Genomic DNA, 60,374 nt, shown 5'->3' on the forward strand with positions numbered 1-60,374 from the left:
TTCATGCTTTAGATTGAGTTAGTCATTTTCTTGTCAAATCTATCCCATTCTCTTTCGTTTAGTTGATTCTACACTATGAATTATCTTAGTGTGTGTGTGTCCATTAACTATGATACTCCACATATCATAATCAAGTGCCTGAATAAAAATTTTATCCGAGCTTTCAATAGGTATAGTTTACCCATTGAAAAGTGGAGGTCAGTTTGTGACTGCCCCTTGGCTAGTGAAGCAACCAACTTGAGTTGCCAAGATCTTTAGCTCTTTGATGGTAAATCAAAGTAGGACTAAAGCACCAAGCTCTGATATCACTTGTTGCTCAGCTATGCAATCCAAGAGGGAGGTGAATTAGGTTTTTAAAAATTTTAAAGTTAATTTAGAATACGAGGATTAAATAACAATGAGTAGGATATATGTAGAGAGTGTTAAGCAAGGTGTAGAAATTAGATGCAAGAATACAAGAAGATAAAAAATTTAGAAAGAGAGCAAGTATGCTCAACCAAAATAAGATTTATAGGTTCGGTGCCAACCTTGCACCTACATCCACTCTCCAAGCTCCTACTTGAAATTCAAATTCACTAAATCATATTCAACAAGAATACACATCGGTACCTCCAACTCTAGCTATCCCAAGCTAGAATACTTATTTCTCGATACAAACCAACCTAATACAATCGATCCAAGATTTGGATCAACCTATCTAAGTTTGGAACCCTTCCAAAACTAACAATCAAGACAAAAATAGAATAATGAGTTAATCACATAAAAATACAATTAGCTCCTTTAATGAGCAAATAAAATTTAAATACACTTTACACAATACGAAAAAGCTTTTCTATTTTTCTCAAGGTGGTTGAAGACTTGAATGACTCTAGAGAGGTTGGTGAACTTGAATTGAAAGCTTCTTTTTCTTGAAGAGATCTTTTTACTTAGGACTGAAATGAATGCTTGAGTCTCTTATATCTTTTTTTCTTTTTTTTTTTCTTTAAGTACCTTTATAGCTTCAATAGATGGTAGAAAAAATTGAGCTGAAATAGAGCCATTGGAGATCATTAAAGAGCATTAAATCTGCAAAAGAGCTGAAAACTAGCTGTTACGGAAGTTTCCATCAAGGAGGTCGACTCATGAGGTCAACCTCTGTGGTCCAGAATAGAAAACTACTATTCTATATCTTGGCCTGCACAGCAACAGAGGTCGACTCAGGTCGACCCCTTTGGGTGCGTCAGTCAAAAATAGCATCCCGTCAACCCTTTTGACAGGAGTCGACTAATAGGGTCGACCCAATTCTTTAAACTCGAATTTCTCTCAATATATCCATCCAAAAAGTATAAAATTACCTCCAATAGATCATAATCTTCTGTTCTTGCTCTTGAGGCTTTCGAATCAGAACTTGATAAAATTATGATTTATCCCTAAAATAAATAAATCTTTTTCCAAGCCAAAAATATTAGTAACCCTCAAATGTGTTGTAATCATCAAAATCAATTCATGGAGTAACATAAAGATGGGAGCCTAAGGAGTCCTAAATCTAGAGATGATAGAAAGAGTATTTAATTAGGGTTAATGTTTGTAGGTTAGTAATCAAGTTATGTAATCAATCCTAGCTAAAGGTAACCCTAGATCTAGATAGCTCTAACTACCATGGTTGCCTCTGAGCACTCCATGTAAAAGACTAGCCACTCAACTGTCAGATAAGTGTAAGGTTGGTGGGGTCCCCCATTCTTTCTTTAGACACCAACTGAGTTGGCCAGATAAGTGAACAAACCAATTAAATAACCACCTTCTTTGGACGTAGTCTCTGAACTATTTTTTTAGACATCAGTCAATTAACTAACCCTAACCTAGTCCAACTTATAGGATCCCTTGTCCTATTGAGCTCGAGAGTCTTTAGAGGTCAACATCTAATTAATTTTAAGTTAAGATTTAGTCAATGAAATATGCAGGATGGTGATTTGTGGGCCAAGAAAGGGTGATAAAACTTTAACTTATCTTGTTTAGGGTTTATGCCCTTAAGATGTTTTATGAACTTATGCAATGCAAGAAGAAAAGGTGATCAAATTTGGTAGTTAGTCAAAAGTAAATTGATTTGTTTTACTTTTTATTTTTATGATTAAGTATCTAATTTCTAAATAGATTATGAGGTGTCAATATAGACAATTTAATTTTTTTTGGAAGAAATTAAGATTGACTAAGGAAACAAGGCAAAAAAATAAGAATAAGAAAAAAAAAGTTTTTTTAATAAAAAAATGATTGTGCCTAGATCCCCGACAATGGTGTTAAAATTTGATCCGGTCGTAGGCGTCAAGAATAAAAACCAACTCAAACTATATAATAGGGTGAGTCGGAATCATTTCTACAGTGATTTAGAGTGATTATCTTTTTTTTATATGAAGAAGAAATAAAAGAGAATTGATTTAGAAAGATTAAAAAAATAGAATAATAAAATTAAATTAAAAATATAAATTAATTTATGAAAAAAATAAGTCAGAAAATAATCCAAAAATTTTGAATCTATCATGCAAATTAGATTTATTATTATTATTTTTTTAATATTACAATATTAATTCTTGTGATTAAGGTATTAGTATAGCTCATCTCTAAGGGTACGAATTGTATCAATAGATCATGACTCGTCCTATAGAGTATAAACTATCTAAATTTAATTATAAAATATCAGTTTAATCTAACATACCACGATCTATCTCTCCTAAGCACATACCGTATCCAAGGATCATAGCACGTCAGTAGAGGGTATAGGCCGTGTAGGCTAGATCAATACCTCAGAAAAATAAAAAGATATGAAATAAAAGAATAATTTTATTGTATAAAATTAATATAAAAAAAAATAAAAAATATTTATAGGTTCATCGTATTCTTGGATTGAAGGATTTAGCCACGCATCAAGATCTCTAACTCCATATTCTCTCAATTTTTATCCCTAAAGCTCTTTGATTTTTTTTATTTTTTTTTATTTTTTCTCTAATTTTTTTGCTCTCCACACTTATTCTTGGATCCTCTATTTATAGGTAAATTTTTTACTTTTTTCTGATCACAAAGAGTCTTAAAATCTTAGAAATCATATTATACCTATATGAATAATTTCTGACCATTAGATCTTGATTGGACCACCCAAATCTGCCTAAAAACCATCGTTTAAATCTGTATCAGGGTTGAAATCAATGCTGGCCATTGGATCTCACATCGGATTGATTTCTGCCATCTGATCATGCATTTTATCTCCTATTCAAAGTCGGAACGATGTCAGCATTGGATCAACCTCCAGATGAATTTTGGTCGTCGGATGGCGCAAAATCTCTTTTTTCTATTGATATCAAACAGCAACCGTCCGATCTGGTTCAGGATGAATTTGGACCATTGGATCGCAAAAATTTCTTTGCCTCGCTCATGAGCCATGCCAAAATACCAAGAAACTATTCATGGACCGCGCCATTGAATCCGTAGATCGAGCGGTCGTCCACCGTGCATTGATGGCTATAAATTTTATTTTTTAAATATTTTTACTTAATTTTTGCCCCAATTTTTATCTAAAAAATAAAAAATATGCATTAAATTTTTATTAATTTTTCAATATTTTGGTGCTTAAATTCTCAATTAAATCAATATCTATTTCCATAAATATGCTTTAATTTTATTTTTTAAAATTGTTTATTTTATAAGAAAATCTAATTTATTCATAAAATTAGATTTTTAAAAAGATGTTAGCATCATAAATATCAAAAATATCTAAAATAAATATAAAAATATATCACTTATCGTGACCTAATTTGATCTAACCATGACCAATCCTTCATGCACAAATTTGAATTTTAGAACTTAAAATTAAATTTTAGATCTTAAAATTAAATTTTAGATCTAAATTCTTTACAAGAAAATGAAGTTTTTGATTCAAAACTAATTTTTAGAACTTAACATACAATCATATATCATATATATGAATTCAAATTCAGGTCTAGTCTAAATTTTAGATTTTGATGTGCCATTATATATCTCATACATAAATTAAATTTAGATCTAATTTAAATTTTAGATCTTGATATGCCATCATATATTTCATACATGAAATAAAATTTAGATCTATACAAAATTTTAGATCCATCATACATAAACTAAAAATCATGTCTAAAATAAATTTTAGATCCAAACATGCAATCATATATCTCATATACAATTTATAAATGAGATCTTAAATAAATTTTAGATCTAATTCAAACATCCATACATCTCATGCACCAATAAAAATCAGATTTTGAAAATTCTTTTTAAGACTTGCATGTTATTTTTATACATATAAATCCATGGCTCTAATACCACTATTGAAAATCAGTAGGATGCTTGTGTATACAGATTTCAAAAATATTTTAGAAACAATACAGTGAAAATATAGATTAAAATCTCTTTTAATCCAGAACATGCATGCATATGATTAAAGCATGTAATGATTTAGTTCATATTCTGAAAATAATACATGCTGATTTTTAATCTGAAAATAAAATATGTGATTAAATCACATACATGTTTCGCTTTTTCTTTCCTTGAATCTGAAAGATGAACAGGTTCTCTCTTAGCCACACAGGTGCTCAGTCTCTACGGATATCCATGCAAGAATAACTTGGATTGCTCCTCTTCTTTTCTTCACGTACAATTGATCAACTCTTGATCAGTCTTTGGATCATTTAGATCAACCCTTTGATCAGCCTTTTCTTCTTCCTTGGATCTTCCTTGATGGAGATCAGCCACCAACTAAAGAGACGAAGAAAGAGGGGATGCCCAAACACCTTTGGGTGTGTGGAAGCTTGGATGCCCAAGCCTTTGGGCATTAGAGAAAGAGAGGGAGAGAGGGGAGGCATTGAGACTCTCTCTTGGGCAATTGCTTGGAGGCTTGGTTGCTTCTGAAGATCATAGGGTGGTCCTCTTATATAGACTTTTAATTGGAGTCCTAATCAAACTTCAAATCTTTATTTAAAGAGGATTCCTAATCTTATTAGGACTCCTTCTTTTAAATCCTTAAACCTTATCATTAGTCCTTATCAAATAAAAAAAGAGGACATGAAGTCCTTATGCCACAAGGAATGGGGCGTGGGCCCCATCCAAGCCATCCATGGCCCATGCCCAAATCTAATTTGATGGAGCCATGATCCCTTTAATTCATCCATATTTAGTGCACCAATTTAATCAAATTAAATGTCACAACAAAAGGCTTGATCCAAAGCATGTTGGCACCCAATAATTGAGCTGCATGAACCTAATTCCAAATCCAAGTTGGATTAGGTTCAATGCATGTAACTAATGTGATCTAATTTTATCAAATAAGGAATCCAAGTTCAAAGAGGAATTGGGTTTAGTCATGTGCTAGCAAGGCTTTCCTAAACTCAATAGGATTTCACTAAATCCTAATCCAATTAGGACTTTACAAGTCTAATTGGCCAATCTAAATTAGTTCTCTTGTTTATGTGACCCCATAAGTCTAATTCTGTCTGATAGTGAGATATACCATGATCTCTATCATAGTATCATTGAAATTCTTTTCAATGGATCGAAACAATTCTACTCTAACTCAATAGGGATCATCGATCTAGAACAATCCTAGTGAGCTTTCACAATCCACCAATGATGCCTAGTAATATATAGTGGTAACCCAACAAAACTAAATAAATAATCTCTAGATGTAGTTTTCATATGATTTAGTCCTTCCATCGTGAGTCCTGACTAGATGGTAGGTTATATATAAATCATCAAACCTCGACATTAATCATATGAGAGATTTAATCAGCTCAAGTCCAAAAATGATTCGTATGGAAACTCTTTTTCATTAATCACACTATTGTGGCCACAGACTTAAGGACTCAGCCTCTCAAATCTCATAGGACTACTCATCTCTCTCAAGATCGATAGATTCTATCTAGATGCTCACCCTGCTTCTATAGTAGACCAACTATCTAGATGCGCACCCTGCTTCTACAGTGGACCAATTATCACCAACATACATTACAAAGGCTTAAGTGACTAAGAGGTGATGTTTATGTATAGTCAAACTCCAGTAGCCTCACTGTGAGCAATCATGCCACCACAGGTCAAAAGATCATTCACACAACTATAGCATCGAGATGATCACTGATGATTGAGTAGAAATTCATGTGATCTCTTATATGGTCATGCTCAGTACTAGTTATTCTCTAACAACTATCCGTACTTACCGCTCAGTATCTCTATACTATAGATTAGAGACTCATCTATCTTCAAAAAAATGATCTATGCATCAGTCTACCTAGATCGATCACTATCCTCATGATTGTATTATGATCAGGAGCAATTTAGAAATTAATTATGCATGCCTCCAATTCTCAACACCTTGAGAATATGTATCTTAAGCATTAATTTCTTGAATGATTCAAAGATACACTACGCTTGAATGAAGATAAAACTTACCTTTTTTATTAATCAAATCAATATTTTAAGTATAAATTTATACCCTTCTTGCTCCTATAATCGGACGGCCTGACGATCAATCCAATCCAAATACTTGCTAATCAGATTATTTAATTTAATTACATATCATATATGAATGAATTTAGATCTAATCTAAATTATATCAGATCTGATCACAACTATATATCACATCTAAATTAGATCATAAACATCACATGCAACACATGAAATTAGATTTTATCAAAGATCAGCACAAACTAGGACAACCTATTCGCTGTAAGGGGTAAACCCTACAGTAGAACAACTTTATATCAGTTTGTGCAATCAATCATTAATCAAATTTAGATCTAAGATATTACATATCAGATCTAAATAAAATTTAAATTCAAATTTAATATGCACATATAACATGTCATAACGAACCTAGTGATATGATACCACTGTTGAAAAACGTAGGTGATTTCATGCATATAGTTTAAAACTTTTTTGAAATAAAATACAGCAAAAGACAACTAGATTAATCATATTAATCTAACATGCATATGATCTAATCATCAAATCAACCTACTCTAAGATCTATGATCTGATATGTTGCATATAAAATCTGAAATAATCACATGATAAAATCTACATGCAGGGATGTGAGTAGTAGATTAAATCTACACCTATTTGAGTTCAAAACTCGATACCTGAGTGCAGATCGATGATTGCCACTACTAAGAGATATAGTGAAGATGACCCTTGCTAGTTGCTCACTGCCACACATGCATCCAACCTCTATGAGAAGTCCACTTGAAGCCCCGATCTGATCGATCTTCTCGAGAATGCTAGTTCATGCGAAGACCTTATTCTTGACTAATCTGGATCTTTTCTTCAAATCTCTGAAATTTTTTCAAAGGTTGAAGTGGACTTCTAGAGGAGATGAAGAGGTGGAAGAAAGATGGAGAAGAAAATAATTTTTTTTCTTATTTTTTTCTTTCTTCCCAAGCCCTTAAGAATAAAATCTTAGAAACCTAGGTTTTGCACACACCCAAAGAGGAAGGACTCTCCTCTTCTTTTTTATGCCAAGAACTCATGCCCAAGGACCCCCAACCTGAAGAGCCTTTCTCTTCTATCTTACATGTATAAAACCAAATTAAAACCCCTTTTATTTAGGCATGTAATGAGTTAGGTGAAGAGTCCTAGAGATGTTGGACTCTTGCATTTTGTCACCTCCGCTCACCAATTCACACCCAAAAAAATATGGGATGCCTCATCCCATAATTTTTCATAGTAAATCAGTTCTCCAACTGATTTCTTATAGTAAAAAATTGCTCTTTTTGATTGCACAAAATATAAGAACAAAATAAGTGGGTGCAAGGTCTTAAAGATAATGTCAAACATTATCCATATGGTTACCAATTCAAATTAGATTTGAACCTTCCATATAAATCAAATAATATCCATCTTTGGATGGGAGAAAGAGAGGGTGAAGACTCTTTGGTGTGAAAAAATATTATACAAAAACTTTTTGTGTGTGAGGAAATATGGCATCCATAATTTGGTGCGCAAGGGAGAAGAGTCCAATGCAATATGGACTCTTAATTTTCTTATTTGAATCCAAATCAAATCATATCTGGTTTAGCCCAAATAAATAGATGAAACCCAATCTAATTAAGTTTATAAATTTTTAATCAAATTTTAATTAAATTAAAAATTGATTGAACCAAAGTCCTGATCAAATCAGAGACAATTCTCCCTTAGCAATTAGATCATCTCATAACCTAATCGGATCAAACCTAATTGAATCTAATTTAATTAGATTTTATTTAATCTTTTTTACTCAATTAAATTAAGCTAATAAATAATTTAATTACTAATTAATTCTCTATTAATTCACTAACACTTGATGAAAAAATTTATTACAACTTTTGCATAAGGTTAATCATCAATCAAATTGATGATTAAGCCCTTGAACAATTATCAATCATTGATCAGCCACATGATCAGTCAAAAATTTTTTTTGAGTGTGACCCCATAGATTCGAACCTAAGCTGATAACACAAAAATAAAATTTTAAACCAATCGATGTAACCATCTAGCAACGAGACCCAATATTCTGATAAGTCAAATGATGGTGAAGCAACATTCAAGAACCTATTGGCATATGGTTACTGTATAATTTATACATTTGACTTTAATATTTAAAGATGATCTAGGATTTAACTATCAACCCTAGATAAGTCATCCACATTATATTTCAATCTTTCAAATCCATCATTTGATTATTCGAGTTCAGATTTTGCTAAATTGAAATACATTGATATATTAACTCTTCTAATTTAGAGGGATCAATTCCATCTTAACTCACACATAGACTTGATAAGTACTTGACTGCACCTAAAAATCTTTCAACATTGAATTATAAATTCAAATAGTTTGACATCAAAGTACAGTGAGTTGTTTACAGATTACTGTGGTGATCTCAGATCGAAGGGATACTTATATCCATACCCTTTGCGAGCTACTCTTGACAGCAGAGTGCTCTACAGTAGATCACGTTTCATGATGATGTACTTCTACATCTCATCTGCATGCCATACCAATATCTCTATACTATTTGGTTATGAAGATAACCAACATATATGGCATACAACTACCTACACTTGATATCGCTATTGTCCTAGTAATAGCGTATCGTTTGGTCGCAAACGAATTTAAAGATTACGCTAATAAATCCTCCTTTATCGATCAAAGTAATTTTAAGGACTTCATCACAACATAAAAGCTTATTAGAAGATATTATCTTGTGATAAAAAGGCTAAATAACTTTTATTATTGATCAATTCATATACATTTATAATTAGCACAATCGTCAAACGATTAGCTTTAGGATACAATTTTTAACAGTAGGTTCTTAATCAATTATTTTACCAAATAATTTTTACTAGTTAATTTTACCTCAGAATCCTAACAGTAGGCTTTGACCTCCATTGAAAGGTCTGATTAGGTCCAACCATTAACATGATCATACTCAAAATCTAATGATCAGGCCCGACTTTAGTCGGTCATCCTGATCACTCATAAGAGAGACTCGACTGAGTCATCGTATTATGAACGATAATTCTAATAGCAGATGAGCACCAGACCTTTGGGCATCTAATGATCATCCAACTATTAGATCCATTATCACCCAACTTAATGGGAGGCTATGATCTAGTTATCTCCATAACTATTTTATTTTTAAAGATCTAATAATTTTAAAAGATTTAATTAAATTTTTTAGAAGATATCAATCGACCTGTAAGTTATAAATCCTCGCACTGACTTCATCAAGTCATAAAAAGGATAAATAACTAGCTGGTCTCATCAGTACATCGTAAATCCTTCCACTGACTTCACTAAGTCATAAGAAGGATTAGAAACAAGTCATTTCAGGGCACCTAAATCAATCATACTAATTAACCTTAATGATATGGGTGAACTCAAGTCACCTAATGATCTAATCAGTCTAATGACTTAGGCTCGAGCTTTGAACTACAATCAAGGTTCATATGGTTTAATCAAAGATATGGACTTGACCTTCTATAACTATTGTGTTTGATCTAGAGTATCCTTGATCTAATCTAAATCAACTATTGATTAGATCAGATCAACTATCTTTTTAGTCCATTAAGTCTTTGATTTTTAACCTTAGGACTAATCTGATTAAAAGGACCTGATTTGAGCTAACCCATGCCCCATGTTTTATGCAATATCATTAGATCTTTAATCATAATTCTAGATCTAAAATATATTTCTTAATTCTTTATTAAGTATAGCATTAACATAAGTTAATATTATTAATTAAAATCATTTCAATTTTATAAAATAATTTTAGATTATTCTTATACAAAAATTTTTATTCTGAAAACTAGTCGGCGCACCCCTAAATTGAGTCAGCTTACTTCAGTAGGTCGACTAAGTTTGATACTTGATCGACTAACTGATCATGAATAATAACTATTACTGTTCGGCTTGAGACAACTGGATTGGGTCAGTTAGTACTGAACCGACTAAACCAGAAGATTGGATCGACTTAGTTCAAAATTGAGTCGGATCAATAGGCGTGCCAACGCATATCATATAGTTTCAGATCTAAAAATTCTCACATAAACTAGAATAAAATCAATCATAAATGAACCTTTAGATCATATCTAAATATTTTATGATTTTAAATTTTATTTTTTATGATTAAAATAATTTTAATCATATAGATTAGATGTTTTACTTTTCATACAACTTAAGCTTTGTGTCACATACAACAAATCCTAAGATTTCAATACCTAGGATTTTGTAGAAAGATAAGTTCTTCCTTTCATTTTCTTCTTCATAGGATTAAATCACATGGCACCTCTGCATGCCATAAGAGCATCCTATCAAATAGGAAGAGAGGGCCTGTAAATCCTTTTTGCTCCTATGATCAAATGGCCTGGTGATCAATCTAATCCAAGTATTTACTAATTGGAACATCTAATCTACTCATATGTCATATATATAAAAATTTAGATCTAATCTAAATTATATCATATCTGATTTTCATATTAGATCATATCTAAGATTAGATCATAATACATCCTATGCATTACTAAATCTAAATTTCAACTCTACATGCATATATGTTCATGTCATAATGAACTTTCACTATGATACCGGTTAAAGGAAGCATGGTGGTTTCATGCATGTATTTTTTAAAATTTTAGAGTAAAATATATATAGATTAAATAATTCAATCTAAAATATATGCATAGATCAAATCTAAAACTACTATATATGATCTATGATATGAATTAATATACATATATGTAAATCTGAAATCTAAAATTCAGCAAATATAGATCTTATCCATATTATATTTAGATCATATCTAAATATGAATTGAGTTCAAAACTCGATACCTGAATATGGATAGCAGATCATCGTATCTAAAATCTATGGTAGTTGATCCTTTATGATGCTCAGCAGCTGTACATGCATCCGACCTCTACAGGTATCCATATGAAGCCCTTATACTGATCGGTCTCCCCGAGAGTGCTATCTCATAAAGACACCTTTTGTTGACTGATCTAAGAGGAATATGAAGAAGATGAAGAATAAGGAGATCTTTTTTTTTTGCTTCCTGGATCTATGTATTTGATCTCTACAATAGAGATCAAGAGAAGAACCCTTTCTTCTCAATTCTTCCATGTGTAAGAGAGAACCTTTCTTTTTTCTTTCACATCTTTAAGCAAAATTTTTTTCTCTAATTTTATATGATAAAAATTAGATCTAATCTAATTTCTTATACAAAAAATAACATGAATTCTTATGCCCTAAAAAAATCAAAAAGAAAGACCTAAAAGAAGAACCTTTCTTCTCTTTTCTTCTCCCTTTTTCTCCTTGATCTAGAGTCCTAGGAAATCCCAAACACCTAACTAGATTTTTTTAGTATTTTTTCTTTAAATTTTTATATTAAAAATTAGATTTAATCTAATTTATATATTAAAAAAATTTAAAAAAAATCCAAGAGAAGAACTTCTTCTCTAAGGCTATGCACTAGAAGAAGACTTTTCTTCTTCCTTTTTTTTCTCATAGGGATGAAACTTTCTTCCCTATTTTTCTACTGTGAAACTAGAAAGAGGGCCTCTCTTTGATTCCTTAGAATTAGTAGTAAACTCTCACAAAAATCTCTTCAAAAGGGGTTGGAGAAGAGGCTTGATGTGAAAGAGTATGGGGCGTACAACCCTTGGATGCCCCATCCTAAAATGTAAGCGACAAGGGAGAAAAGGGGGCACCATTTTTCTTCATGAAAGAGAGGGGGGGCATGTCTCTTCTTTGGGTGTTGATATCTCATGGTGAAAGGAGTGGGGCATGGAGAATAAATAGGCACATGGAGTTGGGAAGTTAGTTAGACAAGTTTGGTTGAGTCCTAGTCCAAATAGGACTCTTGATTCTTGATCAAACTCTAACTAATTCTTGGACTCAATCCTAACCAACTTAGGATTTAGTTATAACAAACTAACTAATTAGGTCTTAGTCTAATTAAAAAATCAATTAGGCTCTAATCCAATGAGAAAATTAGTTAGATTAAACCCCATCAATCCAAGAATTTATTCTTCTCATCTTATTGGATATCAGGAAAGCTTTTGATCAATATGGCTTGATCCAATCAAGCCTATTATCTAATAGAATTTGATCCAATCAAACTTCAAATTAAATTGAATTTTTTTCAAATAAATCTGATTTGCATCCCTAAGATCAATTAAAGCAAATCCTATTATCCATTAGGGCTTGATCCAATCAATTGAAACTAAATCTAATTGAATCCAATTCAATTAGATTTGATCCAATCCTCATTGCTCAATCAAATTGAGCCAATTAACAATCAAATTATTAATTAATTATTTTTTTAATTTATTAACCATTAGTAAATAATTTATTACAACCTTTGCACAGGATTAATTATTAATCACATTGATAATTAAATCCTTCAATGATTCATAATCATTGATTAGCCATTTGATCAGATGGGTACTCATGTATATATGACCCCATAGGTTCAAACCTAAATAGGTAGCATAAGAATAATTTTTATACTAATCGGTATAACCATCTAGCAATAAGACCCAATGTTTGGATAGGCTGAATGTATGCTTAGCAACACTCAAGAACCTATATGGATATAATTACCATATAATTCATCCCTTTAACTCTCGATGCTCAAGGATAACTTAGGGTTAAACTATCAACCCTAGATGAGTGGTCTACATTATGTCTCAATCTCAAAAAAGTCTATGACTTTTCACTAGAACTACTCTGATCAGAGTTTTGCTAAATTGAAACACAGTGATACATCATCTCTAATTTTACTTAGAGCGATCAATCCTATTTTGACTCATACTCAGACTTCACAACTACTTGACTATATCCAAAAATCTTTCATCATCAAATTAAAAATTCGGATAGTCTGACATGAAAATACAGTGAGTTATTTACAAGTTACCAAGGTAGCCTCAGGTCAGAGAGATATTTATATCCATATCCCATCAGAGCAACCCTTGACAGTAGAGTATTTCGAAGTTGGTCATACTCAGTGAAATGTGCTCTTACATTTCACCCGTATGCCATACTCGTTTCTCCACATATCTTAGTTAAGAGGACAATCAACTAATATGACACACAATGGCCTATACTTGATACAACTATCATCTTTGTAATAATTATATTGTTTGATCACGAGTAGAATTTAAAAACTATATGATAAGTCTTTCTTTATCATTTTGTAAGTAGCTCTAAAGACTTCATCATAACACTTGAGTTCTATTTTGGAAGATGTATTCCTTATGATAAATTTGTCAGATAATTTTTATCAATTTATAATTCATATACATACATAGAGCATAATCATTTACAAACTAGATGATTAGCTTTAGGATATATTTTTCAACAATCTTATATATGACAGACGATGGAGTTTGATAAGTTTTTCATAGCCTCCATCTTGTCAGAACTCACGATAAAAAAATTGAATCATATGATAACTATACCTAGAGGTTCATCCTTCTATTTTACTAGATTGCCACTATATATTGCTAGGTGTCACTGGTGGATTGAAGAATCAATGAGAATTATTTTAATGATTAATAATTCTCTATTGGAGAGTTAAAATTATTTTAATCTATTAAAAAATATTTCAATGATATTTTAATAGAGATCAAAAGATTTTTTACTATCAGACAGAATAAAATCTATGGGGTCATACATAAAAAAGGTCTTGACTGATCGGACTATTGAATCATAATTTCGAGTCATAAATCACAAGTGGTCTTAATTATCAATTTGATTGATGATTGGACTTAAATGTAAAAATTATATTGAGAACTTACTAAGAGTTAGTAAGTTATAGGAGAACTAAAATATAATTATTGTATATTATTTAATTTGATCAACTGTTAGGATTGGATCCTAATTAAATTAAATCATATTTAATTTGATTAATTTTGATTTGAGTTTGACTCAAATTAGGTTTCATTAATCTAATGGGATTGGATCTAATGAACACTTAACCCAAACCTATCTAGATTAGGTTTGACCTAATCATTACCCATGTTTGATTTGGATTAGGTCTTAGTTAATTTAAATCAGATTTAATTTGATTAGATCTGATTTTAATTTGATTTGGATTGGATTTCATTAATCTAATGGGATTGGACCTAACCCAATCTAAATAGGAATCCAATCTTGATTTGGATTTAGACCTAGACCTTGACCTATCAAATAAGGAACTTAGCCACATGTCCCCACGCCTCTTAAGCCCTCACACTCCTATTGTCTAGGCGTTGAAGTGTTTCACAGTGAGAAAGGGAGGCATGAAAAAAATATTTCTCCATTGCTGAAAGTGTTTTGGAGAAGGTTGAAAGTGTGATTCTTGATAAAAAATCCCTAGCACAAGTCCATCATTATGTGCTACTTCATAATGACATAGTACCTCAGTATATATTGATTTATTTCATTGTCATCATATAATATTCCTAATTAATAAATTAATTTTTTTTTGTAGCAATTTTTTGGTTGCTCAAAGATGAGCAAACCACAGCATTGGACCTAACCAAAGGATTAAGCAATGATGATTGATCAAGTTATTTTCTGAATGACTTTTTAAATAGACTAGTCATCTATATGAGGGAAAGGATTAATTTTGGAGCATATTTATAAGCATCAAATAATACATTAATAATTTTATCATGATTTTTAGATACCAATGATGATGGAGAGTAACTATTCAGAGGAATTAATTACCATTGCTCAAGGTCCTAACAATATTGTGAATAGATATAATGGTTTCATCATTAATAGATTTAAATTTCATACAAAAAAATATGAAAAATTTAGAAAAATTCAGAATAGTGGCATCATGGTGGAAGTAGGTTGGAAGACTTATTATAGTATACTTACGAATATTTTTAAGTTAGATTATTATGAAAAATTTAAAGTTATATTATTTTGATGTAATTAGATGGATATAAACTCACCAAGGGGCTTAAAACAAGATATGAATAGATTTACACTTATAAATTTTTCAAGACTGATACATACTGATGTGCTATTAAAGAATAATCCATTTATTTTTTCATCTCAAGCTCATCAAGTTTTTTTTATATAAGACTCAAAAGATAAGGAATGAGCTGTTGTGGTAAGGACACCTAAGACTTATATGATATGGGAAAAAGATTAGAAGTAGAGGATGATGAGACTTATATGCAGTCTATGCCTTACGATTTTACATCGACTGATGATTTAAATATAACAAGCTTGGTTAATTAGGATGGATATTGAAAGAGAAAATATTGACTGATTTTTAATTAATAAGAGATTTAAGATATATACATTTACTATATTATCATGTTCATTTTGTAGATCTTGTTTCTTATTAGCAATTTAATCAGTATTATATTTATCATTTCATAATTTATGTTAATTGATTTTTGTTTCTATTTGTGAATGTTGGTGACATCATGTCTTGACATAGACGATTCGATGATATAGAGTTACATACTTCCTAGGGTGGATTATCTTTTGATTAGTCCAAATAGTCGAGGCAACTACAGTAGTTTGAGGCTAGTCCTTCATCATTTGCATAGCATTCTGATGTCGGTCGTTCTTTATCCATGCAACAGCCCGAGTCATAGCAGGATCCTCCTACTGTGGACGATCTTATTATGGATGAGATACATATCCTGGATATTTTAATAGAAGTATAATATATTCATGACTATTAAGATTTAAATACTAATTTTTGTTGATTGATTCTTAATATTAATTTTATTTTGTTTTTATTGTAGATGCATTCATGAGAGCATAGATTAGACATGCATCCACATGGGCTAGAGATATTTGGCATTTAGTTGAGGGTGAGAGGTTCATCATTTGATGCAATCAGATGGGGTAGCTCATCAACAAGGTGACTAGATTATTAATGAGCTTCTTTGGTACTATTGCATGAAAGGGTCAATTTTGTCCTTTGAATTATCCTAGATGGAATAATATGCCTTATGCATATAAGCTTCAAATTGTACAATTAGTAAAGATAAAAAGATAACTTAATAATTTATGTTAATTTGTTTATACTTAATTAATTATCTTGTTTAATATTTGAATATCCTTCATTGCTTTGTTGTAGAGTAAATTTATACTCCTTCCAAATAGCAATGAATGGGTGCTGAAGTCCCTTAATAAAAAATGGAAAGAATTTAAGGTAATGCTAAAGAGAACTACAAGAGAGAGGGTTTGGCAAAGGATGATGTTGCTCGTATCTATCCTCTTAATGTTGATCCTCATCAATGGAGGAAGCTTGTCCATTATTGGTTCTCTGAGAAGGGACAAGTAATTGTATGCATTCATCATATATCTTATGTTATATTAATTACTAGTGTATATAATTTAGATACATATAAGATATATTGCACTGTTTATTTTATTTTGTAGGCATATTTTGATATTGATAAAATTGCACAAGCAGCTCAATCTATTCCAAATACATCAGGATTTAAGATCTATGCATGATGCAGGCAAGAATATGTATATTTTTTTTCAAAATTTTTGGCATATTACAAACCTTTTTAGACTAATTTGATGTATATGAGATCCTCATGCTTCATATTAAAACTACGTATCATGTATCATATATCATGATATGTATAAGTTTTATTGAAACTCTTATAGCTTGTCAATTCAAATTTATGGATTATATATTTTATAAAATTTATGTTTTTTGTAAATGGATGACTATGGGAGGGAGCCTGGTTAGGTAGAGTCTTACATAATGACTCATGTTCATCGAGATGATCGTTTTGTTACTTACGAGTCGAGAGATATATTTGTATGTATTTATAATCATTCAATGCTATGATTTATATTTTTATTTTTAATTATAAAATTAATATATTTTTTTCTTAAATATAGGAAAGAGTTTCATCTCTTGTTGTAGAGCATATTAGTGAGTCCTTGACATCTATGGAGGCCAGTCGTGTTGAGGCTCAAGTGATGATAGAGCTGTTGGGATCGAACTGCTATGGTCGAGTGAAGGGTTATGGAGTTGGAGTTACCCCCATTTAGTTATCTGACATACGTCGATACACTTAGGATGCTAGAGAGAAGCTCTAGCATATAGATATTTTTATGCTCCAGGCTTGGATGGAGGCATGGATTGAGTAGCAAGTGGAGGCATGGGTGGAAGCACGGATTGAGGAGCAGTTGGAGGGCTAGATAGAGGTGTGGGTGTGGGTGCAAGCATAGGTGCAAGTGTAGGTGCAGGCACAAGTGGAGGCGCAGGTGGAAGCGATAAGGCAGAACTATGACACTATAATATCTATCATGAAGACTTAGATTGATCATTTGACATCCATGTTACAGATATTTGTGGACTCTTCTAGGATACATGTCTTACTATGTTTATTTTTATTCATATACTTAATTATTTAATTTGCATTATGATTTTTGTATTCTCAACACAGAAGTTTTTATATATTTTTTGTAGTTTCCTGATAGTTCTAGTAGTCATGGAATTACTGACGGTCATGATTCTACGAATGACTAATACCCTGATGCCTCTATATTTCTTTTAAGTTTTATAGATTTTTTTTGATGTCTTCTCTTTAGTTGTGGATTGTAATTTATGAACATGATGGACAGTGTAATCATGACTTTATTGTGTGATATGGAATGTTATTATGACTTTATATTAGTGTTTGAATTTTGTTATAATTGGACAGATGTATGTATTGATTGTGATGTTATATAGTTTTTATTATGTTTATGTTGGTGTTTGAATTCTTGTATAAATGTGTATGCATGTATATTTGTTTGCATACCCATATTCTTTACGACATGTTGATTCTTTATCTTGTTTATTTTTGTGTTTGTTTGCATGGACTTGGTTTCGAAGTTACTATTATCTTTCTCTTTGTAAGGTCTTGATAAGTTATATAGAGAATGCAGTAACCACTCAAACACGACCAGGGGAGGTAGTTGTGCCGGGTTGCACCCCTCCAACTCCCATTTATTTACCAAAAAAACCATTCAAACACGACAAAAAGATCTCAAGCAATATTTTTTCACTTGCAGAAGTTCTTGCTGCGCCAAAGTTTTTGGTTAATCTATTTATTTTAGTGGCCTTTTCCCTTTGTTTTTGAAATTCACTTTCTACTTATTTTGAATTTTCAAGATCTGATTTTGCTATCAAACTGTCAAGAATTCATATGAGGAACTTCGGGAAAATGCTATCCTGGAAGGTTATAGATGTAAGGACAAGAAATGCAATGGCTTCTTGCTTCTTGAGTCAGGTTAGTCCAACAATGACCCATCTAAACTGTGTTAACTAATGAAATGTCTTCTTTATTCAAAATTTCATTTTAATGCTTTATGTCAAATGTTTCACTGAATACTTTATGCAGAAAAAATGGTTTTCGATGCCAGCAATGTGTACGGAACAAAAACAACATGTCCATTTTTGCATCTGATAATCTACATTTTTATATTTGTATACTTCACATTTGCAATAGACAATCTCTTTTCCTCTCTGTTGGAAATTTATTGTTGTTTGTCTATTGATTTAAATCTATTCATAAGTAATTTTTGATACTTGTGCAGATCTTGATGGAGCTAAAAGACTAAAGAAGTGCCTTAACATATTGTATATCTTTAGGCTATTCCTCATTATTGTGTCTCCATAAGATTTGTGCGGTGTGGGTACAACTATTTATCGCAATTGTATATGTGATACATCTCCCTTCTGTTATATGTTGCGTCGAATATCCTCCATCCTTCCCAAATTCTATTATATGTTGCCAACTAGTTCTTTATCGTCTGCCTAGTTAAAAGGAAGACTAGAAGGTGGACAGCCGTATACTCCAGCATGTTTCACGTATCACTGCTATGGTTCATAATGCTGCAAGGGGTATCATAGTTCCATTGAGCTTACCAGCTGTTTGGAATTCCTTGCAGCAACTGCTGCAAGATGTGGATGGTGCTAATGGAGTGTCTGTTGAAGGTGCATTTTTTAAGTCCTTAATCAATGGGGTGTTGAAGGAGGGGGAGATTCTTGGGTCACTTCGTGGTGGAGTGCAATGCAGAGTACCAGCTGTAAGCCTTTTCTTATCTTCTGTCAATACATTGCATTTACTTCTTATCCACAAAAAAATTTATTGAATTTTAGGTTTTCGTCCATGCTCAAAGGGAAGGTGTGGATTCTTTCTTTTCACATGTTTGAGACATCTGCAGCCCTTGTCTTTTTATTTATTTGTCTGCCTATCTTTTTGTGTAGAATGTGGGTGCTTCATCATTTTTTTAGGGTGAGGTGCTGAAGATTTTTTTTTATTTATTAAAATGCATCTAATTTTAGTAAAAACATTCTGGCTATGAAATTGACAAATGAAATTGGCAGCATGTCTTTATGTTAGCACTACCTGGAAAATCCACATTATTTTCGATTCATATATTTAGATGTTTACTTTGTGTGAGTACACCATTGTTAAATCAGATTTTTACTACTTTGGGTGTATGAGATATATTTTTACAAAGTTTATTGCTTTAGATTTTTGAGTGCACATTGTATGTTCATAATATAAGAACTTTGGCTTCTTTGATTTTTGATTAGCCTAATTTTATAACAAGACAACTAGAGCATGAAAGACCTGACAAAAATGGGTTTTTGGTGCATGAAAGATAGATAGCAGCATAGCTTGTTGTTAACCTTAGTTTTCCCTTTCTCTTCCCTTTGGTAGTTTTCTCCCTCCACCAAACGACAAACGATGGTTGGCCGAGCCCCCCTCTCTCTCTTTCTCACTCCTCTTCACCAGTCTCTTTGGGCGGTGGATGGCAGATGGTTGGGTCAGGCCAAGTTGGCTTTCTTTCCCTTCTCTTGTCCTTTATATGGATTATTGCCGGGCTTCATAAGTCGCTGGCAAGGTTTGGTCAACGATGCTCTTCTCTTTGCTGTGATGGTTGACGATGTTTTTCCTTTAGTGCTCCTTTTCTCTCAAGATGTGGTGGTCGTCAATGTTTTTCTTCCGCGATCGATGTTGATCCATTCTAGCAGCGACTTATTAGAGTTTCTCTTTTTTGGAATTTGAAATTTGATTTTTGGTGTTGTTGGGTGGGTGGGGATTCCCTTTCACTCTTGTTTTTATGTACTCTCTTTCTTTAATAAATTTTGGTGACTATGTACTATGTGCAGTATTCTCCTTTTGTATTAAAAAAAAACCTTTGTTTTCCATGAATGATTAATTTCTGCTTGCAATTGCTAAAATGTGGGATTTAGATGTTTGATATCTCTTCCTGCTGCCTTGCTCGCAAGATTTCATGGTGAGCCTTTCTCTTTCATGAAGCTGTCTTAGGTTGGAAACTGATACAAATATAAAGGTTTATGCCAGGTTGAGAGCAGGTTTTGAGACATTTCTGTAATTTGAATATATCTTGATTCATGTAGTGTAAACCCATATGGATGGAACATGGCCTGTATTCATATAGTGTAAACCCACACCACACAAAGTACCACAGGTTTCCTATTTTTGACCGTGCTAGTAAATTGGTATGCAACTTGAACCTCATTATATTCAGTTTGCACATTTTCATGTACTTTGTTCTGATACATTTTCTGTATTAAAGATTGCTATAAGATGGAATGAGCTTCAAGCATTCACCATCAGGTGGTCATGCAACTGGTCTACTCATCCTATTGCATTTCTGATATGTTAGGAGATCCAATGCAAGCCTGCAATAAAGAGAGATCATAATTAGCCCCACATCTTAATTTATACCTTAACATTATTTTCTGAAATATATATGATTGATTATATATGTGTTTCTTTTTTTTGGAAGACACTGAAGTTCCGACTCGAGGTACTCAACTATTCTTTCGGATTGGCTATCGGATGATGAATACATTGTTTTCAAAGCCATGAATGAGAAGCAATTTTCAGTTGTGCTGTTTTTTATGCAAAATCTTTCATGTCATTTCTTATCATCTAATTTTTCTTCTGTCATTAGCTATATCTCATCTTGATAGATTCTCTTGGATTTAGCAACTTTTAGGGTACTTTATGTGGGGCTATTCTCTCAAAGACACTTATCTTGCAGTTAAGTTGTTGCTGTCTATAAACGATCAATTTGAGCTTAAGTGGAATGACTTGCAGGCAAAGCAAATAAATGATAACTGAGATATCTTCATATTTTATCCCATTTGTCCTTCATGAGGCATTGCAGTGTCTATTGAAGAACACTGAGAGCTAAAGCTGCTAGTCTTTGTGGGATTCAATTTTAGGTCTTCATGCCCCAGATTGGGCTATCTAATGTTATATAGTCTTTATTATGAAACTAGATAATGATTAAGTCATCCTTAATCATACTGGACCTGTGGTACTTTGTTCTCTGGATATATATTGATTATGATATTACATAGTCTTTATTATATTTATGTTGGTGTTTAATTTTTTTTTATAAATTTTGGATAGATATATGTATTATTATATAGATTATTTTCAGATTGTGTGTCTTTTATTTTTTTTCAAATTTAGTAAATACCAATGATTTAAAGCATTGGTAATGGTTACAAATTGCCAACGCTTATAAGCATCAGCAATTATTGTGAATTGATGATGTTTATAACCATCGACATTAATAAATATACCAATGCTTTTGCTAGCATTGGAAAGTATTCTAAACTTATCGATGCTTTCACAAAGTGTAGGCAATATTAGTTTCGACACTTCATGTAATGATTCTTTTTCAACGTTTTGAAAAAGGATGGATTATTTTTTGTGATGCTTATAAGCATCAGGAATTGAGTATTTTTGCATTGGAATGTTCCATTATACTATAGTGAAAATAGCTGAACACCCCCACTCACTAAATCAACTATCCAAATTAACTAATTCTAAAATAAGTTGATTTTTCCTCCTCTGTTGTGGCTCTGAGGGAGACATTTGTTCCTAAATAGAGTGGAGTTTGTCCACAAGTAGCTTGCTTCATTTCATATGCAGCATATTAAAACTTTTTCTTTTTCTTTTTTCTGACCAAAAGCAAATTAATTAATGAGCAAATTAGTGGTTGTTTTCCTAGAATATATGTGCTACTTACTAATAGATCTACTTATATACTATAAAACTAAATAACTTCTTCATGATATGTTGCTGATGATCATAAATCATTATTTTTCAGGCTTAGGGTTCATTATTCATCTTATGAGTGGTGCTTTTAGCACTGCGAACTTCAAGTTTGATATGTGAGAATTTACAGTCCATGGAGTTGAATATGAATCCCAATGGTGCCTTGTTTTGCCGGTTTGAATTTTGCTATAATCCATATTATAGCTCAAAGTGAAATTGAAAATGTGGATCCAACATTTTTTTAGTTGTTCTCAGTTTCGATTCAAATCTAAAGCAGTTGAGTTATGGTTCTCAGTCCATCCATCTACCACTTAAGTATTTTTTCCTATTTTCATTAAGATGATATGTGCCTTTTTTTTGGGGGGGGGGGGTGGGGGGGTGTTGGGGTGCCGTGGGGTGGGTGGCGGTAGAGGGTTGTAGACTCAAAGGATATGCATATTTGAACCAAGTGGAGGATCTCATCTTTCTAAACTTTTTTCTGAAAAGATGGAAGCTTTATACGTAAGCACCTATAGTTGTCTCAAACGAATCAAATTTACACATATATATATTAGTTTTGTTTCTTTCTTTTTAGGTATAATACCAGTTACATGGTTGATGCTTTTAGCATTTACATGACCCCAAAAATGTTGAAATAATATGAAGTGCCTTTGCTCTCAAACTTTTAATATGCATAGTTTTTCTCAAAAAAATAATGGACATAAAGTTTGAACTCTTAGCAATTTTAGATATCCTTTTCATATATTTCTTATATCTCAAGACATATGAACCATGTGAGTAACTCAAGAATAGTGTTTGATTTCTAACATCATGGATTTATGACATATTTGGGGTCACATTGATGTATACACTCTAAAGATGGTCATTTACTAAAGAATGACCAGAACTATGGAAATAGATGAGTCTCATAGCTAAATACATTTAGGTAAATAATGGTAAACAAGTTGCATGACTAATATTATTTGATAAATGAAATAATGCATAGTTAAGTGCTTCCTGAGAAAACAACATTTTAGATGTTAAATCAATTCCTGAGAATATAAATCTAGAGCATTCATGAGATTAAATTAAAAGACATGAGAAATGGTTGATAAAAATAATAGAAAACCATTTGGAGCCCTAGTGCAGGATAATGTCTATGCAATAGTCTCCTGTCTACCCATAGTTTCTTTGAATCCACATGAGGAGCATTTTCCACAAGAGTATATATCCAGTCTTGGCTTTTATAATAATGCAGTAATGTAGATGACTTTTGCAAGTCTACCATGAACTATTAAATAGAAATTGATATTGTCTCAAACATGCAACAAACCAAGAATAAGCTCAAGAACAAAGAAAGTAGTCCTACCAACTATACTCTTTGAGAAATAAAAAAGCAAGTCCTATCAACCTTCAATCTAAGCATTTCTTTCTATCATAAGTTCCTAAGTTAGTTGCCAGATTAGTTGGTGAGCTGGCCCATCCATGGTGGTGGTAGCATTCCTATTTGCTCTTGAACTATCTCGAATAGAGGTGGTAGCATGCGGTACACTCCGGCCACCTCCTGCTCTAGCCCCTATCAGTGGTCTCACCACCATTTGTCCAAATACTAATCTTTGGCTAGATTCCCCTTCGCAGTCTTAGCATTGATCCTTGGATATTAACGTATGTCCCATTACTGATTAGGAGATAGTCTTTCAGAGCAGCATAATTTCCTTCGAGGGATTCAAGGAGCTTGCGAACGTAAAATCGTTGGGCCTCTACAAGGGCAAGCATCCCCTCAGTCTCCTTTTTCTTTGCATACAACTCTCCATTAGCTTATTGCTGGCATGCAAAAAATTCTGCTTCAGCTATGGTCTGACATCTCTCTACTTCCTTCTCTTTCCCATAGAGTGCAGCTTTAGCAATCTTCTGCTTCTTAATTATATAGCTCCCAATTGGCTACTTGAACCTATAATTAAAAATATTTGGTAATTCAAAAAATATGTTTTAATAGTCTATATCTTCGAAAACTTATCCCCTCTTTTGCTCAAACAACAAGGGTAATGAAGAGAGCCTGAAGGCTAATAAGCCATAACATTCAACAAAATTCCTTGATGTGTGGGACTTGAATTGAACACAGACCCCACATCAAGAAGGGAAGAGCTAGGTGTGGCGTGGAAGTAAATCTAAATCAACATTCTCGCTGATTCATGTAATAAAAGAAAGATTAATCAATCAATATACAAATTGCATTGCATTTTTTGAAAATGTCCTATCTGATCTGAAACTAATTTCTAGAGTAGAAGCTATCACTTATGTTTAATGGTTAATTAACTACTTAAATAACAAGACAACATGACTACAACCTTCTTCTGCTCTTCCAAATGAAAGCTAGTTAGGATCAGTTAATTAAATAACAAGATACCATGACCAAAACTTCTTCTTCTCTTCCAAATGAAAAGCTAGTTAGTTAATATTAGTGAGTCGATATGCAAATTGTATGGCATTGTTTAAAAGTATACTGACAGGTGTGAAACTTATATAGCAAAAGCTATCACTTATTTTTAATGGTTAATTCAAATAGCATGACCACATGACAAAAAATTGTCTTGCTCTTCTAGGTGACAGATTTCCTGTGAAAGCTAGTTACAATAACCAGTCATAAAAATATTAAATCTTATCTTGAAAGACATATCGTAGGAGACCTTTGAAAACATGTTTAACTCATGGAAAAAAGTCTAATTTAGAAAAGAAATATAATCAGGGATTAACAATTCTTTTGAAATTCTATGATAACAATATATTCTTTTATATGTTCCCGGCAAAAGGTCTTAGCCGCTTAAGTAAAACACGTTATGGAGGGATTAAGCTAGGAAACTTGAGATTACTTTGTTACAAAAGCATATCTATTTACTAAATAAACCAATTATCCGACATAACCAAGGGAGGATAACTTTGTATATTAATAAAGTCTGTTGAGAGTAGCTACGGAAAGTCATCTTTATATATTGAGAATCTGTATATTTTTTTTGCTTTTGTGAGTCAATTTGCTCAAAGAAGCAAAATGATGCTTGTAATTACTTGAAATAGTAAAGCAAGTATAAACAAACAAATTTCCTTCCTATACATGCGCCGCCTAAGTTTCCTAGATAATTATGTACTATCCCCTAAAAAAACTCAATCCATTCCCCTGATGTCACATGCCCACTTTTTCTATGAATTGATGGGATAGAAAACAAAGTTAAAAATTTGTAAATCACAAATCCTAATCATTTAGTGCCTGCTTAAACAAAATTAGCTCCAGTGGTGAAGGCCCATGAAAATTAGTCTTTGGTTTGTTGCATTAATAGCTGAACTTAGATTAGAATCCAATCTAAAATTTAAAGAACCATGATTGATTTAAAATAGACTTAAGACTAACTAGGATATATGGACAGAAGCCAGAGTTTCAGTTTTTGGGGGGATAGTAATTGAGAATTAGGAAAAGATATAAGAAAATTAGGGAGACAAAAAGATTTAGGATCTTCTATGTAAAAATATATTGAAGCAAAGAAAAGGTTATTAATATGATTTTTTTAGGTATTTAAAAAAGTTTATAGCAGACTAAAGAATTAACGATAAGACCTTTACAATAACATCTATCATTGACTTGAATAGAAAATGAATTTATAAGGCTGCTTCTTAAAAGATATCATGACAAACTTTACTACCTTCATGAACAATAAGACCTCTAAATAATAAAGTATAATTCTTGTAACTTGAGAACAATTCAAAGAATCATTCATCTAAGGACCATAGACTGATGGAGAGAATATGCAGCAAAGGTTTACTACCTTCATCTCATAATCAATGGTTTTAAGAGCCTTAAGACCGAGATGAGCTCATAACATTGTGCATCTCTTGAGCGGAAATATTCAAACTCCACCATCGCCGGAGTTTCTGATCCCAAATATTAAAGAAGGTACATCTGGGAAGAACTGTTTTGCTGATTCAGTTGATAAAGTTGATAAATCAGGCATTTCAAATTTTGCTGGTTATTGCGTGTCAATTTTAAATTGAATAACTCCAAACACTCAATATTTTCTCTATGATGAGACCTGAAGATTGTATCTTGGAAACCAAACTTGAAAATATATGAATTAAGATTTTCGAGGGTTGAATTAAAATTTACTGTTGAGGGTCTAAAGAAGAAGAAAAAAATTAAAATTATTTTTTATACAATATAGAGTGTTTGGAATTGTTCAGTTTAAAGCTGATACACAATAACATGCAAAATTTAAAATATCTGATCTTACCAACTGAATCAGCAAAACGATTCTCCCCAGATGTACCTTCTTTGATATTTTGGGATCAGAAATGCCTGCGATGGTGGAGTTTTAAATATTTCCGCTCATGGGCAATGTTATGAACTCGGATCACGGGGTTGTCTTCATAAGGCTCTTAAGACCGGCGATGCTTTGGTCTCCACTTCTGGCCCAGATAGCTGAAGAACTCATGCCGGCTCATGTCGACGAGCTGCTCCACGTTAGCGTTAAGAGGCCGAACTGATTCAGCTCCATCCGGACCTTCTCAAACTCTTCTTGTTTGAAGGACTTGTCCCCCTGGAGATCTCCTCCATGGTCATGGATGCAGCGAGGACGCGGGTCTCGCCTTCCTGGACAAGGTCGTTGACGTGGTTGGAGAGCTGGTGGAGATGAGCCAGGCGTATCTTATGAGGCTTTCGTGGTCGTCGACATGAGGGCCGATGGTGAACACAACGGGGACGATGGAGGGGAGCTTCTCGGCGCTCACCGCCTGCACCTCGAACCTGTAGTTCATTGGCGAGACGTCAACGACGGTGCACGACCGGCCCAGGAGGATCCATGCCTTCTTCTCTAGCTTTATGTCGGTGATCCCAGCGCCGGTGATGGCCAGCTACCGCGACGCGCTCGCAACCTTGTACCACAAAACAATCTTTTTTTTTTTTCCTCCTTCCTTTCGCACAAAGGTTTGCGTGAGGAGAAAAAGAAGGCTATGGGAAGATGGATGGGTTGGAGGGATTCATATAGAGAAGCTGAGAGTAATCCGGTCTCTAACTCCGAGTCCTAGACAAGGAAGAAGACACTCGTTCATCAAATTCCCAGCCCAACCCGGAAAAGGAAGGGCTATTTTTTATGGGAAGATAATTAATAGCCTTGTTATCTCATTGGAGTGATTAACTCCAAAAAAATAAGTGGTTAAAGATACTAAACTTTTATTTCATTTTATTTTTTTGGTAAAATTTAAAAGATATTGATTTGGTGGCCTATAGAATATTTTCTATACTTTGAAATCGATGTTGATTAGACTAGAGTTGTGCTATGGCCAAAAGCCGTTGGATTCTTATTCAAAGGAGCCTAATGGAACAAAAAATCATTTGGTCCAATATCAGAGAAAAATTTATTGGAACAAATTTGGCACATTTCTCTTAATATTAATTTTAAAAAATTAATAAAATTAATAATTTTTTTATCATCAAAGTTGCTAGTTTTGTAATATATATATATATATATATATATATATATATATATATATATATATATATATATATATTATTCTCTTTTTTTTTTATTTTCAGCATGCACTATTTATATACAGAAAGATGAGAATAATTTGGTATCTAACCCCAAGCCCTAAAAAAAGAAGAGGTTCATTAACAAAATTTCTATTAGAACCCCAAACAAGAAGGGCTATTTTTTATGGAAAGAATAATTAATAGCATTATTATATTATGAGAGGAATTAGTTAGCTCTAGAAAATAAGTGGTTAAAAAAATACTATTTTGAGATTGGTGAAGATTAGACTCCAATCCTTTTAGGGCCATTGGATTCCCGTGCAAAGGAGTCTAATAGAGGATTAAAGGTGCACTTCGAAATTATCTTAATTCACAGTAATGGTTCTCACATAAGTGGAGAAATTATTAAGTATTTGTGATGAATTTTTTTTTTCATTGCAAATACTCAATTATTTATGATAAAAATTCTTCATCGCCATTATTTAAAAAAAAATTTAAAATTTTAAAAATTTAAAAATTATGGTTTATTTATGATAAAAATATTACATCATAAATAATAGAGTATTTATGATAAATAGCATTTTTCATCACAAATACCAATTATTTATGATAAACATTTTTGTCACTAATATTTGAAAAAAAATTATAAATTTAAAAATTATAAATTATTTACAACAAAAATATTATGTCATAAATAATTGATCATTTGCAATAAAAATTATTTTTCATTGTAAATGCTAAATTATTTACGATAAAAAATTTTCATCACCAATATTTTAAAAAAAATAAAAATTATAAAAATTATAAAAATTATAGATTATTTGGGATGAAAATATTACATCATAAATAATACAATTTTTATGATAAAAAATTATTTTTATCATAAATAATCAATTATTTATGATAAAAATATTTTCATCATCAATATTTTTAAAAAAATAAAAAATATAAAAATTATAGATTATTTATGATGAAAATATTTCATCATAAATAATTTAGTATTTATGAAACAAACTATTTTACATCATAAATAGACTATTATTTATGATAAAAATATTTTTATCATCAATATTTCTAAAAAAATGATAAATTTAAAAAATATAAAAAATATAAATTATTTGTGATAAAAATATTGCATCAAAAATAACTTAGTATTTTCAATAAAAACTTATTTTTTATCATAAATAGTGAATTATTTATGATAAAAATATTTTTATCGCTAATATTTTGAAAGAAAATTAGAAATATAAAAAATATAAAAATTATAGATAATTTATAACAAAAATATTACATCATAAATAATATAGTATTTATGATAAAAAATTATTTTTCAACATAAATAGTCAATTATTTATGATAAAAATAGTTTTATTACCAATATTTTAAAAAATAAAAAATTTAAAAAATATAAAAATTATAGATTATTTATGAAGAAAATATTGCATCATAAATAATATAGTGTTTATGATGAAAAGTTATTTTGCACAATAAACCATCTATTATTCATGATGAAAATATTTTCATCATTAATATTTTTAAAAAATAATAAATTTAAAAAATATAAAAATTATAAATTTTTTATGATAAAAATATTGTGTCATAAATAACTTAGTGTTTGCAATGAAAAATTATTTTTTATCATAAATAGTCAATTATTTACGATAAAAATATTTTCATCTTCAATAATTCTAAAACAATGAAAAATTTAAAATATAAAAATTATAGATTATTTGTGATGAAAATATTTCATTATAAATAATTCAATATTTATGATAAAAAATTATTTTAATCATAAATAGTAATTATTTATGATGAAAATATTTTCATCGCTAATATTTTGAAAGAAAATGAGAAATTTAAAAAATATAAAAATTATAGATAATTTATGATGAAAATATTACATCATAAATAATATAGTATTTATGATAAAAAATTATTTTTCATCATAAATAGTCCATTATTTGTGACAAAAATAGTTTCATCACATATATTTTAAAAAAATAAGAAATTTAAAAAATATAAAAATTATAGATTATTTATGATAAAAATATTACATCATAAATAATATAGTGTTTACAACAAAAAATTATTTTGCATCGTAAATAGTCCATTATTTATGATAAAAATATTTTTGTCACTAATATTTTCAAAAAAATGACAAATTTAAAAATATAAAAATTATAGATTATTTGTGATGAAAATATTTCATCATAAATAACTTAGTATTTGTAATGAAAACTCATTTTCTATCATAAATAGTCAATTATTTATGATGAAAATATTTTTATTGCCAATATTATGAAAAAATAAAAAATTTAAAAATTACAGATTATTTATAATGAATAGCAAAAATATCATAAATAATTGACTATTTATGATAGAAAATGAGTTTCTATCGTAAATGCTTCTTTATTTACGATGAAATAATTTCATCGCTAATAATTAAAAAATTTAAAAATTTAAAAAAATAACTTTTGATACTGAAAAAGAATCATTATCCCAATACCTAGACTTTATCGGATGATGTAACAAAATTCTTCACCCATAAGCGAATCAACCATCTATAAGATCTAAGAGCAAACCACCTCAGAAAATTAAATCAAGGAATTTGATTCAGAGGAAATGTCAACTTTCAACTATATAAAGAATAAAACTTTATCAACTGTTCGATGGACTAAATTATGTTATTTACTTCTAAACCATCCCAAAAAAATTTGGTCAACAATCCCTTATGATCATAAAATCCTATAATATCTTTAACAAAAAAATATAACTTCTTGAATACTATCCTTAATCTACGGCAGATGATGCACCACAGCAATTCGATCCCTGAAACTATCAATTGATGTCGATTCTCCATCAAAAAAATTAGACTTTATATGAAAACAAAGGCCAGCAGATCCCCTAAAAGTTGATCCACACAAGGTATCTGTCAAAACATAAGAACACGATCAAAATATTTAACTCACATGTAACTAAGATTGTTAGTTAACATCTACAATGTATTAGTAGAAAAATAGTTATCATCCAACAGTACATGATAATGTATTGGTCTGCTGATCCCCTGAATGGAAACAAAATATAAATAAATTGATAAAAAATATTTTGAAAACTAGATAAAATTATATTATGCAAATAAGCCCCACCTAACCTAGAAAAACAAAATAATGAGAAAAGAATATCAAAAAAATATTATCTTTATACTAGTATGGCTGCAAAGATAGAAATTAAATTCTATCAGATTACAAATCCTTGTGCCAACCATAGTTCTTAATCATATTAAAAATATCACTAAAGTTTTAAGCCACTTAATTGATCAACCCTAACAAAACCATATGAACATCAACTCAGCTCTTTAACATATTTTAGATCCACAAAAGCATGCATTACAAAAAATAGCCAAGCTGCTTTTTTATGTATGTAATTATTTTGAAAAAAAAATCACAAATTAACTATTTATATAAATTTTTTTTATTAATAAAAAATTAATTTTTTGATGAAATTATTTTTAAAAATATTTTTTTGGGCCAAAAATTTTTTAGATTAAAGAAAATTAATTTTATTTTTCATCACAAATATTTTTTTAATGTCACTTTTTGTTGTTAAATTTTTTGGATAGAAAATTTACTTGGTGAAAAAAATCTAAAATTATTTTTTTATGAAATTGTTATTGGAGAAATTTTTTTTGCAAATTTTTTTTTGATGAAAATTGTATTTACATTGCTAATAAGATTATTAATGATGAAAATTTAGTTTTCATCACCAATAATTTTTTTTGCAAAATTTTTTAAGAGGAAAAAATTTTTTAGTGGGGAATTTTTATTTTTTTGGAGAATTAATGGCAACAAAAATCTAATTTTTGTTGCCAATAATTTTATTGATGATGAATTTTTTTTCATCACCAAAAATTTTTTTAGAGGAAAGATTTTTTTAGCGAAGAATTTTTTTTTGTGAGAATTATTCACGATGAAAATTTAATTTCCATTGCTAATAAGCTAATTAACGATGAAATTTTTAGTTTTCATCATAAATATTTTTTTAAGAGAGGAATTTTTGTCATGGGAAAAATTTTGGCAGAAATTATTAGTGATAATTTTATTTTCATTGCAAATAATTTTTTTTAGCGAGAAAAGTTTTTTAGTGGGGAAAAATTTTTTTGGTTGGAAATTATTAGTGATGAAAATTAAATTTTCATTGCTCATAATATAATTAACGATGAAAACTTTTTTCATCACAAATAATTATTTTAGAGAAAAAATCTTTTTAGTGATAAATTTTTTTTGTTGTTTAACAGAATTATTAGCAATAAAAATTAAATTTTCATCGCTAATAATGATTCTTTCAATGCACATCAAGTCAACGTCGTTTCGCATGTAACCCTCTTTCCCCCCTTCTCCCCTCTCTCCTCTCTCCTCTCCTCTCTCCCTCTCCTTAAGCTCTCCTCTCTCCCTCTCCCTCTCCCTCTCCTTGAGCTCTCCTCTCTCCGTGCTCTGCCCCCCCTCTCTTCCTGCTGGCAAGCCCCTCTCCACCATCATCGCTGTCGTCTGCACCACCTGCCGTTCGCCATCTACCAGAGGTAAGGTTCCAACCCTTTTTTTTGTATTGATCAGGCCACCGAGGGCGGAGCCATCCGGGGGAGGGGCGTGGGTGGCCAATGGTGCCATGGGGCCAGAGAGGGGGTCGGCTGACAGGGAGGTGGTCGACCGACGAGGAGGGGTTTGGGGGCAAAATGGGGGCAAGATGGGGTCGGGGGGTGGGATGGGGTCGGGGGTGGGATGGGGCCAGGGAGGGGGCGGCCGGTGGGGACGCATATGGGGTCAGGGAGGGGGTCAGCCGATGGGAAGTTGGTCGACCGACAGGGAGGGGGTCGGGGATGAAATGTGGGCGGGATGGGGTCGGGGGGCAGGATGGGGCCGGGAGGGATGGGGTCAGGGGGGATGGGCAGCCGATGGTGACGGAGACAGGGCCAGGGAGGGGGTCGGTCGGGGGAGATGGGGCCAGGGAGGGGGCGACTGATGGTCAGGGGAGACGGGGAGGGGGCGGCAGCGGGGAGGGGTGGGTGACGGTGGGGAGGGAGGAAGGGAAGAGAGAAAGAAGGGGGAAAAAGAAAATAAAAAAGGAAAAAAAAGAAAAAAAAAAGAAAAAAAAAGTAAAAAAGTAATGTTGGTGCAAAAATCCGCCTGCGTCGGAGAAGCTGGAGTCGAGGGAGCCACAGTCGCCGTCGAGACCTGCAAAAGAAGTCTAAACCGGAGGTGGGGTTGCTCCGGCAAGACCCTCCGACGCTCAAGTTAGTTCTCTGCCTCAACAAGAATGGAGTGCTCGAACGGAAATTTTAGCAGAGTTTTTGGGTAAGAAATGAGAGCTTAGAGAATAACGTATCTGGGGTCCCCCTTTTATAGGTGGAGGGGGCAACGGATTGATGGCGACGTTCGTAACCGCCTGATCATGGGCTGCACGGGGCCAGGAGAGATTTATTATGAAAAATAGTGGGATAGAGTCATGGCTGTTACCAAGGCTCGCCACGTGGAGTCTGTTGTGGATAGTGGAGCGGCGTCCGTTGTCGTGACTCGTCAGGGAGTAGTGGAGCCACGCAGAATCCATCGCAGGAGGTGGAGCAGAATCATGGCTATTACTGCGGCCTGCCAGGGAGTGATGGGGCCGTGCGGAATCCATCACAGGAAGTGGAGCAGAGTCGTGGCCGTTACTGCGGCCTGCCAGGGGGTCCAGGCCTGTCGGCCGAAGTTCGATCGGAGTTTGATCCTCCGTAGAAGCCCGGTTGGGGATCATTTGTCGAGAAGTTTCAGCCAAGGCCTGTCTGCCCTAGAAATCTGGAAGGAATCCATGGAATTCGCCTTCGATGGTAGCTCGGCCAAAGGCTTGCAGTGGGAATCCGGTGCGGACCGCTCGAAGTAGATCGTTTGTGGTAGAAACTCGGAGCGAGTCACGTGCAATAGGGGCTCGAAGTCCGGTCCTTGTAGGGGTTCCGAGTGAGGTCCACCTGCAATAGGAGTCGGGGATGAGGTCCGGCTCCCGTAGGAGTCCGGGCGAAGTCTTCCTGTAAGTGAAGTTGGGGGTGAAGTCCAGCTCCCGTAAGAGTCTGGATGAGGTCTACCTGTGATTGAAGTCGTGGGTGGAGTCCGGCTCCCGTAGGAGTTCGGACGAGGTCCGCCCGCAATTGAAGTCATGGGCGGAGTTCGGTTCCCGTAGGAGTCCGGATGAGGTCCGCCCGTAATTGAAGTCGTGGGCGGAGTCCGGCTCCCGTAGGAGTCCGGACGAGGTCCGCCTCCAAGTGACGTCGGGGGAGAAGTCCAGCTCCCGTAGGAGTCCGTTCGCCGCGAAGAATCCGGCCGACGCTGGTGGGGGCTTATCCGTCAGCAAAACTTGGGAGTGTTGCAGAGGCTCGGCCACCTGGGAGGTTTGAAGAGACGTCGTCGGAGGTCGGAAGTCAGTTAATCCTGTTACAAACTTCGACTAGGGGGTATTTTATACCCAACATCAGTCCCCCTACTTCCGAGTTTGAATTTCGAATGAAAGAAGTACAAAAGGAATTTCACAGTCGAAGTTGTCCCCTTAAGTCCCATGCACGATCGTCCTCAGATATTTTGGCATTTAATGCATGCGTGTCGGAGCCCTTTTCCAACCAGGGTGATCCGAAGGGTCCTTTCAAAATTTCCACCGAAGCGTAGTCCCAAGCGCCACACCATAATGGTCTCGCCAACGGTCAGCCCTACGCCACGGTGAGTGGGACACATGGCGGGCACTGGTTGATCTGGGGATATCTGCCACCATAACTGTGCCAGGTCCCGTCGCCTATTTAAACCCCCTCCTTCCCTCTAGGGGCTTCACTTCGCCTGAGAGTTTAGCCACCCCCATCGGCGCCCTTATTGACTCCAAGCACTCTTCGCACCAGCCTTTGCCATCCCCACCGACTCTCCGCCGCCTTCAATCTTTCGAGCCCCTTCGAGGGGTCCTCCTGTCAGGGCTTCTGCCCCAGGGGCCAACCTCGAGAGGATGTCACGAACCAAGAGGAGCGTGAGGGGGAAAACAGCGGCCTGTGAGTTCTCCGACTGTCAAGCTGTCACTGAGGGTTCCCGTTGCCTCAAAGGGGGCTCGAGGGAGAATTCCTTCAACAACAGGGATTTAATAATGGGGACAACCGGTGAGTGCATTCCGCCTGAGAATTTTGGAGTAGCCGAACTGGGCGACACCGGCCAAGGGGGCAGAGTTGACGTCACAAGCCGTGGCAGAATTCTTGAGATCGTCGGGGCCGAGGGACCAGAAGCGATCGGCGTCGACAGTGGGGTAGTAGAACTTGTTGCAGGGACGGTGGAAGTAGCACATGCCGACCAAGTAGCGCATGCTGACCTTGCCGAAGTACCTAGGACGGTGGTGGTGCACACCTCCGGTGCCATCGCGGCCTCCAGGGTACCTCTGGTTCTTCTTGCTGCAGGTCATCGTCGCCGCTGCCGTTGCCGTCGCTGCCCCTTGAATTCTATCCCACCCTTTTTCCCCTAAGGCTGGGGTTTCGACGATGGAGCGGAACAAGGCGGGGGGCAAGAGCTGAGGGGTTTATCACACGCACTGAAAAATGCTACCGAAATGGACGGAACCGAAAGGAGAAGTTGGGAGCTTGAAGTGGTCTTCAACGTGTTCCTTTTGAGTCTTGTAGTAATGCATTTTTTGTCTCTCTCGACCTTCGAGGCCTCGTAACGTACACCTTTGTTAATCAAGAATGAGGAGGCTTTGTTACTTCATCTGTATTTTACGTCGAATTGCTGCCTGCCGAACTCCTTTCATTTACCATTGTTATTGCTGTATTCCCTTCCCTTCTCTCCCCCTCTTTTTCTTTTTTTTTTTTTTTTGAACGTCGTCCGGAGGTCGCTGGTTGTTGCCGCGTTGGCTTGCCTTTCCAGTCATCCCTCTTCTTCAGCCTTAATGGCTCTGTAATACATATTTAATAAATAACATGAGAAAGAAATTTTCTGCTACCTCTTTTACTTATGTGTCGAATTATCGCTTGCCGAGCTCCTTTCAGCTTTTGCCTTGCTTGAAATCGATGCCGTTCGGAGGTACCCGATTGCCACTGCATTGACCCATCCTTTTGTCCATGGCCACAGATCTGTCCGGGGTCGCTCAGGTTTGATGCCCCCTTTCAGAGTTCGAGCTCGGAGGTTTTAGCTTCTCGTCACCCTGAGGAAGTCGTCTGGTCCCGGGGTTGCGTTGAGGGCTTTCTTGAAGGCCGGGGTTTTTGGTAAGGGCCCCAACCCTTGCTGGGATGAGGTTCCCTACATTTTTGATGCTGTTTGTTGCTGACACAGTCCGTCGCTTTCCTTTTTAACTTCCCTCCCCTTTCTCTTTTTTCTCTTTTGAGTGAGGGTTTTCCCTCTGCTCTTGGTGGGGTTGCGGGAGTGCGAAGGGGCCGCTGGGAAGGTCCCCTTCTTCCTATCTGGTCTTAAATGATCAGATCTCGACTGGCGTTAGGATGGGGTTCTTCCCCCATTTCTGACGTAATCGATTTTAGCTCTGGTTAGGATGAGGTCCTCCTCTTATCGCTAACAAGGCTATGGGGGTGCATATGGGCGCTGTGGGACCTCTCCCCCCATCTGGTCTGAGTGTAATCGGGCCTTTGACTTTGCTCATGTTAGGGCGAGGTTCTCCTCCTGTCCCTAATATGGCTGTGGGGGCACATATGGGCATTGCAGGGCCTCTCCCCCCATCCGGTCTAAGAGGAACTGGGCCTTCAACTTTGCTCATGTTAGGGTGAGATTCTCCTCCTATCCCTAACATGGCTATGGAGGCGCATGTGGGCGCTGTTTGGCCTCTCCCCCCATCTGATCTATAAAGAACCGGACCTTCGACTTTGCTCATGTTAGGGCGAGGTTCTCCTCTTGTCCCTAACATGGCTGTGGGGGCGCATGTGGACGCTGTTTGGCCTCTCCCCCCATCCAATCTATGAAGAATCGGGCCTTCGACTTTGCTCATGTTAGGGCGAGGTTCTCCTCCTGTCCCTAACATGGCTGTGGGGGCGATGTGGGCACTGTTTGGCCTCTCTCCCCATCCAGTCTATGAAGAATCGGACCTTCGACTTTGTCAAGACGAAGTTCCCCTCCTGCTCCCGACATGATTTGTTTTGACTGTCCTATCGATGTAAGCTTGTGCCAAGAGAAGAGACATGTAGATACAAACTTTTATTTAAAATAAAGTTATCGGTAATACATTTGTAAGTTTTTCGAGCTCCATGGTCGTGGGAGGTCTGCTCCTCCAAGCTCCTTGAGGTAATAAGTTCCGGGCCGAACTACTTCCTTGACTTCGTACGGGCCTTCCCAATTTGGGGCGAGCTTTCCTCGATCCTAAGGTTGCAAGACAGCGGCTCGTCGAAGCACTAGATCTCTGGTTCTAAAGACTTTATTCCTGACCCTGAAATTGTAATAGCGAGCGACTTTCTGTCTGTAGGCTGCCATCTGAACTTGAGCTACCTCTCACTTTTCTTCCAGTAAGTTGAGGTTGGCTTTAAGACATTGTGAATTGTGATATTCGTTGAATGCCACGACTCGTGCTGACGGGAGTTTAAGCTCAATTGGGATAACAGCCTCCGTTCCGAAGGTCAGAGCGAAAGGGGTCTCTCCCATGGGCAGCCTTTGGGTAGTTCGGTATGCCCACAGCACATGGTAAAGTTCATCTGCCCAAGTTTCCTTCACCTTTTCGAGCCTTGTCTTGATCCCCTGCAGCAGGGTTCTGTTGGTCACTTCAGCTTCACCGTTCGCCTGAGGATGGGCTACTGATGTGAAGTTGTGGGAGATGTTTAGATCTTCACAGAACTCGACGAATCTCACTCCCGTGAATTGTCATCCATTATCAGTGATTAGGGTTCTTGGCAGGCCGAACCTGCAAACGATCGACTTCCAGACGAAGTCTTGCACTTTAGCTTCTGTGATTTTCGCCAGTGGTTCGGCTTCGACCCACTTGGTGAAGTAGTCAATCGCTACCAGGAGGAACTTCCTCTGCCCCGATGCCACGGGAAAGGGTCCAAGGATATCCATCCCCCATTGCGCAAACGGCCATGGGGCACTCAAGGGGGTAAGCTCGATGGCGGGCTATCTCTGGATGTTGGCATATCTCTGACATCGGTCGCACTTTCTGACGTACTCAATTGAGTCACGATGCATAGTCGACCAGTAATATCCTTGGTGGAGCAACTTGTGGGATAAGGATCTAGCCCCCAGATGGCTTCCGCAGATTCCTTCATGCACCTCCCATAAGGCGTAGTCGGCTTCCGAAGGTCGGAGATATTTTAAGAGGGGCAAAGAGTATGATCTCTTGTACAGCCTGCCCTCATAGAGGATGTACCAGGAGGCTTGATTTCTGAGCTTCCGAACTTCTTTCGCATCATGAGGGAGAATTCCGTCCCTGAGATATGCCACCAGTGGGTCGATCCAACTGGGCTCATGATCAATTTCCATCACAGGCCGCGATTCCTCCGTACTTGGATACTTCAGAACTTCAAAAAGAACACCCTTGGGCAATTCAGCCGGAGCCAGCGTGGCTAGCTTGGAGAGAAGATCGGCTCGGGTATTTTCCATTCTTGAAATTTGCCTGACGTGGAAGCTACTAAAGGTGGGGACGAGCTCCTTTACCTTTTCAAGATACTTAGCCATGCTGTCTTCCCGCGCTTCGTAGTTTTCATTGACTTGTCCCACTACCAATTGGGAATCACTGTGGACTTGGAGCCGATCAACTCCTAATTCTTTGGCGATCCTTAACCCTGTGATCAGAGCTTCATATTCAGCTCCATTGTTTGTTGCGGAGAACTCGAAGCGCAGAATGTACTCTGCGACGATTTCCTCTGGACTAATCAAGATCAGGCCCGCGCCTGCACCCGACATGTTGGAAGATCCGTCCACGTAGAGAGCCCAAAAGCAACCAGGAAGGTCAGCTTCTTCTTTAGGGGAGTTCGGTCGGGGCTCGAGGTCGTCCATTTCACCCTGTTCCGGTTCGGCCTCCTCCGCAATTGTACACTACTATAAAATCTGCCAATATCTGAGCTTTTACCATCGGTCTGGATCGATAGTTGATGTCGAATTCGGTGAGCTCGATCGCCCATTTCACCATCCTCCCGGAGGCATCTGCCCGATGTAGAATAGCCTTGATCGGCTGGTCGGTGAGTAACGTCACGGTGTGTCCTTGGAAGTAGGGTCGGAGCCTCCGGGCTGCAATCAACAGGGTGTAAGTTAGTTTTCCTAACTTAGTATACCTGGTTTCGGCGTCTCTCAATGCATGACTGACGTAGTAGATCGGCCGTTGAATTTTTGCCTCTTCCTTAACAAGGACCGTTGCGAGAGCCATAGGGGAGACCGCCAGGTACAGAAGCAGCTCCTCTCCAGGTTCGGGCTTCGCCAACAATGGAGGCGAGCTGAGGTAGCTCTTCAGCTCTTCAAACGCCTGTTGGCACTCAGGGGTCCAGCAGAAGTTCTTCGGCCACTTGAGGGTTTGGAAGAAGGGTAGGCACCGTTCGGCCGACCTTGCGACGAAGCGATTCAGGACTGCTATCCTCCCTGTAAGGCGCTGAACCTCCTTTATCGACTTCGGGGTGGCCATCTCCTGGATGGTACAAATTTTCTCCAGATTGGCTTCGATTCCGCACCCCGATACCATGAAGCCCAGGAACTTTCCTGAGGTCACTCCGAAAGCACATTTAGTCGGGTTCAGCTTCATCTTATATTTTCGGAGGGCGTTGAAGGTCTCCTCGAGGTCAGCGATGTGGTTCATGAAAAATTTGCTTTTCATGAGCATGTTGTCCACGTAGACCTCCATGTTGCGGCCGATTTGCTCCTTGAAGATTTTGTTCACCAGCCGCTGATAGGTCGCACCTGCATTTTTGAGGCCAAAAGGCATGACCCTGTAACAGTAAAGGCCACGGTTAGTAATGAAAGTAGTCTTTTCTTTGTCTTCCGATGCCATCCTGATTTGATTATAGCCAGAGAATGCATCCATAAAGGTGAGAAGCTCATGGCCCCAGGTCGCATCTACCAGTTGATTGATTCTGGGCAGAGGGTAGCTGTCCTTTGGACAGGCTTTATTCAGCTTTTTGAAGTCTATACACATCCTCCACTTGCCATTTGCCTTTTTGACTAGGACAACGTTGGAAATCCAGTCAGGATAGTTGACTTCTCTAATGAATCCAGCTTTCAGGAGTTTGTCCACTTCCTCGGCTATCGCTTTCTGCCTCTCTGGTGCATGACCTTGAATTTTCTCTTTCGTCGGTCAATGCTTGGGATCGACGGCCAGGCGGTGCTCCATGACTTTCGTGTCGATCTCCGGCATGTCTGCTGGAACCCAAGCGAAAACATCCACATTCTTTCATAGAAAATCGATGAGATGCGCCCGCACCTCTTCCCCCAGGTTGGAGCCGATCTTCACCACATGCTCCGCATTCCCGTCGTTCAAAGGGATCGAAATCAGATCTTCGATTGGGCCGCCCCTCTCCTCAGCGAGGTCGTCGCGGGCGTCTAACCCATCAACTGGACAGAGGCCGGATTGGTCACTTCTTTGCAAGGCTATGTTGTAGCAGTGTCTGGCCAGGGCTTGGTCTCCCCTGACTTCTCCGACCCCCTGGTTGGTAGGGAATTTCAATTTCAAATGGTAGGTTGACACGATGGCCCGGAGAGCGTTGAGGCCAGGTCGGCCATGGATTGCATTGTACGTTGATGGTGCCTTCACCACCAGGAAATTCACCAGAGCCCTGGATTATTTTGGATATCGACCCGCAGCTACAGTCAAAGTTATCACTCCCTCCAATGGGACAGCATCGCTGGTAAACCCTACCAGGGGGAGCTAATCGGTCCCAAATGGCCGTCAAGGATGGATATTCTTGAGAAGGCGTCGTAGAACAAAATATCGGCCAAACTTCCATTGTCGACAAGAATGCGGCAGACGTCGTAGTTAGCTATATTCAAGGAAACTACAACCGCATCGTTATGAGGAAATTGAACTCCCTGAGTGTCTTCTTCAGTGAAAGTTATGGATTCCTCAATCTTTTGCCGCTTGGGAGGTCCGGCCAATACGCCGGCCGCTCCCTATCAAGATTCATTCGAGATGGTGTTGGTGAAATCCGTCGGAGGGTGATTGTCTGACCGCTCCATGCCGGCGGCCGTTGCCGGAGGGGGAGGAGCCTGGGAAATCAGAGGCAAGGTCGGAGCCTGAGATCTGGCCGCGGAGGCCGTGGATCGTCACGTGGATGCTTTGTGGGGGGCATCGGGCAAAGACCTAGTGGGGGAAGGAGGAGTGGATGTCGGAAAAGATGATCGGAGGCAGTCCCGTTGAGCGCTCCTTTAAGAACAAGGGTACTGCGAAGACACAGACCCCTTCCTCTAGCGCCAATCCTGTTGGTGCAAAAATCCACCTGCGTCGGAGAAGCTGGAGTCGAGGGAGCCGCGGTCGCCGTCGAGACCTGCAAAAGAAGTCTAAACCGGAGGTGGGGTTGCTCCGGCAAGACCCTCCGATGCTCAAGTCAGTTCTCTACCTCAATAAGAATGGAGTGCTCGAATGAAAATTTTAGCAGAGTTTTTGGGTAAGAAATGAGAGCTTAGAGAATAACGTATCTGGGGTCCCCCTTTTATAGGCGAAGGGGGCAACGGATTGATGGCAACGTTCGTAACCGCCTGGTCATGGGCCGCACGGGGCCAGGAGAGATTTATTATGAAGAATAGTGGGATGGAGTCATGGCTGTTGCCAAGGCTCGCCACGTGGAGTCTGTTGTGGATAGTGGAGCGGTGTCCATTGTCGTGACTCGCCAGGGAGTAGTGGAGCCGTGCAGAATCCATCACAGGAGGTGGAGCAGAATCGTGGCCGTTACTGCAGCCTGCCAGGGAGTGATGGGGCCGCACGAAATCCATCGCAGGAAGTGGAGTAGAGTCGTGGCCATTACTGCGGCCTGCCAGGGGGTCCAGGCCTGTCGGTCAGAGTTCAGTCGGAGTCTGATCCTCCATAGAAGCCTGGTTGGGGATCATTTGTTGAGAAGTTTCAGCCAAGGCCTGTCTGCCCTAGAAATTTGGAAGGAATCCACGGAATCCGCCTTCGATGGCAGCTCGGCCAAAGGCTTGCAGTGGGAATCCTGCGCGGACCGCTCGAAGTAGATCGTTTGTGGCAGAAACTCGGAGCGAGTCGCGTGCAATAGGGGCTCGAAGTTCGATCCTTGTAGGGGTTCGGGGTGAGGTCCACCAGCAATAGGAGTCGGGGACGAGGTCCGGCTCCCGTAGGAGTCCGGATGAAGTCTTCTTGCAAGTGAAGTTGGGGGCGAAGTCCGACTCCCATAAAAGTCCGGACGAGGTCTACCTGTGATTGAAGTCATGGGCAGAGTCCAGCTCCCGTAGGAGTCCGGATGAGGTCCGACCGCAATTGAAGTCGTGGGCGGAGTCCGACTCCCGTAGGAGTCCGGACGAGGTCCGCCTCCAAGTGAAGTCGGGGGCGAAGTCCAGCTCCCGTAGGAGTCCGTTCGCCGCGAAGAATCCGGTTGATGCTGGTGGGGGCTTATCCGTCAGTAAAACTTGGGAGTGTTACGGAGGCTCGGCCACCTGGGAGGTTTGAAGAGACATCGTCAGAGGTCGAAAGTCGGTTAATCCTGTTACAAACTTCGGCTGGGGGGTATTTTATACCTAACAAGTAAAAAAGTAAAAAAAGAGGAAAAAAATAAAAAAATAAAATATTAATAATAGTATTTAATTATTTGATTAATAAAAATAAAATCTGGATCATGATCCGAATTAGATCGAGGTTGAGATTTGGATCGAGATCTCGATTCAGATTAAGATCCAGATCGGGATCTGATCAAGATCTGAGTTGGGATCCGGGTAGCATGGGGTTAGAGAGGGCGGCTACACCGCAGTGGGTGGCTTGCGAGGGGTGTGTGATGGTGTCGGCACCACAGGAGCAGGGGTCATGGGGGTCGAGTTCGGGTGGTGCGGGGTGTGTGACGGCACCAGCGCTGTGGGAGCGGAGATCGTGGGGGCCGAGTCCAGGCGGCGCGAGGTGTGTGATGGCACCAGCATCATAGGGGCGGAGGTCGCAAGGGCCGAGTCCAGGCAGCGCGGGGTGTGTGACAGCGTCGATGCCGTGGGAGCAGGGGGCGTGGGAGGCTGAGTCCGGAGCTCGTTTAGAAGAAAAAAATATTTAGAAAAAAAATATTTTTAGATAAAAAATATTTAAAAAAATAAAAAATTATTTATTATTTTTAGGTAAAAAATATTTTAGAAAAAAATAAAAAACTATCGAGTCCTCGGGAATAGATTTTGTTTTTATTATTTTATGTTAATATTATTTTGCATACTCAACTGCTTATAGTTTATTTTATATTTGTTGTATAAATTTTTTAGTATTATTGTTGAAATTTATAATTTTTTTTGTTTCGCTAGTGCAATGGACATTGCTGTTACTTATTATAATTTAATTATTTTATGTGCTATTTTGTATGCTTTTGCTTATTACAATTAAATATAAAAAATATTTCTATTTTAGAGAAAACTTTACTAAAATTTTTGATAAAAAATTTTAATGCAGAGTTATTCTTTTTTGATAAATTAAAAATTCATCTTCGAATGTATGTTCAAATATGGTAGTTAAATTATATTGAGCCATAGATTGCCGTTCAAGAGTCGATCTTGATCTAGATCGACTTTTAGATATCCCGTAATTGGACTTTTTAAAAAAGTAATAATCTTATTGTTGGATGTCTCGGATCCCAACTTAGATCTTGATTAGATCCTGATCTGGATCTCAATCCAAATCGAGATCTCAATCTGATCTCGACCTCGATCCAATTTGAATCGTGATCTAGATTTTATTTTTATATTCATTTATATATCAAAAATTACAGGTATGATACCCAGAGACAGACGACGACGTTCTCATTCACAGTCTATCCCAAAGGCTGAGGCACCTTCACTGATTTTCACTGCTGCACCAGCTCCATCGCCAGAAGGTCCTGCATTGGCAGGTCCCAATGAGATGGGTTCGAAAGAGACAGATCCGAATGATATTATTATACTTTTAAATAATGATATTTATTTTTTTTATTTAGATAGCTATCATACTAATGATTGATTTATTATTGTTTCAGGTTAGTCTCTACCAGTAGTGAGGCGACAGCGAGGTCCATTGAAAAATCTTGCTTTAAAGCATTGGAGACGTGAGCATTCAGGATAGCACCTCTATATCAAGATACCATCCGACTATACCAGGCCCATTAGGAGATGGTGAGAGCTGTGGCAGACCGAGCTGGGCATCATATGCTACAGCTATGCCCCCGTGATGCTTTTCGATTGGCATCACATTGTACTAGCTCAGAGAGAGATTTTTTACACTCAGTTATAGATAAAATAAATTATATTATGAATATTTAATTAGCACGATATTCTTCTAATATTTGTTATTAGCAGAGTGTTTTTGATATTATTGATTTTGAGAGGGATCGTGTGCGACGAACTGTGGATGCTTATTTATCTTTACATTTCAAGGACTATCGCCATCACATCCATCAGTATTGGTACCATGTGATGTAGGATCATAGGGTGGAGGCAGCACAGCAGCGGCCCTATGACAGCATCACTATAGATGATTGGACGGTCATATGCTGACATTACGAGGATCTGGCATATCAGGTTACACATCCAAACTTTATTTTTAGAGTTTAATGATTAAATCATTTATTCTTAAATTCAGTTTGTTACCTACTAATTTGACTACTAACTGTACAGAGAAGATGTATCTAGAATGTCATGAATCGGACTAGACAGATCGTACCATATTATGAGGATTCGAGATTGTTCGCTCATCACATGGAGCAGATGGTAAGTAATTTTTAATTAGTATATAATTTTTTAACTATTTAAAAAATTTTTAATTAATTATTTTCAAATTGCAGAGAGATGCTGAGAGTGGTGAGCTTCCTGGTATGATCGATATCTACCAGCAAACCCACCAACGACGGTCAGGGGAGTGGATGATGGAGAGCCAAGAGCTCTTTATAAATTTTTTCAATTATTTTTTATTCACAGTTTGATTTTTAGTATGAAATTAAAATAGCTATAACTTTAATTTTTAGGATCGTATGATAGACATCAGATCCCAGCCTATCCTTGAGGGCTCGACCGTACCCACAGATGATGAGATCTGTGATTAGGTGCTTGGTACAAGACCCTATTATGTTAGGAATCTAGAGAATGGGATCGCTGCTTCCTCATCCTCATGCTCATCCAGGGCTGACATCTATGCTGCCTGCGATGCTCGACTGGTGGAGGTGCAGAGGCAAGCTGAGTAGAGAGCTTATGAGTTGACTGCACGCATCGATGAGTACCAGCAGCTCCAGATCTAGATGATGGAGTGGTTGTTACAGATGGATCAGATCATGTAGTTGATGAGGTAGCAGCAGGCCGATCTAAGCTCATCCGAGTGCTCTCCTTCCTCGGCCCGTTCTCCTTCTACAGATGCCGACACTTGACAGCTTATTTGTGTAGCTTTTTATTTTTATTTTAAATTTTTATAATTTTAAGTTAATATAATAAAATGATAAAATTTATTTATGAGTTTATTGTGTAAATTTTTTATTTTAATTTTTAATTTTTAATTTATAAAAATATTATAAATATAAATTAAATATATATATTCATAAATTATTTTTTAAAAATATCTATAAATTATTAATGATGGAATTATTTTTGATGAAATATTGATCATAAAAAAATATATTAGCAATGAAAAATTGGTCATAAATAATTTTTTAATAAATTTAAAAATATTAAAATTTTATATTAAATTAATAGTGATGAAAATATACATCAGAATTTGAAATATTTGGGACATAAAACATATATTGCTAATATTATTTTAAATTTAATTTTTATAAAAGTTTTTAATTAAATGAATAGTAATAAAAATATTTCATTAAAAATAACTATATTTATGATAAAAAATTTATGACACTAATATTTTTTAAATTTAATTTTTATAAAAATTTTTAATTAAATTAATAGTGATGAAAATATTTTCATCATAAATAACCATATTTATGATGAAAAATTTATGTCACTAAAATTTTTGTAAATTTGTTTTTTATAAAAATTTTTATTTAAATTAATAGTGATGAAAATATTTTCATCGCTAGTAATTTAATATTTATTAGCGATAAAATTTTTTATTGGAAATTGCTATATTGGCGATGAAAAGTTTACATCGCTAATACTTTTCTAAATTTATTTTCATAAAAATTTTTAATTAAATTAATAGAGATGAATAAAATTCATCACAAATAATTTATTTTGTTGGAAATTATATTTTTTTACGACTAAAACTTTTTATCGTAAATAGTTTTCAAAAAAAATAATTTTTTTAACGATGAAAATTTTTCATCAGTAATATTTTTTATTTGTGATAAAAAAAATTTTATCGTAAAAAATTATCAACGACGGCATTATTGGTGACTAAATATTAGCGATGAAATTTTTATCGCTAATAACTATTAGCGACGAAAATTAGCTCTGAGTGACAAATTTTTTTCATCGCTAATATCCTGTTTTGTTGTAGTGATCTAGTCTTGACTTTTATAATAATGCAATAATGTAGATGACTTTTGCAAATCTACCATGAACTATTAAATAGAAATTGATATTGCCTCAAGCATACAACAAACCAAGAATAAGCTCAAGAACAAAGAAAGTAGTCCTACCAACTATACTCTTTGAGAAATGATAAAGCAAGTCCTATCAACATGCAACCTAAGCATTTCTTTCTATCATAAGTTCCTGAGTTAGTTGTCAGATTAGTTGGTGAGCTGGCCCATCCATGGTGGTGGTAGCATTCCTGTTTGCTCTTGAACTATCTCAAATAGAGGTAGTAGTATGCGGTATACTCCGGTCACCTCCTGCTCTGGCCCCTATCAGTGGTCTCACCACCATTTGTCCAAACACTAATCTTTGGCTAAAATCCCCTTTGCAGCCTTAGCATTGATCCTTGGATATTGCCGTAAGTCCCATTACTGATCATGAGATAGTCTTTTAGAGCAACATAATTTCCTTCGAGGGATTCAAGGAGCTTGCGAAGGTAAAATTGTTGGGCCTCTGCGAGGGGCAAGCATCTCCTCAGTCTCCTTTTTCTTTGCATACAACTCTCCATTAGCTTGTTGCTGGCATGTAAAAAATTTTACTTCAGCTATGGTTTGACATCCCTCTACTTCCTTCTCTTTCCTATAGAGTGCAGCTTTAGCAATCTTCTGCTTCTTAATTATACAACTCCCAATTGGCTACTTGAACCTATAATTAGAAATATTTGGTAATTCAAAAAATATGTTTTAATAGTCTATATCTTCGAAAACTTATCCTCTCTTTTGCTCAAACAGTAAGGGTAATGAAGGGAGCCTGAAGGCTAATAAGCCGCAACATTCAACAAAATTCCTTGATGTGTGGGACTTGAATTGAACACAAACCCCACATCAAGAAGGGAAGAGCTAGGTGTGGCGTGGAAGTAAATCTAAATCAACATTCTCGCTGATTCATGTAATGAAAGAAAGATTAATCAATCAATATACAAATTGCATTGCATTTTTTGAAAATGTCCTATCAGATCTGAAACTATCTTCTAGAGCAGAAGCTATCACTTATGTTTAATGGTTAATTAACTACTTAAATAACAAGACAACATGACCACAACCTTCTTCTACTCTTCCAAATGAAAGCTAGTTAGGATTAGTTAATTAAATAACAAGATACCATGACCAAAACTTCTTCTTCTCTTCCAAATGAAAAGCTAGTTTGTCAATATTAGTGAGTGAATATGCAAATTGTATGGCATTGTTTGAAAGTATACTGACAGGTGTGAAACTTATATAGCAAAAGCTATCACTTATTTTTAACCATTAATTCAAATAACATGACCACATGACAAAAAATTGTTATCGCTCTTCTAGGTGATGGATTTCCTGTGAAAGCAAGTTACAATAACCAGTCATAAAAATATTGAATCTTATCTTGAAAGGCATATCGCAGGAGACCTTTGAAAACATGTTTAACTCATGGAAAAAAGTCTAATTTAGAAAAGAAATATAATCAGGGATTAACAATTCTTTTGAAATTCTATGATAACAATATATTTTTTTATATGTTCTCGGCCAAAAGTCTTAGTCGCTTAAGTAAAACACGTTATGGAGGGATTAAACTAGGAAACTTGAGATAACTTTGTTACAAAAGCATATCTATTTACTAAATAAACCAATTCTCTGACATAACCAAGGGAGGATAACTTTCTACATTAATAAAGTCTGTTGAGAGTAGCTATGGAAAGTCATCTTTATATATTGAGAATGTGTATATTTTTTTTGCTTTTGTGAGTCAATTTGCTCAAAGGAGCAAAATGATGCTTATAATTACTTGAAATAGTAAAGCAAGTATAAACAAACAAATTCCCTTCCTATACAAGCGCTGCCTAAGTTTCCTAGATAATTATGTATTCCCTAAATAAACTCAATCCATTCCCTTGATGTCACATTCCCACTTTTTCTATGAATTGATGGGTAGAACACATAGTTAAAAATTTGTAAATCACAAATCCTAATCCTTTAGTGCCTGCTTAAACAAAGTTAGCTCCAGTGGTGAAGGCCCACAAAAATTAAGCTTTGGTTTGTTGCATTAATAGCTGAACTTAGATTAAAATCCAATCTAAAATTTAAAGAACCATGATTGATATAAAATAGACCTAAGACTAACTAGGATATATGGACAGAAGCCAGAGTTTCAGTTTTTGGGGGGATAGTAATTGAGAATTAGGAAAAGATATAAGAAAATTAGGGTGACAAAAAGATTTAGGATCTTCTACTTAAAAATATATTGAAGCAAAGAAAAGGTTATTAATATGATTTTTTTTGGTATTTAAAAAAGTTTATAACAGACACAAGAATTAACGATAAGACTTTTACAATAACATCTATTATTGACTTGAATAGAAAATAAATTTATAAGGCTGCTTCTTAAAAGATATCATGACAAAACTTTACTACCTTCGTGAACAATAAGACCTCTAATAATAAAGTATAATTCTTGTAACTTGAGAACAATTCAAAGAATCATTCATCTAAGGACCATAGACTGATGGAGGAAATATGCAGCAAAAGTTTACTACCTTCATCTCATAATCGACGGGTTTAAGAGCCTTAAAACCGAGATGAGCTCATAACATTGTGCATGTCTTGAGCGGAAATATTCAAAACTCCACCATTGCTGGAGTTTCTTATCCCAAAATATTAAAGAGGGCACATCTAGGAAGAACTGTTCTGCTGATTCAGTTGATAAAATCAGGTATTTCAAATTTTGCTGGTTATTGCATGTCAGTTTTAAATTGAATAACTCCAAACACTCAATATTTTCTCTTTGATGAGACCTGAAGATTGTATCTTGGAATCGAAACCTGAACATATATGAATTATGATTTTTGAGGGTTGAATTAAAATTTACTGTTGAGGGTCTAAAGAAGAAGAAAAAAAATTAAAATTATTTTTTATATAATATAGAGTGTTTGGAATTGTTCAGTTTAAAGCTGACACACAACAACATGCAAAATTTAAAATATCTGATCTTACCAACTGAATCAGTAAAATGATTCTTCCCAGATGTATCTTCTTTGATATTTTGGGATCAGAAATGTCGGTGATGGTGGAGTTTTAAATATTTCCGCTCAAGAGATGGGCAATGTTATGAACTCGGATCACGGGGTTGTCTTCATAAGGCTCTTAAGACCGGCGATGCTTTGGTCTCCACTTCTGGCCCAAATAGCTGAAGAATTCATGCCGGCTCACGTCGACAAGCTGCTCCACGTTAGCGTTGTAGATTAAAAGGCCGAACTGATTCAGCTCCATCCGGACCTTCTCAAACTCTTCTTGTTTGAAGGACTTGTCCCCCTGGAGATCTCCTCCATGGTTATGGATGCAGCGAGGACGCGGGTTTCGCCTTCCTGGACAAGGTCGTTGACATGGTTGGAGAGCTGGTGGAGATGAGCCAGGCGTATCTTATGAGGCTCTCGTGGTCGTCGACATGAGGGCCGATGGTGAACACAGCGGGGACGATGGAGGGGAGCTTCTCGGCGCTCACCGCCTGCACCTCGAACCTGTAGTTCATTGGCGAGGCGTCAACGACGGTGCACGACCGGCCCAGGAGGATTCATGCCTTCTTTTCTAGCTTTATGTCGGTGATCCCAGCGCCGGTGATGGCCAGCTACCGCGACGCGCTCCACAAAACCATTTTTTTTTTTCCTCCTTCCTTTCGCACAAAGGTTTGCGTGAGGAGAAAAAGAAGGCTATGGGAAGATGGATGGGTTGGAGGGCTGATTAATATAGAGAAGCTGAGAGTAATCTGGTCTCTAACTCTGAGTCCTAGACAAGGAAGAAGACACTCGTTCATCAAATTCCCAGTCCAACTCGGAAAAGGAAGGGCTATTTTTTATGGGAAGATAATTAATAGCCTTGTTATCTCATTGGAGTGATTAACTCCGAAAAATAAGTGGTTAAAGATACTAAACTTTTATTTCATTTTATTTTTTTGGTAAAGCTTAAAAGATACTGATTTGGTGGCCTATAGAATATGTTCTGTACTTTGAAATCGATGTTGGTTAGACTAGAGTTGTACTATGGCCAAAAGCCGTTGGATTCTTATTCAAAAGAACCTAACGGAACAAAAAATCATTTGGTCCAGTATTAGAGAAAAATTTATTGGAACAAATTTTGCACATTTCTCTTAATATTAATTTTAAAAATTTAATAAAATTAATAATTTTTTTATCATCAGAGTTGCTAGTTTTGTAATATATATATATATATATATATATATATATATATATATATATATATATTATTCTTTTTTTTTTTTTCAGCATGCACTATTTATATAGAGAAAGATGAGAATAATTTGGTATCTAACCCCAAGCCCTAAAAAAAGAAGAGGTTCATTAACAAAATTTCTATTAGAACCCCAAACAAGAAGGGCTATTTTTTATGGAAAGAATAATTAATAGCATTATTATATTATGAGAGGAATTAGTTAGCTCTAGAAAATAAGTGGTTAAAAAAATACTATTTTGAGATTGATGAAGATTAGACTCCAATCCTTTTAGGGCCACTGGATTCCCGTGCAAAAAAGTCTAATAGAGGATTAAAGGTGCACTTCGAAATTATCTTAATTCGCAGTAATGGTTCTCACATAATTGGAGAAATTATTAAGTATTTGTGATGAAAAAAATTTTTCATTGCAAATACTCAATTATTTATTATAAAAATTCATCATCGCTAATATTTAAAAAAAATAAAAAAATTTAAAAATTTAAAAATTATGGATTAGTTATGATAAAAATATTACATCATAAATAATAGAGTATTTATGATAAATAGCATTTTTCATCACAAATACCAATTATTTATGATAAAAATTTTTGTCACTAATATTTGAAAAAAATTATAAATTTAAAAATTATAAATTATTTATAACAAAAATATTATGTCATAAATAATTGATCATTTGTAATAAAAATTATTTTTCATTGTAAATGCTAAATTATTTACGATAAAAAATTTTCATCACCAATATTTTAAAAAAATTAAAAAATTTAAAAAATATAAAAATTATAGATTATTTGGGATGAAAATATTACATCATAAATAATATAATTTTATGATAAAAAATTATTTTTATCATAAATAATCAATTATTTATGATAAAAATATTTTCATCATCAATATTTTTAAAAAAATAAAAAATTTAAAAAATATAAAATTATAGATTATTTATGATGAAAATAATTCATCATAAATAATTTAGTATTTATGAAAAAAACTATTTTACATCATAAATAGACTATTATTTATGATAAAAATATTTTTATCATCAATATTTCTAAAAAAATGATAAATTTAAAAAATATAAATTATTTGTGATAAAAATATTGCATCAAAAATAACTTAGTATTTTCAATAAAAACTTATTTTTCATCATAAATAGTGAATTATTTATGATGAAAATATTTTTATCTCTAATATTTTGAAAGAAAATTAGAAATATAAAAAATATAAAAATTATAGGTAATTTATAACAAAAATATTACATCATAAATAATATAGTATTTATGATAAAAAATTATTTTTCAACATAAATAGTCAATTATTTATGATAAAAATAGTTTTATTACCAATATTTTAAAAAATAAGAAATTTAAAAAATACTAAAATTATAGATTATTTATGAAGAAAATATTGCATCATAAATAATATAGTGTTTATGATGAAAAGTTATTTTGCACAATAAACAGTCTATTATTCATGATGAAAATATTTTCATCATTAATATTTTTAAAAAATAATAAATTTAAAAATTATAAAAGTTATAAATTTTTTGTGATAAAAATATTGTGTCATAAATAACTTAGTGTTTGCAATGAAAACTTATTTTTTATCATAAATAGTCAATTATTTACGATAAAAATATTTTAATCTTCAATAATTCTAAAATAATGAGAAATTTAAAAATATAAAAATTATAGATTATTTGTGATGAAAATATTTCATTGTAAATAATTCAATATTTATGATAAAAATTTATTTTCATCATAAATAGCAATTATTTATGATGAAAATATTTTCATCGCTAATATTTTGAAAGAAAATGAGAAATTTAAAAAATATAAAAATTATAGATAATTTATGATGAAAATATTACATCATAAATAATATAGTATTTATGATAAAAAATTATTTTTCATCATAAATAGTCCATTATTTGTGACAAAAATAGTTTCATCACATATATTTTAAAAAAATAAGAAATTTAAAAAATATAAAAATTATAGATTATTTATGATAAAAATATTACATCATAAATAATATAGTGTTTACAATAAAAAATTATTTTACATCGTAAATAGTCCATTATTTATGATAAAAATATTTTTGTCACCAATATTTTCAAAAAATGATAAATTTAAAAATATAAAAATTATAGATTATTTGTGATGAAAATATTACATCATAAATAAGTATTTGTAATGAAAACTCATTTTCTATCATAAATAGTCAATTATTTATGATGAAAATATTTTTATTGCCAATATTATGAAAAAATAAAAAATTTAAAAATTATAGATTATTTACGATGAATAGCAAAAATATCATTAATAATTGACTATTTATGATAAAAATTGAGTTTCTGTCGTAAATACTTCTTTATTTACGATGAAATAATTTCATCGTTAATAATTAAAAAAATTAAAAATTTAAAAAAATAACTTTCAATACTGAAAAAGAATCATTATCCCAATACCTAGACTTTATCGGATGATGTAACAAAATTCTTTACCCATAACCGAATCAACCGTCTATAAGATCTAAGAGCAAACCACCTCAGAAAATTAAATCAAGGAATTTGATTCAGAGAAAATATCAACTTCCAACTATATAAAGAATAAAATTTTATCAACTGTTCGATGGACTAAATTGTGTTATTTACTTCTAAACCATCCCAAAAAAATTTAGCCAACAATCCCTTATGATCATAAAATCTTATAATATCTTTAACAGAAAAATATAACTTCTTGAACGCTATCCTTAATCTACGGCAGATGATGCACCACAGCAATTCGATCCCTGAAACTATCAATTGATGTCGATTCTCCATCAAAAAAATTAGACTTTATATGGAAACAAAAGCCAGCAGATCACCTAAAAGTTGATCCACACAAGGTATCTGTCAAAACATAAGAACACGATCAAAATATTTAACTCACATGTAACTAAGATTGTTAGTTAACATCTACAATGTATTAGTAGAAAAATAGTTATCATCCAACAGTACATGATAATGTATTGGTCTGGTGATCCCCTGAATGGAAACAAAATATAAATAAATTGATAAAAAATATTTTGAAAACTAGATAAAATTATATTATGCAAATAAGCCCCACCTAACCTAGAAAAACAAAATAATGAGAAAAAATATCAAAAAAATATTATCTTTATACTAGTATGGCTGCAAAGATAGAAATCAAATTCTATCAGATTACAAATCCTTGTGCCAACCATAGTTCTTAATCATATTAAAAATATCACTAAATTTTTAAGCCACTTAATTGATCAACCCTAACAAAACCATATGAACATCAACTCAGCTCTTTAACATATTTTAGATCCACAAAAGCATGCATTACAAAAAATAGCCAAGCTGCTTTTTTATGTATGTAATTATTTTGAAAAAAAAATCACAAATTAACTATTTATATAAATTTTTTTATTAATAAAAATTAATTTTTTGATGAAATTATTATGAAAAATATTTTTTTTGGCCAAAAATTTTTTAGATTAAAGAAAATTAATTTTATTTTTCATCACAAATATTTTTTTAATGTCACTTTTTGTTGTTAAATTTTTTGGATAGAAAATTTACTTGGTGAGAAAAATCTAAAATTATTTTTTTTATGAAATTCTTATTGGAGAAATTTTTTTTGCAAAATTTTTTTTGATGAAAACTATATTTACATTGCTAATAAGATTATTAATGATGAAAATTTAGTTTTCATCACCAATAATTTTTTTTGCAAAATTTTTTAAGAGGAAAAAATTTTTTAGTGGAGAATTTTTATTTTTTTGGAGAATTAATGGCAACAAAAATCTAATTTTTGTTGCTAATATTTTATTGATGATGAATTTTTTTTCATCACCAAAAATTTTTTTAGAGGGAAGATTTTTTTAGCGAAGAATTTTTTTTTGCGAGAATTATTCACGATGAAAATTTAATTTCCATTGCTAATAAGCTAATTAACGATGAAATTTTTAGTTTTCATCATAAATATTTTTTTAAGAGAGAAATTTTTTTCATGGGGAAAATTTTGGCAGAAATTATTAGCGATAATTTTATTTTCATTGCAAATAATTTTTTTTAGCAAGAAAATTTTTTTAGTGGGGAAAAATTTTTTTGGTTGGAAATTATTAGTGATGAAAATTAAATTTTCATTGCTCATAATATAATTAACGACGAAAATTCTTTTCATCGCAAATAATTATTTTAGAGAAAAAATCTTTTTAGTGAGAAATTTTTTTGTTGTTTAATAGAATTATTAGCAATAAAAATTAACTTTTCATCACTAATAATGATTCTTTCAATGCACATCAAGTCAACGTCGTTTCGCATGAAACCCTCTTTCCCCCCTTCTCCCCTCTCTCCTCTCTCCTCTCCTCTCTCCCTCTCCTTGAGCTCTCCTCTCTCCCTCTCCCTCTCCTTGAGCCCTCCTCTCTCCATGCTCTGCCCCCCCTCTCTTCCCGCTGGCAAGCCCCTCTCCACCATCATCACTGCCGTCTGCGCCGCCTGCCGTTCGCCATCTGTCAGAGGTAAGGTTCCAACCCTCTTTTTTTTTTTGTATTGATCAGGCCACCGAGGGCGGAGCCATCCGGGGGAGGGGCGTGGGTGGCCAACGGTGCCATGGGGCCAGGGAGGGTGTCGGCTGACAGGGAGGTGGTCGACCGACGAGGAGGGGTTTGGGGGCAAAATGGGGGCAAGATGGAGTCGGGGGCTGGGATGGGGTCGGGGGTGGGATGGGGCCGGGGAGGGGGCGGCCGGCGGTGACGCATATGGGGTCGGGGAGGGGGTCGGCCGATGGGAAGTTGGTCGACCGATAGGGAGGGGGTCGGGGATGAAACGTGGGCGGGATGGGGTCGGGGGGCAGGATGGGGCCGGGGGGGATGGGGTCAGGGGGGATGGGCAGCCGATGGTGATGGAGACGGGGCCGGGGAGGGGGTCGGTCGGTGGAGATGGGGCCAGGGAGGGGGCGACTGACGGTCAGGGGAGACGGGGAGGGGGCGGCAGCAGGGAGGGGTGGGTGACGGTGGGGAGGGAGGAAGGGAAGAGAGAAAGTAGGGGGAAAAAGAAAAAAAAAAGGAAAAAAAAGAAGAAAGAAAAAAGAAAAAAAAGTAAAAAAGTAAAAAAAGATGAAAAAAATAAAAAAAATAAAATATTAATAATAGTATTTAATTATTTGATTAATAAAAATAAAATCTGGATCATGATTCGAATTGGATCGAGGTTGAGATTTGGATCGAGATCTCGATTCGGATTAAGATCCAGATCGGGATCTGATCAAGATCTGAGTTGGGATCCGGGTAACATGGGGTTGGAGAGGGCGGCTACACCGCAGGGGGTGGCTTGCGAGGGGTGTGTGATGGTGTCGGCACCATAGGAGCAGGGGTCATGGGGGTCGAGTTCGGGTGGTGCGGGGTGTGTGACGGCACCGGCGCTGTGGGAGCGGAGATCGTGGGGGCCGAGTCCAGGCGGCGCGAGGTGTGTGATGGCACCAGCATCATAGGGGCGGAGGTCGCAAGGGCCGAGTCCAGGCAGCGCGGGGTATGTGACAGCGTCGATGCCGTGGGAGAAGGGGGCATGGGAGGCTGAGTCCGGAACTCATTTAGAAGAAAAAAATATTTAGAAAAAAAATATTTTTAGATAAAAAATATTTTAAAAAATAAAAAATTATTTATTATTTTTAGGTAAAAAATATTTTAGAAAAAAATAAAAAACTATCGAGTCCTCGAGAATAGATTTTGTTATTATTATTTTATGTTAATATTATTTTGCATGCTCAACTGCTTATAGTTTATTTTATATTTGTTGTATAAATTTTTTAGTGTTATTGTTGAAATTTATAAATTTTTTTGTTTCGCTAGCGCAATGGACATTGCTGTTACTTATTACAATTTAATTATTTTATATGCTATTTTGTATGCTTTTGCTTATTATAATTAAATATAAAAAGTATTTCTATTTTAGAGAAAACTATACTAAAATTTTTGATGAAAAATTTTAATGCAGAGTTATTCTTTTTTGATAAATTAAAAATTCATCTTCGAATGTATGTTCAAATATGGTAGTTAAATTGTATTGAGCCATAGATTGCCGTTCAAGAGTCGATCTTGATCTAGATCAACTTTTAGATGTCCCGTAATTGGGCTTTTTAGAAAAGTAATAATCTTATTGTTGGATGTCCCGGATCCCAACTTAGATCTTGATTAGATCCCGATCTGGATCCCAATCCAAATCGAGATCTCAATCTGGATCTCGACCTCAATCCAATTCGGATTGTGATCTAGATTTTATTTTTATATTCATTTATATGTCAAAAATTACAGGTATGATACCCAGAGACAGACGATGACGTTCGCATTCACAGTCTATCCCAAAGGCTGAGGCACCTTCACTGATTTTCACTGCTGCACCAGCTCCATCGCCAGAAGGTCCTGCATTGGCAGGTCCCAATGAGATGGGTTCGAATGAGACAAGTCCGAATGGTATTATTATACTTTTTATATAATGATATTTGATTTTTTTATTTAGATAGCTATCATACTAATGATTGATTTATTATTGTTTCAGGTTAGTCTCCACCAGTAGTGAGGCAACAGCGAGGTCCATTGAAAAACCTCGCTTTAAAGTATTGGAGACGTGAGCATTCAGGACAGCACCTCTATATCAAGATACCATCCGACTATACCAGGCCCATTAGGAGATGGTGAGAGCTGTGGCAGACCGAGCTGGGCATCATATGCTACAGCTATGCCCCCGTGATGCTTTTCGATTGGCATCACATTGTACTAGCTCAGAGAGAGATTTTTTACACTCAGTTATAGATAAAATAAATTATATTATGAATATTTAATTAGCATGATATTCTTCTAATATTTGTTATTAGCAGGGTGTTTTTGATATTATTGATTTTGAGAAGGATCGTGTGCGACGAACTGTGGACCCTTATTTATCTTTACATTTCAAGGACTATCGCCATCACATCCATCAGTATTGGTACCATGTGATGTAGGATCATGGGGTGGAGGCAGCACAGCAGCGGCCCTATGACAGCATCACTATGGATGATTGGACTGTCATATGTTGACATTATGAGGATCCGGCATATCAGGTTACACATCCAAACTTTATTTTTAGAGTTTAATGATTGAATCATTTAATCTTAAATTCAGTTTGTTACCTACTAATTTGACTACTAACTGTACAGAGAAGATGTGTCCAGAATGTCATGAATCGGACTAGACAGATCGTACCATATTATGAGGGTTCGAGATTGTTCGCTCGTCACATGGAGTAGATGGTAAGTAATTTTTAATTAGTATATAATTTTTTAACTATTTAAAAAAATTTAATTAATTATTTTCAAATTGCAGAGAGATGCTGAGAGTGGTGAGCTTCCTGGTAGGATCGATATCTACCAGCAAACCCACCAATGACGGTCAGGAGAGTGGATGATGGAGAGCCAAGAGCTCTTTATAAATTTTTTCAATTATTTTTTATTCACAGTTTGATTTTTAGTATGAAATTAAAATAGCTATAAATTTAATTTTTAGGATCGTATGATAGACATTAGATCCCAGCCTATCCTTGAGGGCTCGACCGCACCCACAGATGATGAGATCTGTGATTAGGTGCTTGGTACAAGACCCTTTTATGTTAGGGATCTAGAGAATGGGATCACTGCTTCCTCATCCTCATGCTCATCCAGGGCTGACATCTATGCTGCCTGTGATGCTCGGCTGGTGGAGGTGCAGAGGCAAGCTGAGTAGCGAGCTTATGAGTTGACTGCATGTATCGATGAATATCAGCAGCTCCAGATCTAGATGATGGAGTGGTTGTCACAGATGGATCAGATCATGCAGTTGATGAGGTAGCAGCAGGCCGGTCTGACCTCATCCGAGTGCTCTCTTTCCTCGGCCCGTTCTCCTTCTACAGATGCTGACACTTGACAGCTTATTTGTGTAGCTTTTTATTTTTATTTTAGATTTTTATAATTTTAAGTTAATATAATAAAATGATGAAATTTATTTATGAGTTTATGGTGTAAATTTTTTATTTTAATTTTTTATTTTTAATTTATAAAAATATTATAAATATAAATTAAATATATATATATTCATAAATTATTTTTTAAAAAATATCTATAAATTATTAATAATGGAATTATTTTTTATGAAATATTGATCATAAAAAAATATATTAGCAATAAAAAATTGGTCATAAATAATTTTTTAATAAATTTAAAAATATTAAAATTTTATATTAAATTAATAGCGATGAAAATATACATCAGAATTTGAAATATTTGGGACATAAAACATATATCGCTAATATTATTTTAAATTTAATTTTTATAAAAGTTTTTAATTAAATGAATAGTGATAAAAATATTTCATTAAAAATAACTATATTTATGATGAAAAATTTATGTCACTAATATTTTTTTAAATTTAATTTTTATAAAAATTTTTAATTAAATTAATAGTGATGAAAATATTTTCATCATAAATAACCATATTTATGATGAAAAATTTATGTCACTAAAATTTTTGTAAATTTGTTTTTTATAAAAATTTTTATTTAAATTAATAGCGATGAAAATATTTTCATCACTAGTAATTTAATATTTATTAGCGATAAAATTTTTTGTTGGAAATTGCTATATTGACGATGAAAAGTTTACGTCGCTAATACTTTTCTAAATTTATTTTCATAAAAAATTTTAATTAAATTAATAGAGATGAATAAAATTCATCACAAATAATTTATTTTGTTGCAAATTATATTTTTTAGGACTAAAACTTTTTGTCGTAAATAGTTTTCAAAAAAAATAATTTTTTTAACGATGAAAATTTTTCGTCAGTAATATTTTTTATTTACGATAAAAAAAAAATTATCGTAAAAAATTATCAATGACGGCATTATTGGCAACTAAATATTAACGATGAAATTTTATCGCTAATAACTATTAGCGATGAAAATTAGCTCTGAGTGACAAATTTTTTTCATCACTAATATCCTGTTTTGTTGTAGTGATCTAGTCTTGGCTTTTATAATAATGCAATAATGTAGATGACTTTTGCAAATCTACCATGAACTATTAAATAGAAATTGATATTGCCTCGAGCATACAACAAACCAAGAATAAGCTCAAGAACAAAGAAAGTAGTCCTACCAACTATACTCTTTGAGAAATGATAAAGCAAGTCCTATCAACATCCAACCTAAGCATTTCTTTCTATCATAAAGTTCCTGAGTTAGTTGTCAGATTAGTTGGTGAGCTGGCCATCCATGGTGTGGTAGCATTCCTGTTTGCTCTTGAACTATCTCGAATAGAGGTGGTAGTATGCGGTATACTCCGGTCACCTCCTGCTCTGGCCCCTATCAGTGGTCTCATATCCACTATCACCCTAG

At 34.9% G+C, this 60,374-nt stretch overlaps 4 pseudogenes; 1 reads left to right on the forward strand and 3 right to left on the reverse strand.

Moving 5' to 3' along the window:
- LOC140856149 (putative invertase inhibitor) overlaps positions 1 to 7,210 on the reverse strand; it is a 90,446-nt pseudogene extending 83,236 nt beyond the window's left edge.
- A 7,995-nt stretch (positions 7,211 to 15,205) lies between these two features.
- Positions 15,206 to 15,796, forward strand: LOC140856154 (uncharacterized; annotated as a pseudogene).
- An 8,249-nt stretch (positions 15,797 to 24,045) lies between these two features.
- Positions 24,046 to 26,584, reverse strand: LOC140856161 (flotillin-like protein 1; annotated as a pseudogene).
- A 421-nt stretch (positions 26,585 to 27,005) lies between these two features.
- On the reverse strand, positions 27,006 to 50,372 carry LOC140856165 (flotillin-like protein 4; annotated as a pseudogene).
- Positions 50,373 to 60,374: the final 10,002 nt, after the last annotated feature.

This window comes from Elaeis guineensis, chromosome 1, assembly GCF_000442705.2.
Source record: "Elaeis guineensis isolate ETL-2024a chromosome 1, EG11, whole genome shotgun sequence".
NCBI lineage: Eukaryota > Viridiplantae > Streptophyta > Magnoliopsida > Arecales > Arecaceae > Elaeis > Elaeis guineensis.